At 48.5% G+C, this 71051-nt stretch overlaps 1 protein-coding gene, 1 long non-coding RNA gene and 1 pseudogene across 3 annotated transcripts; 2 read left to right on the forward strand and 1 right to left on the reverse strand.

Annotated features, from left to right (window-relative positions):
* Positions 1 to 5697: 5697 nt before the first annotated feature.
* Positions 5698 to 34749, reverse strand: SLC2A1 (solute carrier family 2 member 1). The gene is made up of 10 exons (XM_019751168.2): positions 34610 to 34749; positions 22517 to 22612; positions 11373 to 11533; positions 11033 to 11273; positions 9792 to 9954; positions 9507 to 9694; positions 9146 to 9250; positions 8582 to 8683; positions 7171 to 7374; positions 5698 to 6795 (listed from the first exon to the last, which is right to left on the reverse strand). Exons 1-10 carry the CDS (start codon positions 34625 to 34627, stop codon positions 6595 to 6597), a joined length of 1479 nt encoding a protein of 492 aa, XP_019606727.2. The 5' UTR covers positions 34628 to 34749; the 3' UTR covers positions 5698 to 6594.
* LOC109457848 (TIP41-like protein) lies at positions 32562 to 33613 on the forward strand (annotated as a pseudogene).
* LOC141572086 (uncharacterized) lies at positions 34637 to 44939 on the forward strand. 2 transcript variants are annotated; one of them, XR_012497195.1, is made up of 3 exons: positions 34637 to 34762; positions 34907 to 35353; positions 42670 to 43105. It is a non-coding gene; the product is annotated as an uncharacterized LOC141572086 (long non-coding RNA). The 2 variants fall into 2 exon arrangements; XR_012497196.1 differs by lacking the exon at positions 34637 to 34762 and adding an exon at positions 43654 to 44939 and having other exon boundaries at positions 34783 to 35353; positions 42670 to 42795.
* The last annotated feature ends 26112 nt before the right edge of the window (positions 44940 to 71051 follow it).

Raw genomic sequence — 71051 nt, forward strand, 5'->3', positions numbered from 1 at the left:
GCCCTTCTCCCTAGCTGGGACAGCTTGGTGTACCCAGAAGTATACTAGAAATCATACAATGTCTGCTCTCAGACCATAAAGGAATTAAACCAGAAATCAAGAACAGAAAGGTAGCTGGATAATCCCAAAATACGAGGAGCTTAAAGTATTAAATAAACTTTAAATAAGAAAAAACTTCTAAACAAAACATGGGTCAAAGAAAAAATCTCAAGAGAAATGAAATATTTTGAAGTAAATAAAAATGAAAACAACTTGTCAAAATTTGTGCTTTGAGGGAAATTTATAGCATTGAATGAATGCATTGGAAAAGCGGAAAGACCTAAATTGAATAATCCCCAGACCACAATGGTACTTCATGAGAAACTTTGAGTAAAGCCTGTTGGCACAACACTTTTGAAAATGCAAAACACCAAGAGATCTTGTACTCTCTGATTGGAAAGAAAGGAGAGAGATGGGAGAATATTTACCTACCAGTTTTTATAAGTGTAGTTAACTCTATACTTATTCTTTATAGTATACTTATTTCTAGCTTAGAGACCAATTGCATTTCCTTAGTAAGAAAGGCAACGAAATCCCTGTAATAGTCAGAAGTTTGTTTTCATAATTATCCTCTATGGGTTGTTGTAAACTTACAACGGCATTTTTATTATAGAAAACTATGTATGTTGCAATGTGGGAATTGTGTTGGTCCCGTCAAAGTTATAAAAGATGCTAGGAGGTTGGATTTGCTCAGTAACCCTACGATAACTAACCTGCGAAGCATAACTGTTTATTATAATTAACACAAATAACAAAACTGTGAAGTTTCTTCTTACATTAAAAAAACAAAATACAAACAAACAAACAAACAAACCCAAAGTCCTAGTGTGATTTATGAGGCCCTACATGGTCTAGTGTCCCGCCACATCTCTGACCTCATCTACCTGTCACACTGATCCAGCTGCCTGGTCTCCTTGCTGATTGTCCAATGCACCAACCATGGTACTGCCTGTGCACCTTTGAACTTGCAGTTCCCTTGGCTTAGAATAGCCTTGTCTCCACATATGTGTATGATTTGTTCCCTTACTTTATTCAAGTCTGTGTTCAAATACTCCCTCAGGAAGGCTTTCAAATTATCTCATCTAAATCTGACCCATCTACCTCTGCCCTCACAATCCATCATCCTATATCCTTTTGTTTGCCCTTTTTCACCTATAACATAAATCACCATGTGACACTTTATTATACATTTGTTGATTCCTTATTGGTTTTTTCCCACTAGAATGTAAGCTCCATGAAGGCAAATCTTTGTTTACTGCTGTATTCCCAGCACTGGAATAATGGCTGGTGCCCAGTAGGTGCTCAGTAAATGAATCAAATGAAACTAATAAAAAAAAGATTGGCGTTCCATGACAGGACAGCTGCAAACCCTGCACCAGGTGGTTTAACAGATGCTGACCAGCAGAGCCAGAGATGACCTTGAGAATGGGAGATCCCTGGGAATTCACAGAAATATTGGGGGTGAGCACCAGACTTTCTGAAAAGGGTGGAAGGGGGAATAAGGAGTAATTCCTGCTGACACCTTCATTACACATACATTACCTTATTTCATCCTAATATCACAACAGATGAGGAAACTGAAGATCAGAAAGGTGACGTGGCTTACCCAGGGTTATTCAGCTGAGTAGCAGAGCAGGAATCTAAAATAAGCTCTGACTCTAGAAACCTGTTCTTTCCAAGATACCACATAGCTTAGGAGAAAGTTTGGCAAAGAGTGTGTGCTCAGTTAAGGAACAGTTAAAGGAATGAACAAACACTTCATAAAGTGACAGTTAATTTGGTATTTTTGATATCAAACAGCCTTATGGAGACCAAAGGCAGACCAGGAGAAAGAAGAAGCTTGAACAAAAAGTTGTAGGATTAGACAGGAGCTGTTCAGGGAACATTGAGTACATCAGCTTGGCTGGAATTTAGGGCACTGAAAGCTGTTCGGGAGATAAGGTCTCTAAAGACCAGAACATTAAAGATCTTGTCTGCTGGGTTAAGAAATTTGGGCTTTACCATGAGACAGTGGGGAGCATTAAGCTGTACAGTAACATGGTCAGACACTAATTTAGGAAGGTCAATGTGGGGTGCGGGGGAAGGGTTACCAAATGTCCTGTTTCCTCGAAAACAAGACCTTGCCGGACAATCAGCTCTAATGCGTCTTTTGGAGTAAAAATTAATATAAGAATCGGTCTTATATTATATTAGACCCAGTATTATATTATATATTATACTACATACCCGGTATTATATTTATTATATATTAATTATATTATACCCAGTCTTATAGTATAAAATAAGACCGGGTCTTATATTAATTTTTGCTCCAAAAGACGCATTAGAACTGATTGTCCCACTAGGTCTTATTTTCAGGGAAACACGGTAGATTTGTTGTAAATGTCCCAGTGAAGGGTTATCTCCAAAACAATCTACTCTCTAAACCAGGGGTGTCCAAACTGCGGCCCACAATCCATTTTTTATTGGCCCGCAGCAAATTCCAAAAATATATTTAGTTTACTTAAATAAATCAGGTGAGGCAATACTACTTCACCCAGAGTGAATGGCCCGGCTGTTTGTGTATTTTACCGCATATGGCCCTTGGTGAAAAACGTTGAAAAAGGTTTGGACACCCCTGCTCTAAACCCTTGAGCGGTTGAGGTTAAAACCAGCCCTGCCCTAAATGTTCATACAACAGCCACTAGTTGGCAGCAGTGTCCCAAGAAACAGATGAACCAGCCCGAAGCGTCCCCCAGCCAACTTCTAGGGCTATTATAATAGGATATATGATAAGCTGGTGGACAACAAGAGTAGGTGGGAGGGCAATCTGTGTGGCGAGAACTCCAAAGGCCCATAGGGGAAGGAGTATGTGGAGATCAGAGGAGAGAGTGATCAATGCCTGGAGGATGGGGGCGGGCAGTGGTGAGAGATGAGGCTGCATAAGAGAGCTAGAAATTGATCATTAATGGCCTTGAATTTCCAGGTTAAGGAATCTGGACATTATCCTGAGGCAACTGGGGACCTAGGTAAGGTTTTAAGGAGAGAGCGACATGACCACCTTTGCATTTTAGAAAGATCACCAAGATTGTCGTGTGGCGAGTGAGCGGGGAAGACAGGAAGCAGAGAGGACAGTGAGGCAGTGCTTCAGTGATCCGGGAGAGATGATTGGTCCACACTAGGGCCAGCAACTGCAATGGACAAAAGGGGTCATATTTCTAGACTTAAGAAAGAAAAACCATAGTGAGAAAGGGGGCATTAAAAATGTAGTTGTGACAGAAGAAAATTAAGATTCTTTCTCTATTATTAAATACACATTCTGAATTGTTGGATTTTCTGCCTGAAACCGCAACTGAAAAAGATTGTGGAACTTCACTAAAGTTTAAATTCAATTTCATTCATTCGACAATCCTGACGAGAGTCTGTAGTGGGAGCTGGGGACAAAGGAATGACAGCAGTTGCCTCCTCGATCTGGTGGAAGGGCAGTCAACTCCTGTACGGTGCGCTTTGATGGAGAAAATACAGGACGCTATGGGGTCCAGTAGGGAAACCTGATCCAGATTTCCAGGGAGAGGAGGCTTTTGAACACAGGTTATCAGATAAAGGATCTCACAAAGCTGTCACTGGACTTAACTAAGCACTGGAAAAGAAAGGGGCCTGAAAGAAGCCCTGTTACCTATGTACCCTTTTCGTAAGAAACCGTTGGCGTCACCTAATGCGTGGGATGTATCTCCGTGAGCCACATTCCCCAGGATGCCAGCGCTAAACAAGACGCTGCCGCTGGCCCCTGGAGTAAACGCATCTCCGAAAAGATCTACGTGCAAAACGTTCCTAAGCGAGGCTCCGGGACGGTCGCGGGGAGCAGCCGGGCTGATTAGTGGGGGCCTGGGCCCCGCCCCGTGCCCGCCCAACAGTGCGGTTCTGATTGGTGGAGATACCACATAGCCCCGCTCCTCACGCGAGGCGACGAAAGGAGGCTAACGATCTGGTTGCGCGACAGTAGAGTGGGGCGTGGAGCACCGCTGTTAGCGCCTGGGGAGGATGAACGATCGTCGCGGCCCCAAATCTACACCCATGATGTACAGCGATCCCTAGAGAAAAGGCGTCAAGGGACCGGAAGCTGTGCCTCCCGGAGCTTTGTGGGCCAAGGCTGGACCCGGCCCGGACTCCCGGCGCCTGTGCGCACTTCGCGGTTTGGGAAATGGCGGGCGCTGGGCACGTTGTCGCAAACCCAGTGGGGGAAGGGAACTGGGCAGTATGTTCTCGGGCATTTTCAGACCGGAATCTAGATCCCAGGGCCGGGGCAGGGCTGGGGTGCCAAGGAGCCACATGAGCTCGGAGCGCCATTTGCTTTGCATCCTTAAGCTCTGGCCTCTAGCGCGCCCCTCCCACCCCACGTGTTTTCTTTCCATCCTTTGGTAACAGAAGCCAGAGTGCCATCACAGGATTTTAAAAGTCCTGAGTGCAGCCCTGGCAACCTGGACCCTTGACTCTTTACACTACCTCTGGTGACCCACAATGAAGCCGACAGATAACTTCTTTCAATAGAAGTTTTCGGGAAGCCTTTTTGTAAGATTTCATCCTACTCAACCTCATTTTCTGGCCCCAGCCCTTTATCAGTTGATTGCGCTTCCCCCCACCCCCCCCCACCCCCCCGCAAAGTACAACCCTTCTCTGAACCTACTCATTTTGTGATACGGGGATGGATAACTCCTCAGGTTCCCTTTTCCTAATGCACACCACATAGGCACTTCCAATTACTACATACCTGTTTTCCCTTCTCACCCACTCCTTACAAGCCCTCTTTATGCCAAGATTTTAGTTTTGCCTGTGTGCAGTTATGAAGGCTTCTGACGGGCAAATTCCTTCCAGATTTTGCAGCTGAGCCTCTAAGGACAAATATCCTAGGTGCTTTATTTCATCAACTATTGACTGCCTGCTGTGTGCCAAGCCCTGCACATTTAGTGGTGACAACTCAGATAAATCAAATAGACTTCTTCCCATTCAACTGAGACTAGTTGGAGAAATTAGGATTTGTAATAAGGGGTGGATGGGTAGTGTCACAGGGAAGAAAGGAAGTGTTCTTGAAATTCAGGGATGTGAAAGGGGGGTCAGAAGTCTTTAGAAAGGATATATAAGCTGGAACCAGAAGGGGCATTTCCAAATGAAACTGATGGGCGAAGGCAGCATGACAGCTCACTGGGCCAATGCAGTGAACACGGTTCATTTAGTTTCTGTGCTTGGGGTGGGGGGAGGAGTAGGGTATGGCATATGAGTTGTGTAGTATAATTACTAAAAGCAGGGGTTTTAGCATATTTGCCCTGAGACTGCAGGCACATAACCTCTTTGAGCCTGTCAAATGCAGATATAGTACCCATCTCATATTCAAGAGAATGCATATCAAGGCCTGAGCATCAAGGTGAGCACATAGCTATCATTTTTTGAATACTATCATATGTGAAGGAAAATGGGAATGCATGAATGCCAAGATATTTAGATTTTCTCTGGGTAACAGGGATCCATACAGATTCTTGAGCAATAGAGGGTGTTGATCAGAGGTGCTTGGAAGGGACTCGATGGAGAGTCAAAGTCTAAAGTCACTAGCAGTTGACTGCTTGCTTCTCTTTTACCTCCATCCAAATCTCCATACCCTTAACCCACAAGTATTTCAAAACCATGTTTCTAAAAACCAGCCATTTATATCTGTTTAGGTAAGTTACAGAAGGAGTAAGGTGGTGTATTTACAAGTTGGTTTGCCTAGATATACTATAACTTAGTGTCTGTATTTAATATTGACAACCAAAAATATATATATATAAATATCTTCCATCTATACACAGCAGGGCGGGAGCATCCATGTGTTCTTGAGTAATGAGTTCTCAGCCTCCCACGGCCCTTCTCCTCTCATGGTGATCATCTGGCCCTCAGTGCAAAGGAGACTAGAACCTGGTAGCGTAGTCTGGCCCTTCCCCTCTCCCCCCGGCACCCCAGTGCTCCCAACTGGTCTCAGGCAAGGAAAGATTAATTAGAGTAGCTGGGTAGGAAGAGATGGGAAAGGGAAGTCCTAATGGAGCCTGACCCCTAGGGTGGGGAGATCCAGGACTGCAGAAGTGAGTGGCCACAGCCACCTCTAGGGGTAGAAACCTGTAGTTCGTAGTTTGATTAGTGTGTCCTTGGTCATGGTCCAGCCCTACAGATTAGCTTGGCGAAGAAGGCAAGTGTGTCTAGGCAGGACTCGGTCCCCACCCTCAGGCACTGAGCCATTCAGGGTGAAGCCTGGAGTGTGGGTATAAGAGACTCTGGCTGATACAAAAATAATAACAAAATCAGTAATAAAAAAAAATTATAAAATCCGTTGCTTGTCTGAATAGATCTGAGCAACAGTCTTGCTTTTGTTAAAATCCTGGAGCTGTTAAAGTCCTAAATACTCTTCTGGACATCACTGCTGGCTGAAGAAAGGAGCCCTAGGCCCAGCTCCACTGAGATCTGCCAATTTGGAAGTCTCATCCAGCTGCCTACGCTCTGAGAGATCCTTGGGGCTGCTGGGAACAGGCTGGGCTGGTGGTGTGGGGTGCCTCACACTTGGGAATCAGCCCCCAGTGGGTGGAACAGCTCCTCCGGTGTCTTGTCACTTTGGCTAGCTCCCCCCTGCCGGAAACCGGAAGCAATCTCATCGAAGGTCCGGCCTTTGGTCTCAGGAACTTTGAAGTAGGTGAAGATGAAGAACAGAATCAGGAGCACAGTGAAGATGATGAAGACGTAGGGACCACACAGTTGCTGAAAGACACATACACACTTGGTTGGAGTCCTGACCCTAGATTCTGGCTGTAGGACCTTGGATAAGTCACTTTACCCCTAAGCTTCTGATATGAGAAAGGGAATACCCACCTACAACCTAGGAGTGCTAGGATGATTAAATGAGAGTCTGCCAGCACTGGGCATGTAATAGGCTCCAGGGAACAGGTTCCCACTACAGAGCAGAATGGAGACAATGCAAAGCCAAGGAAAGAACCCTGGGGTTGAGGTCAGGGTTCCTAGCTGTGTGACCTGGGCTTCTGAGCCTTGTTCTGCCTCAGCATAATTCCAGTGGGAACAGCTGGAAGAGTACTTCAAAGGTGAGAAATGGTATGTATAGAGACAACGGGTTCTCACCTCCACATACTGGAAGCACATGCCCACAATGAAATTTGAAGTCCAGTTGGAGAAGCCGGCAACAGCAATGGCAGCTGGGCGAGGCCCCTGGCTGAAGAGTTCAGCCACAATGAACCATGGGATAGGGCCGGGACCCACTTCAAAGAAGGCCACGAAGCCAAAGATGGCCACAATGCTCAGATAGGACATCCAGGGCAGCTGCTCCTGTTGAGAACAAGAATTGGGGGGGAGAGGGGAGGGGCGTTAGGGCTGTAATGGAGCCTCAGAGGAAATAAACTGCAGATGCAATCCTTGGCAGGGCTAAGAGCAGAAGGCCTGGGGCTGATACTGGATTTGTGGTGTGGCTTGGGTACCCTGCCTTGGGTCTCAGTTTCCTCATCTGAACAAAATGATTTACATCCTGCATGGTGGTTGTGAGCTCCAGTCTACCCTCTGGGAATGATCGTGTGCTGTGCCTGCAGGGGCTGCTAAGAAGAGATCGGTGTGGTCCTCTAGTTCTGGTTGCGGAACAGTCTGCTTGTGGCAGGAGGAAGAACATTTCTGGGGGTGGGTGTTAGAAAGCTTGTAAGGTACCCAGCTCTGGGTTGGCACAGAGGAAGCCCCAGGCATGTGGTTCTATATATAACCATTCCCCTCGAGGCCACGGTATAAAAGTTAGGGGCTCTGGCTCAGATTCCAGAGCTGCTGCTCATCACGTGCTGTGTGCCAGACCTCTCAGCAATCACCAGACTTTCTGAGCCTTGGTTCAGCTATAAAATGTGCGTACCGGTGATTTCCTTGCACAGAGGTTGGACAAATGAGTGTTCGTGTGTGTGAAGTGCCTGGCACAGGGTTACCACAGAGGTTATAGTCACGGGTGTGGGGCCAACAGACCTGAGGTCGATGCCTGGGTCATCCTTTTATCTGCTGTTTTACTAACCTCACTGGGACTAGGTTTCCTCACCTGTGAAATGGGACTACTAACTGAACTACACCTTTGAGTCATAAGCTTTGAGTGAGATGAAGGCATGTTTCTACACCTCTGTGGTGAGGAGGGCAATACTTTTTAGGGCTGTTTGGAAGAAGAATTGAGGCTACAGATGAAAACTTTGAAAGGGTTAATATTGGGCAAAGCAACTCCTAGGGAGACAGAACTTGGGGTCTGGAGCTGGAGGTGCCATGGTGAGAAAGCCCCAAGCAGGGGGGAGCCAGTTCAAGGCAGGATGTGAGCGTGCAGAAGGACACAACCTAAAGAGCCAAAAGTCAGGCCCTAGCCCTGGGGGGGGGGGGGGGGGGTTGCAGAACTAGGGAGAGCAGCACCCCGGGGTGCTGCTGGCCAGGATGGAGCTGAGACAGGCACTTTGGGATCTGAAGCCCATGTGAGCTTTGCACCCAGCCCTGCCACCTGACCCCCCAGAGTGTGGCAACTCACCAGTAGGGCCAGCGCGATGGTCATGAGGATGGCACAGCCTGCCATACCAGCCAGGCCAATGAGGTGCAGGGTCCGCCGGCCAGCTCGTTCCACCACAAACAGCTGTGGGCAGACAGAATGTCAGTGCTACCTCCACCTGGAGCCCCTTCGCCCATCCAGAGACTCGCCCCTACAGCTGGGAAAGCCACATGGTACTGCAGAGACCAAGGGGAAGATGGTACCGTCTCCTCCCTGGGGTTTGGCTAGGGGGCCACATTCGGAGTAAAGGAAAGACAGCTGGCCCTAAAGCCTCACAGGAGTACAGGAGGTGAGAGCTGGCCCCAGAGAGCCAGACAGCCAAGCACCCTGGCTGTGACCTTGGGCGAGCCATTGTATTTCTCTGAGCATCAGTGTCATCAGCTGTTTGATGTGAGTAATGAACTTGACAAGTTGTTGATGAAATCAGATAGCACTTAGGGAGCACATGACACATGCCTGGCTCGGGTAAATGCTGCCATTCAGTCATGAGGCCCTGAGCTGGACCCTGGCTGCTGACTGGTGGTGGGCAAGAACACAGAGACTCACCGACACGACTGTGAAGGCTGTGTTGACGATGCCGGAGCCGATGGTGGCATACACAGGCTGCTGCACCCCTGCTTTTTCGAAGATCCTTGTGGAGTAATAGAAAATCTATAGGACAGAAAAGTCGTTGGGGCTCGGCGTGACCTTGGGCCCTTTCCCTGCCTGTCCCCGTGGGCCCGGGACAGGGGCTGAGTAAAGAATGAAGGGGACACTGCACCACTGCACTTACGGGTTTGGTTCTAAACCAAAGTTTCTCCATCGGTAAGGGCTTGTTTGCTGTTTTAAATTTGGGCTCTGTTCACAGCACGCACTTGACCACAGGCTTTGGCTGGGGCCACAGGAAGTGTGGGTGAGGGGCACTCACAGCGTTGATGCCCGACAGCTGCTGGGACAGCTGCAGCACCACGGCGATGAGGATGGGCTGGCGGTAGGCAGACGAGCGGAACAGCTCCAGGATGGTGACCTTCTTCTCCCGCATCATCTGCCGACTCTCCTCCTTCATCTCCTGCAGGTCTCGGGTCACATCTGCTGTCCCACGCAGCTTCTTCAGCACTGGGGGGTGGGGAGCCAGAGGGAAGGTGGAGGTGGCTCAGAGTGGGAAGAAGACTGGAGCCAGGGGTTGGGGAGGAGGGCAGGGCCCTGCCCGTACCATTCTTGGCTCGGTTCTCCTCGTTGCGGTTGATGAGCAGGAAGCGGGGGCTCTCGGGGCAGAAGGGCAGCAGGACGCACTGGATCAGGGCGGGGATGAAGATGATGCTCAGCAGCAGGGGCCACATCTCCTTGTTGCCCATGAGGGAGTCCAGGCCAAACACCTGGGGAAGCAGGGAGGGAAGAAGCAGCTGTGAGCACCCCAGCCTTCAGCCCTGCTCCGTCCCCCTCCATCCACTAGCCTGCCCCGGCTTGTATCCGCTGCTGCTTTAGAGAAAGGGCTCTGCTTCTGAGGCTCTGCCACTAACTTGAGGCTAGGGTTTCCAGGCGGGAATTCTCGCCCATTCTCAGGAATTTTTTTCCCACTTTCCCATCCCCAAATCTTGAGAAAAGTTGTTTGGGAAATCGGGAAAATCGGCTCCTTGAACCCAGTAATACCCACAATGGGAAATAAACGTACTACTCACAATGTACGTCTTAGGCATTTTTCCTATTTATCTCTAGGGTTTCCGGGCAGGAATTCCCGCCGGTTCTCGGGAATTTTTTTCACTTTTCCATTCCCAAATCCTGAGAAAAGTTGGTCAGGAAATCAAGAAAATCAGCTCCTTGAACCCAGTTGGTTGGTAGTATCGGCTGTCACTTTGTGGAAACGATTCATCGTGGAGAACAGAAAACAGTTTATGTCTTGGGATTCGGGAATGGGAAAATGAAAAAAATTCCTGAGAATGGGCAGGAATTCCTGCCTGGAAACCCTACTTGAGGCTTAACTTCTCTGAACCTCACTCAGTTGCCTCATTTGTAACACTAATACCTCTCGGCATTAGTGGGAGGACAGGACACACGGCTGCTCCTCTGCCATAGGACGCTTTGAGGGATGGAAAAGGGAAGCTTTCTGGAGAGAGGGTAGTGTATGTGCAGGCATAAAGACCTACAGGTATGAGTGGGGCCCAGCATGGTGAGGAACCAGTGGGCTTCCCTGCAGCTGGATCCCCAGGTGAGAAGTTTGAGTGGGCCGGGATGAGAAGGGTCACGTCATCTGGACTTGCTCTCCCCCCGAGGAGGCCCACCGGGAACTGTAAGTGGTGGCGTGTTCTCTGGGGCCTGTGCTAGGCTGTGCTCCACGAGGCTGCCCTTCTCTTCAGGGCTGTGGAAGGCTGGGTTGGAGGTCTAATCAGGTGTCATCTGGACACACCCCCAAGAGCCACTGAAGCTATGGGCTGGGGGCGGTGCTGCCCTACTCACCTGGGCAATGAGGATGCCGACGACGATGCCCAGCTGGTGCAGGGTGCCCAGCGCCCCTCGAAGGGCTGTCGGGGACACCTCCCCCACATACATGGGCACAAAGCCCGTGGTCAGGCCGCAGTACACACCGATGATGAAGCGGCCCAGGATCAGCATCTCAAAGGACTTGCCCAGTTTCGAGAAGCCCATGAGCACCGAGGACATGAAGGCCAGCAGGTTTATCATCAGCATGGAGTTCCGCCTGAGGGTGGGGTCACAGGTCAGATGGTTCCCTCAATCCCCCCAGACTCCCCACACCCAACTGGGACTCCCTGGGCAGGGCCAGAAGCCCTTTGCTCACCGGCCAAAGCGATTAACAAAAAGGCCCACCGAGAAGGAGCCAATCATGCCACCTACGGAGAAGATGGCCACGGAGAGGGACCAGAGTGTGGTGAGCGTGGCAGGTGGGATCCCGTCCCCATAGCGGCTGGCCCAAGTCTCGTTGTAGAACTCCTCAATCACCTGCAGGGGGAGAAGCAGCCTGGAGGGCAAGGCCAGGACCCAGTCGTTCCTTTCTCCTGGCACTCATCCCTCAGAAAGGGCCATTTTACCACAGGATGCTGGAGAGAGACCAGCACCTGGCACAGCCCCAAATTCACTGCATGTTCCTGTGCCAAGTCGCTCCCCTTTCGTGAGGCTTAGTTTTCTTAAGTGACAAACAAGGGGCTGGGCTCCATCTCCTGCTCTCATGCTTCCCCTTGGCATGTTTTGTGGCTTTGCATATTCAACAGGACTTGCTGGGAACCAACAGCCAATGACCAGTGGTGGAAGTTCAGGCATAGAGAGGAGAGGTTCAGAGAGAAAGTGTTCTTTCCCACTTATCCCTTTCTCCTTAAGGTGCTTAAGGCCCCAGCTCCTGTCACCCAGCCCTCTCCCCAACTCCCCTGCTGGGGAGGAAATACAGCTGGACAGATGGGTTCTGCCCTGGGAGGAAGGAAGAGCAGGCTCACTGACTGCACTCAGGGTCTGGTGTGACCAGCTTGCACACAAAACCACGTTCTTGAGACTCACACTGTGCTGTCTGTCCCCTAGGCTTACTTCCTTGTGGCTGGCCTGGAAGTTCCACCTTGAAGGACTTATGGCCTCCTCCCCTCTCCCAGGTGCCCAGCTGGGAGGTAGAGGGAAGGCCAGAACAAGGAAGCAGTTCTAGGAACTGGAGCCACCTGCCCTAGCATAGGCCTGCCCACTAGCCCTGGCCCTACCCAGGGGAGGGCCTGGCCGGATCCCAGGAATGTGACAGGCAGGCGGTACAGGTTCTGCCTGAGCATAAACACTCTACTCTCAGGCAATGCAGACACACATCCAGTGCCATGGGACTGGCCAGATCTACCCAGCCACATGTACAGCGGGCACAGGCCCAATGTACCCAGAAACAGCTTCCTGTGTACACAAACCATCACACACACATATTCATGCTCACATCATCTGAACATTCCTGGCTTCAGCCAGTCATAAACCTGCATGCCCCTCCTGCCCTCACCACTTGCAGCTCAAACTCAACTCCATTCGAACCCAACCCGTCCCAGTACTCTTGCCCACAATCATATGGCAAGTTCATGCACACACAGCAGTATGTGTCTCTTATACGATCTCCAAAAGCACTGCTCTTGGCCCTCCCTAACCCTCAAGCACCAGGCGTCTAGTGGAAGGAGGCTGTGGGAAGCCACAACTGCCAAAGGGGAAAATGAGGCCAACAGTCCCATTGAGTAGGGTGGGCCTGGCCCCATGGTTACAGTAGGTCCCTGGCCACTACCTATCTTTTTCCTGCCCAGTTGCTATGATCTGTCCAATGTCTGTAGACACCTGACAGAGGACGGGCTCTAGGGGACCAGGATAGATGGACGTGGGGAGGGGGTGGAGCGGTGAGGCAGTCCTAATCATCTGCTTGTTTGTCCTTAGGGGAGCAAGACAGTGCAGAGGTTAGGAACCTGGACACAATCAAGTTCAGATCCCAGCTCTACCACTTACCTCCAGTGTGACTCAGGGCAAATGATCTTGTCTCAAACGATAACAGAAACACCTACTATGTAGTGCTGCAGGGCATTAATGAAACAACCACCTTATGGTGTTTATATGGTGTCTGTCACCATCGCTGAGCCAAGGGACCCCACCACGTTCCAGTATGGACCTGAGGGATGTGCAGACCACTGACAAAGTCTAACCAAGCCTACATCCCATAATTCAAAATCAAGGCTCCTGCCAGATATCAGTCTAACATCTCCATCTTCGCCCTCCATGGTTACTCTGCCTGGAGGGCCCGCCCTGCCTCACCACGCGGAAACCTTTTGAGATCCAGCTCAAAGGGTCCCAGGAGTCTATCCTCCCAGAGGACAGGGATCTCAGTGGATTCACACCAGGGTCTGTCCCAGAGCTGGTGCCAGAAATGCCTGGTGAGTGAAGGAAGAGTCAATGAAGAAAGGGCCTTGCTTTTGCAGGGGGCAGAGAGAGGCAGCTTTCAATAAAACAAAACACAAAGTGCTTGTGTTCTTCAAGGGACAAAGCCAAGCCCAGAGGAGGACAGCTTTGGGAACAGTCATGCTCCATTTATCAGGCTCTGAGGAGAATAAGCTGCTCTGGACAAGGGAACTGTCCAGATAAATGACACGCACCCCTCTGGGGCCCCCAACTTTCCTGATCCATCATCTGGGTAGAAACCTTTTCTTCCTCCTGTCACTCTCACTTCGCTGCCCTGCTGACCTATACGTGGAACTCCAGGACACTAATGTCCTTGGGGTTCTCTACAGGGGCAAGGAGAGGTATTTGCCCAGATGGCTCTTAACTTTTGCATTCTGCAGTTCTCAGAGTCTTCCTGTGGTTCAGAGACTTGTCCATAGAACTCTCAACATATTGGTTTCAATTTTGCCAAGAACTTAGCTAATGGAACTTGTTTGAATTGTGTGCAAAGAAAGAGCCACTAGATAGGTACTAAGTAAGGGCTTACTACCTACATGAGCTTAAGGATGTAGGCTGAGGTTTGTGTCTTGGCAGCAAGGGCTTTAAACCTCTTTTCGGGGCTGGCTGGAGACGCTGTGGACCACATTTGAGGTGTTACCGGAGCCTCTCTAGTTAAGTCCCCTGCTTGTGACAATAGGTCAGAGGGACCAAACCTTGTCTATGGCTGGCTCCTCTATGGTTCAAGAGCTCCTCTGCTACTCAGACCCCTTTATAGGGTTGAGAAAGGGTGAGCAGGCAGCCACTTTCACCTTGGCCCCAGGCTCACCCATCCCCCACCATACGACTTGCTACCCAAGCTGAGGCTGTGCAGTGGACTCCTGCCTCTTGATCTGGCACTTGAGATTTCTGGGAAGAAGCTGTGCCCAATTTTCCATCCCTGCTCTTGGTGTGTGGGCTCTGTGTCCTCTTGCCCCTGAGAGTCCATGCCTCATGTGGGGCTCAAAGCTGGCTCTAGGCCCAGGAAAGGCAGGGGGATCCCTGACAATCAGAAGAACCTAGGGAAAGGTTCTGGGATCACTGCTTCCACCCACCCAGTTACTGCCCTTAGCACCCATCCTAGCAGTGGCTGGGTGCCCAAAAGGGTGCTGGGTACCCCTCCTTACTGCTCCCCTAACAGAATCCCACAGAACCAATCTCCACAACAAGGTTACTGGCAACATCCTCGGCCTGGCTCATGTTTGAGGTGAGGTCAGGCGTGTGCCTCTTGTGAATGCTCCCACCTCACATGCTCCCACCTCACATGCTTCTCACAAGCCTGGGAGATACCCTTGATCCTGCCACACCCTCCATCTAATCAACCACCAAGTCCTTCCCATTCTGCCTCCTAATTTGTCCTACTCTCTACCCATGCAGCACCTGCCCTGGGTCTCACCTGGATTTTGCTCCTGGCATTTTCCATCCACTGAAGCCAGATTCCATTTCCCACAATTAATTACTCCCCAACATGGCAGTTGGAGCCCTGACCATCAAATACATAGGCTCAGCCATCCCTCTGCATCTTGGCTCACCCTTCCCAACCTCTCCACCCTGCCAAAGGTCTGAGTGAGTGCATTCTGGAGAGAAAGAGGGGCTCCTGTCAGTTTGAGGGGGGATTGTCAGGAGTTGAGGGGCTATTAGAGATCTCTGTCCACTTATCCCCTCATTGAACTAGAGGGCAGTGGCCCACTCGGTGACACTGTAGGGGCCAGCATGAAAAAGCAGGTCGGCTCTGGGTGGCTGAGATCCCTTGAATTGAATGGTTTCTAGTAAAAGGCTATTTCTCACCCCAGCAGTTCTCCTGGGGATGGGAGTGGAAGTCTTGTGTCATGTCTGAGTCCTTAGGAATAACCGCCCTCCTCTGCCCAGGCAACCCTGGATACAGGACCACACATCTGCCTGTCTACAGGAAGTCCTGACTTCCTATGTGCCCAGGCGGTGTCTGCAGTGAGGCCTGGCGTGAAGGGAAGCACGCTGCCCGGCATGCAGAATAAGCTGCTACTTGCGTCACCGTTGTGCTCTCAAGGACAGAACCACCACTTTCCGAGGAGTATTCAGGACAGGGTTTTCTATTTTCAAACTGCCAGAAGACAAAGCATTACCCTAAGGAATTTATAGTGTAGTCAAGAACCTGAAGGACAGCTCTGTCCTCAGACTCTGCCTGGCTGCCCAGGGCAGGGGGACCCAGAAGGTCTGCAGAGCCCCAGGATATGCACTTCAGCTCAGGGGCAAGAACAGCTGTCTAGGCTGCAGAGGATGAGATTACCCACCTTACAAAGGTGAGTTCCCTGCGAGACGGGAGCAGACAAGTCACAGTTTAGAGAAGGGATTGGGAAACATTTTATGTAAAAGGCTAGATAGAAAAATACTAGAATCTACAGACCACATAGGGCCTTTGTTGCTTATTTTTCTTTTTCCCCTCCTCTAACCCTCTAAAAATGTAAATAAAAAAGCTTAGCTCACGGGCCATACAAAAACAGGCCGCTGGCTGGATTTGGTCTTCCTGCCAACCTTTGATCTAGAATTCTAGACTACTGCCAAGAGAAGGGTTGTGTTTGGGAACCTCTGGCTGGTCTCACCATCCTTCCCGGTGGACATTCCTCTAGCCCAGGAAACCTGGGTCTTCTAGTTCATGCTGAGCAGGAATCAGAGTTCCCTCACAACCCTCTCTTCTCTCGTAGATGTTACTGTGTGGATGAAGGGGTTAAACAGCTTGCCACACTTTGAGCTTGTTAGGAGGAGGAAAGGGCCAGCGTGTCCAGCTTAGTCCCTCAGTCTGACCTTGACTCCTGTTTCCTGTTCCCTACCTTCCCCTCTCCCACCTAGCTGGGACTGCTCCCCAACCCTCAGTCTCCATAGCAACTTTCAGTCATACCCCACAGTCACCTGGTAGTTTAGAGCCAGATGCTACAGGTGGGGCTGAACAGATAACCCTGTCCCTTGGGTCCCCTGCTGGGTCCCCTGGGGCCTCTCCCCAGTGCCTGGGGCCCAGGCAACAGATAAGAGCTAGAAGCTGGGCCCCAACCCCAGGGCAGAGGAGCGGACCACCCAGGCTGCTTTTCAGGAAGAGCTCTGACCTGGCTTCTCTCCAAATCCAGGCCAGCCCTTGGTTCTGGCCTCCTCAGTGGTCCCTGCCCTCCAGGTTCGCCCCTGCAGACAGAGGGATTTCATCTCCCTATGGCCGCCCCTGCTCACAGCCTTCCTTGGCTCCCCACCACCCTCAGGATGAAATGTCTCCTCACCCACACGATACCCACATGCTACCTGGGTACCCCACAGCTCAGCATTTTCCTTTGTGCTGCTTCTTTGCCTTTTCCCTGGTAAGATGTTAATCACCTTTCAAGAAACGTCCAAACACTCCTCTGGAAAGCCTTCCTGATAACCACTCCTCCTTCTCTATTGCAGTGGTTCTCAAACAGGGACAGTGTGGCCCCCCAGAGGACATCTGGCAATGTCCGGAGATATTGTTGGTTGTCACACTGGTGGGGTGCTACTGGCATCTAGCTGGCAGAGGCCAGGGGTGCTGCTAGACATCCTACAATGCATGGGGCAGACCCCACAACACCAGAGAACTATCTGGTCCCAATAGTGTTGAGAAAACTGTTCTGTGGGCCAGGTACCTTCTCCTTACCCCTTCTCTGCTCCCACTGGCTAACCCTTTAGACTAAATTCCAATATGGGTATGGTCTGATTCATCTCTGTCACTGGGACCCAGCACAGACTGGCGTAGAAAGAGTTGTCACTAATAAACAAGCCATGAATTTGAGGGGCTTAAGAGATGATGTATCTGTGATAGGATGTAATGGTGTTAAGAGACTGTACAACTATGTGTGGGAAACTGTGAAGATGTCTGCACATGACTGAGCTTAACTCAGCTTGAAAGTCAGAGCGGGAGGGAAAACTGGGTCGCAGCTGTAGGTGTGTGAAAGGGTGTTTTGGTGCTCATCTGACTGTGTGCAACAGCCAGTGCTTCTACAGTGGTCAAGGATGCAGACTGGAGCCAGACTCCCTGAATTCAAATCCCTGATCTACCACTTACTGGCTGTGTGTCCTTGGTTTAATTGCTTAACATCTCTGTGCCGCAGTTTCTTATAAAACAGGGATTATAGTGCCTACCTAATAGTGTTATTATAAGGAACAATGAATTAGGATTTCTACAGCAATGAGAACAATACCTAACACACAGTAATGTATTAGTGGAAATGGGGGAAGGGGAGAAGGGAACCAGAACTCTGGATGTAGACAGAGTTAAGGAGAGGCCACCTGGATGTCTGAGCGGCAGGGGGCAGAGGGCTTGGGATGGGAGGCAGGTCTTCAGTACTTTCATTCACCAAGTGGGTCATTCTAGGCAAGGCAGACCTTGCTGGCTCTCCAGACCAAGTTCCTCCTTTGTCAAACAAAGAGGGTAACCATCGGGCCTCTTCAGCCCCAACTGTCTGCTTTCTTCTGAGGATGCCTCATTTTCAGAGGTGGCTGACACTGTCCCTTGGCCAGGAACTCATGGTTTCTAAATGGCCTTTAGTCATTTCTGTTGGCAACTCAGCCCTATATGATGATCAGGAGGCCCTTGTTCATTTATTCCCTCTGTGGTTGGGCTCGCCTCCTCTGCCTCTACCTACGCTTCCTCCCTCCTTCGCTTCCTCTCCCCCACCCCCTCTTCCCCCAGGGAGATAGGAGGCCTGGCAGGGAGAAATGCTGGTTATGTTGTCCTCACTCACACAGCGCGACGCAAGGAAAGGGTGGTCAGGAGGCACAAGGCCTGGAGTCCACCTCAGCTCACCCCCTCACTGTCCAGGTGACCTCACCTGGCCTTGGTTTCCTCCTTTATAAGCTTAGTCCCACCCACCTTCTGAAGCTGCTGTGAGGAGATAATTAACGTGAGGTGCTTTGTAAACATTTAAGATGATATTATGATTAATTAACCACTTCCAGGAGAAAGCCCTTTGGGGCCTGTTTTATAGAGGAAACCAAGCTTCTGGTAATTAAGAGCACACCTGGCACCCCCACCATCAGTAGGGCAGTTTCCTCTGGAAAGCAGGCCAAGCAGGTCAACCCCGCGCAGTTTCCTCAGACAAATTCTTCTAAACAGACAAGAGCAGTCGATGTATTCGATGCAGGCAGTTAGCAATTCCGCACCAGTGCCACACTTCATGCCACCGCATCGCTGCACAAGCCGTGCCCACTGCCTGGGACAACTGCCCTCCTTCCCCGTGGGTCTGACTCACCCTTCAAGGTCTAGGGCAGCTGCCAGCTCCTTCTCCAGCGACTTCCTGTCGCTCCCATCACCCTCACCACAGCCTCAGTAATTCCTTCCTCTTTGCTCCCCTAACACCTTAAGCCCTCCACTCATTATACTCTGGCTTTTCCCAAGGGGTCTCCCCACCCCCTGGGTAGTTGAGTCTTTGGAGGATGGGGGCCCAGCTCAGCTCAGCCCACGTGTTAGGACCAGGATAGGATGTGCCCATTGTGCTGACAGCTCTGTTCCTGCCCAGTTTAGGTCATTACCTGGCACAGTCCTTGTTGAACGAAAAGGGTCGGCAGAACCAAATCACTGCCCTGTTGGCTCTGAGCCGTCCTTTCACCTCTTACTCTGGTGTCGTCTTCTCCCCTCTTCCCATGTTAAATTTATCACTTCTAATCTGCTCCTGCCTGGAGGAACTAAGGCCAGGCTTGTGAGAAGTGTTTGTAAAGTGCAAAAGTAAACAGACTGAGTTCCTGAGTGCGCGCCCCAGGAAACGCCACCAGATTTCAGTGTGTGCGCTATCAATTCTGGCCACTCCGGTCTCTGGCTTCAGTCCTCAGAGGCTGGTTTCTGAAGTGACCTTTGGACAGGTGCCCACAAATGTGCCTATAAATGCTGTTTACAAGCTCAGCTGGGCCCTCCGTGCTGCCCTCCCAACCTTCTAGACACCCTGGGCAGCTGCCCCACCCATCCGCACAGCAATCCTCGTCTTTCACCTGCTTCTAATTGGATGGGCAGCATAAGAACAGGAGAACTTCACTCTGGAGACCTGTCCACACCCGCAGCCTCAGAAGTACCTTAAGCCTTTCCAGCCACATGCCCACCCCTCCCTCCTAGAGGAACCCTCCTCTCCGCTTCTTCACTCTCTCCTCTCTGTTGATTCCTTACAACATGTTTAAAAATAAAGTCTTTATATTACAAAAAAAAATCCTAGCCAGACAACCCCTTTAGTGACCCACCCTTCTTTTCTCCCTTCTGAACCAAGTCTCTTGGAAGGGTTGTATCTACTTTCTCACTTTCCCTCCCTTTTCAACCACTGCAGGGAGGTTTCTACCCACATGGCTTCCCCAAGTCAGCCTTTGCCACCACTGGCCACCATTGGATCTTTCTCATTCATAAATTTGGGGCTGATTTGTGCAGGTCAACCCGTGGGGCTCCTGACAGCATTCCTTTACTCTGTTCTTCCACCCACGACTTATGGGAGTGCCTCTTAGGCTGGGCAGGCACTGCACGGCCCAAAGCAAACACCCGTGCCCTCAGGTGCTGCCATTCTTCCTCTGTTTAGTGAGATTCTGGTTTCCTGGCTTAGAGGTCCCAGCTCTCCCCCTGCCTAGGATCCTCCTCTTCAATGTGGATGTGCTCTGGGGCTTGACCCTTACTCCTCTCTTTGTTCCACAGTCTCTTCTCTCCTGCCATTTAGATATCAGTGACCAATTAGCAACTTTTCTCCAGCTGGCTACCTGCCTAAGAAACAGATTCCACGTTCAAGTGTTTCCTGTATGTCTCGGGCTGTATTACACCAAACCTCAATTCTTGCATGTCCCATGGGCACCTATTAGTGTCTCCCTACCTGTTCCTGCTCCAGACCCCACATCACGCAAGCCAGAAACCTAGAAGCCATTTTTAAAACCTACTCTTTTGTCCTCACACTGAACTAATGCCCATCCTTCCTACTCAGTGTTTATTTTTCTACCCTCTGACAATAGCAGTTTTCTCATTAGTTTCCCTGTCTCTAATCTCCAATTCTCAGATCCATCCCACTACACCAGACGCCTGAATCATTTCCCTAAAATGCAAATCTGATCGTATGTTTCCTTTAATGACTCCCCATTCTCCTCATTCCGAAGGCCACACTCCCGAGCTTGGCCATCGCGGTGCTGTCTACATGCCTGTTCTGATTGTCCCATGCCATGTTGGTGGCTGGATATTTTGCAGAGGAAACCTACCCACAAGGCCCTTAGTGGCCAGGCTCTGGCTTATCTTGTGGACCTCCCCAACCTTCTCTCTCCCCCATTCACCCAAGTCACACATCAGACTTTCTCTCCTCTGGGCATTTTATTACCCCCTTTGCAGGCCCTCTGCTCACTCCCACTTGTTCTGTTTCTGGAAAACACCTCCTCTATTCTGATCTTAGATTCCTAGTTCTGTTAGTAACTCACTATGTGGTCACAGTCAGGACAACATTCAATCCAGTCGTTCTCAACTTTGGCTGCACGTTAGAGTCAGTCGGGAAGCTTTCAAACTTCGATAATGTAGCCACATTATACCCGCAGCCCAGATCAATTAGATCAGAATCTGGAATTAGACCAGGGGACCCTAACGTGCACTCAACCTCCCTCTACGAAGGTACAGACTTTCTGCCTGTAAGGACTTCCAAAGGGAGACAGCTCTGAGCCACACACCTTGGCAAGAGCTGTTCAGAGCACTAAGCAAAGCAGGGCTTGGGGCTGTTCCAAGCATGGGACCACAGTCGCCATTTCAGGCGAACTTGGAAAAGTTCTGTCATGTCCGCTACAGCTGAGCATGACTCAGCAGGCTAGGCTTTCCTGGTGACCTGTTCCCCAGCATCAGGCGTAGCCCCAGCAGAAACCCTCCGCCTATTTGGAAGAGGCCCAGTTCTGACTCCCGAGACTGCCCAGTTCCCTCAAGAAGGCCCTGGAGCCTTGGGAGCCAGCTACACTCACTTTCTAGTTTTACCCATCTGGACAATGAATGTGCTCTTGACAGGAGGGCTGTCCACTCTCATTTCATTCTCCCCAGCAAGTGCAGAGTTTTAAACTGACAAGAAGGTTAGTCAGAAAGAAGGTGCATAAACAAGAGTTTGGTTCCTGACTCCACCATTCACTAGCTATATGACCTGGAGCTCACTGGTCATTTCACCTGCCCTCATCTGCTCAGGGCCTCAGTTTTCAGGTCTATAAAATGTAAATCACCACCAGTCCTCAGGAACATATGCAAAAGGCCTGGTTGTGGAGAAGGGACTTTCCTTTCCTGCCCCCTTTCCTCGTCTCTCCTCCCTAAAGCAAGTGGGCTGGGCTGGAGGTGATCACCGGGGTCCCTCCCAGTCCTGACATTCAAGTGAACAAGTGAGGACAGATCTGGGATGTGTCACAAATAAGCATACACCTTCACCCCCTGTAGTTCCCTAGGGCAAGACGCCATTTTTGTTTTGACTGGCACAGGGCCTCCAGGGAGAGGAGGCAGTTTCAACCTAGAACAGGATGCCTTACCAGGGAGTGTGCTGTGTGTGGATGGGTGTGAGCACGGGCTTGGGGACCACCTGGCCAGGAGAGCTCCAAGACAGGCTGGTGTTGTAGCTCCATCCCTAACTAGCTGGGTGACGCCAGGCAGGTTTCTTCTCTCTGGCCACTCTCCCCAATGCAGGATGGGCATGGTGGACGCTGCCGGCCTGGCCTGCTTATGGTGCTGCGTGAACGGCAGATGAGATGAGCACCACAAGAGTCCTCTGTAGTCGCATTGCACCAGGGATTGCTCTGATTATTGCAAATGTCTGTGTTGTACGGGAGGTTGCTGAAGATGACCTATTAAGACCCCATGTTTCTATGGGCCCCGAACTTCTTGACTTCTGCAGCCCCAAGATTTCAAAGCCAAAGCTGAGTCTCTGGGCCTGTTCAGGGCCAGACAACTGGCTGGTGAGGCAGATGGTTGAGTTGATGTAAATGACTGATACTCAAGAGGCTGGGTGTGTGAGGGTGTGTGGTGCACAGCAGAGGAAGCTGGTGTGAATAAGCCAAGGAAGGCACAGCACTCACCTTCTGGGGGGCATTGATAACTCCAGTGTTGTAGCCAAACTGCAGGGAGCCAAGCACTGCCCCTCCCACGGCCAGCATGAGGCGGCCGGTCAGCTTCTGCAGAGAAAAACACACTGTTACAGGCAGGTCTGGGCCCAGGTTACTACAGGGCAGGGCCTAGGCTGGCAGATTCCCTTGTTCAGATATCTTGCCTGACTCCTGGCACCACACCAGTCTTTCTCCCAGGAAACTTGGCCACTTCCTGACCTCAGGTGCCCAAACCAGCCCTGCTGACTTCTAGACACTGGGCTGGCCAGACCCATTTCCGGGGAGAGGGGAGAATTAGGGTCTCCTCTCTCTCTCTCTCTCTCCCTGCAGCCAGGTCTTGGCATTCTCTGAGGTCTCCTTCCCCTGGTGGAGCCATGCCTGGGGTCAGGTGGCTGCAGACTGATTGGGAGGCTCAGGAACCAGTGCCCCTACATAAGGGATGCCAAATTACATGGGAGAAGCAGCATACATGGGGGGAAGAGCCCTGGATTTGGACCCAAAGGTTCCAGTCCACTTGCCGCCTTGCTCTGTGAATTCCAATAGGCTAAGTGACAATTCCCCACTCCTCCCTGGCCCTGTTTGCTTGTCTGTGAAATGGGAACAGTTTCATGCTTATCAGCACGGGAGACGTGGTCCTGCCCTCCCCGCCCCTCCCCTCCATTCACAGGGTGAGATGAGGCAGAGACGACTGACTTCCAGCTCACTCGGGGGCAGGCTGGAGCTTGAGGCTCCCGATTCCCCACTCAGTGTCCCTCATGGCAACGATCTGTAGACCATGAGCCTCCCAGGGTTATTTGGACACAGATGACATACCAACCAGGAATGTGCTCTGGAAAAGTACATGACACAAGGCAAGTAAGGGTGTGGGAGCAAGGTGTTTCCACTGGGCGAAGAGCTAGGGGAGAAAAAAGGTAGAGGGTTTCTGTCTTCTGGAAACCAAGGGCCTGAAGGCAGCAGGCAGGAGGGCCCTGGGTGACAAGGTGCCTTGCTAGAAAAAGGGAGAGAACTTTTTTTCTTTTGAAGAAACCAAGAAATGTAACATTAAGCAGGTCCTTAAGTGGCAGTGAGAGAATGGAGCCAGGGGAGAGAAACCAAAGAACAACTCTGTGCACCGCACCGGGATGGCTAGTGGAGGGGAGGGTTGGGAAGCACACAATCCGGAACCACACCTGTGGGGGGCAAGAGTTTCAGCTCAGTCACAGCCTTGCTATATGGGCCTCGGGTTCCCTCACAGAACCCAGAAGCTACCCTTGATCCTCAGACAGCACTGGGCTTAGCTGTTAACCAGACATGTTCCTAGTATGTTTTCATTCTCCAGAAGCCATCAGGACAATGATTGAGACAGCCAAGATTTTCACATCAGAGGCTGAGAAATCGGAAGGAAGCTCGGGCTAGCCCGAGAGCATAAGCTCAGAGCCCATACTTTATGCGGTGAGCGCTGGGCCTTTCCTTCCCACCAGCCCACCTGGCCCCTTCCTGGCCAAACTCTGGACATTCATCCAGATGCTGGGGATTTCTTCATGGCGGGCTGCACTCCCTTAAAATCCTGGCCTTCACAGCACAGCTCAAAAACACCCCTGACCACCACAGCATGCCCCAGTGCCCCACCCCTCCGGAGCCCCCCTTCAGCTCCCTAGGGAGCCTCAGACCCAGGGCTGTTGGTTCTGAGTGGGCGGTGAGTACCTGAAAGCGCTCCTCTGGTTGGCCTCAGCCAAGCCCAACACATAGTGTGACCAGTGGGATTCAGTAAGACGATGTCACAAGGTACTGAGCATCAACGGAGGGAAGGCTTCACAGCGGCTGTTGAACCCCACAGTGCGAGGGTTTTCTGCCAGCTGAGTCCTATGCTTTAGCTCCGGCTGTCCATTGGGTTGTCCAGAGTGTGATACCAATGGTATGCAAGATATGTTTTTCTAGTACACATTAGAATATAAAACCAGCAATGCAAACCTATGGTTTAATAAAATGTAGCATAGCTATATAATGAAATACATAAAATAGAAAGTTCTTTAGGTATTGATTTAGGACACACGCCAAGATATATTAAGTAAAAAAAAAGCAAGCTTCAGAGCAGTGTGTGTTGTATGCTACCTTTTGTGTAAAACAAATAACAATAAATAAGGCTGGGGGGGAACTATAAATATATATTTAAAAGAGTGCACAAGAAAGGTCCCGTTGTACCTTGGGGGGTGTGGGTGGCAGAGTAAGAGGGAGACTTTTCATTTGATACCCTTTTGCACAACATTTTTGAATTTTGAACCACGTGAATGTATCATCTATTCAAAAGAAAATTTTATAAGCCCTGTGGTGTCATATGACTTACAACCAAGTAATTTAAATAAAAATTCAAGTGAAAAATAATACATACGCTATGTGGCTCTGGTAAAAAACATAGCACATGAATAAGTGACGCTGCAGCAGAGGCTCTGTGAGCAGTACCATTATTACAGCTCCTGGTTTCAGTCTGGCTCTGATCTCGAGGGGTCTGTGGGCCTCTGAAATCACCCCTGGGGCCCCACTGAACAGCTGTAGCCTCTGACGGTGGGGGCTGCTGGGAGCCAAGGACAACCCCCTCTGCTGGACTTCGCCATTTGGCAAGTCAAGGTCAAACTCTGCTTTAGAAAACCTGCCTACCCACGTCCTGGGTTATATCCACAACCTGCAGGCGGGCTGCTGCATTAGGAGCTGCTCCAATGCTCAGTGACCCATGCTCGGGCCCCAGCTGAAACAGGCCTCAGCGCTGGGGAGGCTGGTATGATCTGAGCTCCAAACAGAGGGTAGGAGAAGGCACTGTGGGAGTCCTAGAGGGAGAGACGTGTAATTTTGCCTGGGGACAGACAACCAAAGATGCGTCCTCAGGAGGTGACACTGGAGTTGGGCGTGAAGGACATGCAGGGAGTCAGCCAATTGGGGAAGTGGTGGCAGTACTGCATTCCAAGTAGACAGAACAGTAGGTGCAGGGGGAAGCAAAGGGGCCCCATATGGCCAGATTAAATGGGGAGGGGGTTGTGCTCAGTGTGGCTGGATGCTAGATGCAGGGCTGGAGTGTGGCCCCTGCTCCTGGGTAGGCACGCAATACCGAGACCAGTCACACATCCACTCCCACCTCCCACCCCAACTGCACCCACCAAATCCAGCTTGATCTCTGCTGGACTTGGAGTCAGGAGACCCAGGCTTTAGAGCAGTGAACTGCTTCCTTTCACCTTGGAGTTGAGATACATGGTGGCCCTGGCTCTGGGCCATGGTTTCCTCGCATAGAAAATGGGGGTAAGAGTTGCCGTCCAGGCCTGTGTCAGTGCCCATCATGGAGCCTGCAGGGTTCACTTGACAAGCACATGCTGAATCAGGGAAGGATGGGGAGCCAGCATGGCACCATCTGCCCCCAGCAACCCGTGGCCGGAACAGAAACACGGTGATGAACTCCATTCATTCAACATGTATTTATTTTGGTATCAAAGTGATGGACCCATTGGCGACGCCTTAGACGAGGAGTACAAATCCCACAGCTTGCCACTTTCTTATAAAGCCTTTTTTAGGGGTGGAGGAGCAATGTAGAGTCTGGAACCTGGGACCCCCAGCAGCCCATTCCCACCCCCTGGGGATGGGCTACCTTCTAGAACCACCAGAACCTGCTGAGCATTGGAGCAGCTCCTAATGCAGCTTCTAGAACCTTCCAGGCCTTCGCCCTTGCTGTGTCCTCTGCAGACTTCAGCTTTTGTACAAGTAGTTGGGAATACCCATCTGCTCTTCACCCACCAGACTGGAAATGCCTTAAGCATGGGTCCAAGAGTGTCTCCATGGTAGGACACAGCACAGAACCTTTGCAAAAGAAGACCTACCACTTCTGCATTTCGCTTTTGGGCAAAACTGGCTCTGTGTATATCTGTTCTGCCAGAACGGTGTTCATCCTAATAGACTTTAACTTGTCCATTAATCAAACCCCTGATGAGTACTGGAATATCAGCTCTGAGAGGTGGAAACAGGCTAATAGGAACCCCTCACACCAACCCACAGGGCTGTAGAGGAAGACTACCAACCGAGTTTAGACCCTGACTCTCCAGGAGTGCCACAGGCCCCTCAGTTCAGCAAATGCCCAGGCTCAGGGACCAGCATGAAGAAGGATCTCATGCCCCCCACCCTCACCACCTCTATACCCATTCTGGGGGTCCAGAGTCCCACTGAGAGCTCTCCCTCTCCCAGGAAGTCAGCTTCCAGAACCTCTCCTCCCACACCCTGGACGTTGATGGCCCTAGCCATGGCGCATAACTTCCCAAGCACTGTAGCCTTTGTGACCAGCATGTGCCTGCCCTTTTTCAGCAGAGTGCTCCAGGCCTGGGCTTGACCTTCAGCAGGCCCTAGGTCAATATCGGCAGAGGGAGGGCATGTGGCTACTGCCATTCAGAGGTAGGACATTATTCCCTGTGGGAAGAGGGTCTGGGAGCAGGGAGCAGGCATAATCCAGAGGTCGTTCCCACCCCCTTTCTCCCAGCAGCTGTCCACATGGCTTCCCCAGGTGTACTGGAGCATGGGATTCAGCCTTAGTAACTGCTTGGCCCCCAGTTCCAAGGAGGGCGGGACGGGGTGAGGCAAGGGCTTACCAGATCCATCACAGCTCCCTTTTTATGTATTTTGTGTACATTTCGTTTCTGAGATTTCATTTAAATAAAATTCTGGGCGAAAAGAAAGGAGGCCAAGAAATGGCAGAATTGCTTTAACACCCTTGTGTGATAGATGGGAGCTAGACAGCCAGAGGCAGGGGCCCAGGACACAGTAAACAAAAGCCAGGGCTAGGACTGGGGTTTACCCTTTTCTTTCAAACAGATGAATAATGGGTTGGCGCTCAGATGCCTGACCTTCAGGGGCCCTCAGGCATTTATTCCCCTTGAAGCCACTTCCTTCAAGCCTTCCAGTAATGTCAGGACTTCTGCCTGCTGAGCCTCCCCTGCACCCCATGGTGGCCCCAGAGGCAGAAGGGATTCATCAATCTTTAAAGCAGAAAGGAGAGGAGGGAGGGGCAGAATTTATCAGCACCAGCAGCCAGGCCCCAGGCACCATGCCAGGGGCTGCTCATGCATCCTAATTTAACCACCATGAACACATTTCGGGGGAGATGGTCCTACTCCACACATGAGAAAATGGGAGGCTCCGAGAGGATATCGGCAAGTCCCTCGGCTTCTGTGAAACTTCAAGTTGGGGGTCTCTGATGCCAACTCTGTGCCCTTCCTGCTCATGTCCTCCCCCGTTTCCGGGTACTGGTCCCTGAAGGAAACAAGGTTTCTACCTGGTGTGTTCTATGTAGGTCAAATTCCCCTTCCAGCAACTGTGGGTCTTGCCCAGTCTGAGCCAGGACAGCCCAGACCCAAGCTCAGAAACCTTCTGACTACTTGGGTGGATTCTGCTCTAATTCAGGGTCGGCAAACTATGGCCCGTGGACCAAATCCAGCCTGCCAGCTAAGAATGGGTTTTACATTATTTTAAGTGATTGGGGGGGGGGAAAATTGTGCTACCTGAAAATTATATTAAATTCTAATTTCAGTGAGCATGTTTGATTGGAACACAGCCATTCATTTGTTTATATACGGTATTGCTTATGGCTGCTTTTGTGCTACAAGGCAGAGCTGAGTGGTTGTGGCCAATGGGACCATATGGCCCACAAAGCTGATGATAGTTACTTACTATCTGGCTCTTTCCAAGAAAGTTTGTTAATCTCTGCTTTAAGCCCCAGGCCCTCTGAACTGCTATGTGCAAACCCAAGACGTGAACTGCACAGGACTTTCAAAGCCATCCAGGAAAAACCAAATCCTTCTCCCTAAATAACTGACAAAGCGTTTGTCTTAAAACAGGATGTTCGATGCAAACAATTGGCTCCCTGGGCTGTGTGTGTGGGCCCTGGGTCAGGACCTGGATATCTGTGGAAGCTGACACCCCTGAGGAAGTACCCTTTCAGTGGTGAGATGGGAACCAATTCAACTCTGATAAAATTAATTTAATAAGGCCATGGGAATATGTAAAGGTCACTAACACTCTCAGCAGGCAAGTTTCCGTCCCCTCTTCCCCACTTGTGTGGCCTTGAAAAAGACCCTTCCCCTAAGACCTCCAGTTCTCAATAAGAGAGGTTTTCCAAGAAAAATATATTACTAAGGAAAGCTAATGCTTGAATGCATATTCCCAACACCATTCTAGTCAATGGGAATTCAGCAATAAGCTAAACCAAATTCCTGCCTTCCTGGAACTTGATATTTTAGTTGAGGGTGGGGACAGATAACAAATACCTAAAATACATCAGGTGGTGAGTGGTATGAAGAAAGTGATGGGGGTAGTATTTCATAATCATGGCAAGACATACTTATAATGGAATACTAGGCAGCTGTTAGAAAGAATGCATAGATCTGTATGTACTTGATATGAAAAGAGCCCCAGGGTAGACTGTTAAAAGAAAAAAGCAAGGCACAAAGCAATGTATAGGATGCACATTTTGTGTGAGGAAGGAGTAGATAACTTGTGTAGGGGCACTTGCTTGTTGTTTACTCAGAGAGAAACACTGCAAGTAGGTATTTATCTCTAAGGAGTGGTAGGTGAACAGGATGGGTGGGCCACGCAGGGCTACATAGAACTAGGTAGAAAGTGTGATCCAATGACATAAAAATTACATTTACAGGCACACATATACACGTCTAGAAAACAAGGTCTGTGAGGTAAACACCAACCCATTACAACTGGGAGAAGATATTTACTCTTTTACAATGCGGGCTTCTCCGTAGTTGGCTCTATTACTTCTATAATTAAAAAAAAAAAAAAAAAAAAATTCACAACCTGACCCAGAGAGGTATGTCTTATTATTCCTACTACAGTTGAGGAAACAAGCTCCAACAGAGGTGTGGCTGACCTGAGGTTGAATGGTAAGGCATTTCTAATGGAGCCCTTTCCTACCTACACCCAACTGCCAAGATAGAGGGAGACTAGCTCTGGGGTAGGCGATATGGGCAGATGTCCTGTCCAGCACAGGCCTCAGGAGCCAAAGGCTTTGTAAGCTGGCGTCTGGCAAGAGTTCTCTCCCCTTCCCGGGTGCCGAGGCAATGGGCAGCAAGCGAGTAGTGCTGAGGTCTCAGAGGATGAACACTGCCCTCATTCTGCCCAAGTTCAAAACCTGGGAGCCCTGCTCAGTTTATGCATCATGCTACTGCCTCCGCGGCCTGGTGGTTGGATGGCTCCACTCCACCCCTCCCACGGAGGGAGGTAACAATGGAGGTTTGTTCTGGTGGCCAGGCCTGGGCCTGCTGGCCTGGACACAGCCTCTCTGAGTCCATAAGTCAAACCAGGAGCCTTCTCAGCCTCCACTATCCTGGGGACACCAGTTACTGAACTGAGTGGCTTTGTCACCTCTATGTCCAGGAGTGACGGGGGGAAGGGGTGAGGTTGCAAGTCCCAAGCAGTGCTGCACACACTTCCCGCTTTGTTCCAGGCCTCCCAGCTCTGCCAGCCTGGGGGAGGGGGAAACTGGATGCCTGTACCCTGGGAGCCAGAGCAGAGCTCTAGCAGAGCTCTGATACCCCGTGACTGGGAGGCACCGGGTAAAGCTGAGCTCCCTGAAGTCACAAGCTGATTACGGGGGATTTGGGGCTGACCCAGCTGTGGGGCAAGTAGGGTCGGATCCCTGAATGGCTCAGCATGGGACAGGATCATCATGGAGATGTTGACACAGCCTATACACCCAAACTGCTGTACAGTACAAAGTGTCTTTCCACTTCAAATAGCCACCACCCTGATTTAGGGCCCTGGGCCAGTCTCCCCACATCCACCGCAGGGTAGCAAACCTCCGTTTTACAGGTAAGAAAGCAAGGCTCTGAGGAAGGCCACTTCCCCAAGGTCATAATTTTGGGAGGACATGGTTTGTGTCCATTCACAAAAGGGTTTCAGTCGTCACCTTTTGTCCAATCCAACTTTGAGACTCCTACTCACCCCGAAAGAGCTTGGAAGGAAAGTCTTGAAGTCTGGGAATTCCTGCTCATTTGAGGTGAGTGGAGGGTGGCCAGAGGAGAGGGGTGTGGAGAAGGCATCTTTTTTATACTGTAGAATATCTCAAATTTTTTTGTGGTAGCCGTATCTTGGACATCTCTCTTGCCTTCTCTGGCCTCAGTTTCCCCATCTGTCTAATGGAGAGCTGGGCCATCCACTGGAAGGTCCCTTCCTGCTCTGACTTTCCTTTATCCCCTTATGTCATATTAGAACATCTGGCAGTGGGTTCTGAGGTGAAGGCTCAGTGTGTGACCTTGGGAAAGTCATTGGACCGTGACGTCATTGTGATGCGCATCTCCTTGACAGGGGAGGCAGGGCAGCCACATTAGTTGACCCATCTCTGGGCCAGGCACTCTCACCCATGTGCTACCTCTGCAAACCAGCTTCCTGAGAAACCCTTGCTGGAGAAGCACTGGCCAGCCAGAGTTTCAATGATTTCCTCAACCAAGTGATACAGCCTGGGCCTCCTGGGGCTCTCTAAAAGCTCATATTGCCAGATTTCTAGAGGCCACAACCCGGGTACAGGTCACCTAAGGCCCAGGTAAGTGCAATGCATCCTGGGAGTCCAAAGAGGCAAGGAAGATTGATGGAGCATCTGTGGGAACACTTTTTTCCCCCCTGAATTCTTACAGATACTCTTATAATGAAAATGACATAGTTGTGCACATGAGGCAACTGAGCTGGAATTCAAAACCCCATCTGCAGGGCCTCAGAAGCCTATGCTCCTTGTACCACTGAGGGACTGACGGACCCTGAAGATTTTTATTTCTTTTTTCTCTGCAGGGCAGAGATGGCAGAGGCCCTGGGGTGCCATAGGGGCCCCACGAGAGACTAGCTGGAGTTCTTCACAAAGGACTGATCCCCCCTACCTGCTGCCCAGAAGGGAATATGAACCCCAGGCCAAAAGGGAAGGGGACTCAGCCTGTCCCCTCCCTATTTCCTTCTACTCAGTAAAACTCATCAGTGAGCTGCAGAGGAGCATGACAGAATACACAGAAGGCAATTGAGTTAATGACTCGTTCCTACGAGATGAAGAGGAACATAGGAGAAAGAACTTCGGAGCCAGGCTTGCCTGGCCTTAAGACTCTGGGCAGTGATATCATTTCTCCAGGCCTCAGTCTAACAGCCTGTATAAAAGGGCTGTGCTTATTGATCAAATCAGCAATCTCCAAAGGGAAGGGATTTATTCCAGAATGTATACAGAATGATCCATAGAAGGCTTAGCAAAAAGGAAAAAAAACTTTTTTTTTAACCATAACTGCTATCTGTATTTGTCCTTTGAAATTTCTATGATGTAGGCATATGATCTACTAGCATAACTGCATGTACATGAATTTATAAATACAGATAAACCACTTGGAAGTAGGTGGTCCAAAAGTATTTACTGACGGGGGAGTCAAAAGTTGGGAGGTTATAGCATAGAAAACACCCACCTGTTACAGCATTTAGTCAGCTGGTACTAGGGCATACCTTGAATTTAGGCAAACTTCCCCGCCCCCGCCAGCCCAAACTTCAAGAAAGGCTATGGTGAAAAGGGATAATGGAGACTGGAAGTCCTTTCTGATTGACCTGGATTCAAATCTAGCTCAGTTACTCAATAGCTGTGGGACTTTAGGAAAGTTATTTCCCTTCTCTAAATCAACAGGGCTATGTGGAGGGTCAGTGACATTGTAAAGCATGTCAGCCAAGCGCCTAGTAAACTGTAAGTGGCTACAGATTTTCTCCTCCACTTTTCTGTCTCCACTCAGAATATTCTCTTATCCACTCAAGAAATAAATACCCACGTCCTGCATCCATGCTGAACCGATAGTTCTTACCTTTGAGGAAGTGACAAAAGTTATCTGTCTTACAGATGGAGAAACTGAAGCCCAGAGAGGTAACGTGGCCTGCCAGAGCCCTGAGATAACACAGGAGGTCTTCTGGGTCTCAAGCCCTTACCAGTATCTAAAATCGCTTTTTGTTTGGTTTTTATTTTGTTTCATCCCAACATAATGGCTCACCTATGACTGCCAAGAAATATGTTCCCAGCTCAGGGTCTCCCATCAAGCCCAAGGGCCACGGCAAGGTGAAACAGGTTGTCTGGATTCAACAGGTATGAAGCAGCCATTTCCCGCTGAGGGGACAGCCTGGCGTCACTCTCAAGCACCACTCTGCCCAGCCAGGAAACTCCTTAGTCCCACCAGACACATTCACAGCCCACCAGAAGGGCAGTGCAGAGTTCAGCACTGCCCCAGCATTCCAGCATTTCAGGTAAAAAAATAAATGGGCATCCTTGAGCCTCCCCTGCCGAGATGGGAACATTCAAGAGGATAAGAGGGAGTGTTTCAAAGGAAAAAGTGATTTGAGAGTGGCAGGAAAGCAGGATGGAGGATGAACATTCCAAGGTTATTAAATCACACGATTGGACATATATACAACAGATTATAAGGAGACGTTACTTGGAGAAGCACTCAAGTTAAAAGTTGTACCCACAACATATCACATAGATACAGAGAAATCGAAAACCAGAGAAATTAAATTTTTTGAAGAAGTTCTGTTTGAGGATGAAAATTAGAGTAAGGCTTTCTAGCTTTTTCTTGCTGTTTCAGCTTTTCTTGAGAATTGATGGAGTGCCTATCAGAATGAACAACGTGAGACTCTACCATAAGGTGACGAGACCTACATGTTATGAGAATATACGTCACGAGAGAGCAAAATTTAATTTAATCCATGTTTCACCTCCCCTCGTCATGGAGCCTAACGAAATACCACAGTATTTACCAATAAAGGAGGCAGTTTGTGAAAAGCTAATATTTCCAGACAGAATTGATCATAACTCGACAGACTCACAAGAAAATACAGCTGTGGAAAAGAATGTGATGTGCCATCCAACTATATAAATTCATCATGGAATCTGGAGACGTTGGCTATTTGGACAGGGGCATTTTTATTACGAGAATTAATTGTCTTGTCTAGGTGCAGATTTTCTGTAGCGTCAAAGGAATAAAAGATTATTGCAGGCAAAAAAAAAAAGGTGACTTGAAAATATTCTATACAAGGGGAAATTAGGGAGGAAGGAAAGAAACACTGTCCCGCACACCGGCGAGATTCGATACATATTTGTTGAGAAGAAACCGTTCTGGGAAAGTCACAAAGATCTCCTGCAGGACAAGACCGTTTACAGATGACAAAAGAGATTCTATCCAGGCAGTTGCCTCCAGAGAAGAGTCCTCATCTATTCCGAGTACAGAGGCCCTCCCCTCGTCCCTCAGTCCTCCCGTCGCACTCCAGCCTGGGGCCCCTTCCTCAGCAAGTGATATAATCTCTCCAGGCGGCGGTGACGGCCCCAGGGGTGCTCTCTCTCCGCCCAGCCCACACCAGCCCCGCCCAAGAGGGAAACGTGCCACCTCGGAGCACATCTCCCCAGGACTTGGCAAAAGCTTTGGAGCCTGCGCTACTCGGAAAGAAGGGCCTAAGAGGCCGGCTCTTAACTCAAGCCTGGAGAGCCGGGCACCCTGGAGTTGGAGCCCCAGCCTTAAGAAAGTGTCCCCCGCCTCGGAAGCACAGAGCTGGCGCGTAGCCGCGGAAAAAGCCAAACGCCAGGCCGCGCGCTTAGTGTGGCGCCCAGGAAAGGGGAGCAGCCGTTCCAAGCCAGCCTGGTGGGGACGGGTCCCGCCTCTACAAGCAGAAGCTGGGGCCGGGCCGGGGGCTCGGCCCGCTCAGCCAATGGGTGCCGCGCACGAGCCCCCTCCCTCGCCCCAGGAGGAGTCTGCGCGGGGCCGCTGCTGGGAGATTTTGCTGCGCCGGGGCCCTGGGTTCCCCTGGCGTCCCCGGAAGGAAGCCAGATACTCAGTGCGCGCGCCAAATGCGCCCGCGCTCATGCCCACTCGCATCCCTCTCCCCCAGGGCACTGCGCTCTAGGCCGGCGCCCAATGAAGCTCAGAGACGCGCGCCACCCGCCCGGGCTGCACAGCGCTGCCGGACCGCGGGAGAAACCCAGGCCAGCGGAGGGGTGGGCAAGTGTCCGCGCCTTTGTTCCGGGAGGGGAGGGCCCACGGACGCGAGACTCACCTTGCTGCTGGGATCCATGGCCGCGTTGCGCCGGAGGCTCTGGCTGCGCGCGGGAGACGCTCTGGTTCCGGCTCAGGACCCAGGACTGCCACTCTTGACTCCCAGTACCCGCTCCGCCATTTATAGGACCCCAGCCATTGGCTGGCGTGGCCGGTGTGTGCGGGGGTGTGGGCAGAGCCAGGGGGCGTGGCCTGGGCACGTCCAGGGCGGGGCTCCAGGGGGAGGGGGCGAGGGCGGGAGTGCTCCAGGCCCCGACCCTGCTCTAGCTGCGAGTCTGCCCTACTCCCTGTGCCTTAGGTCCGGGGAGAGTGCTCGCTGTGTGACCTGGAGCAAGTGTCTCGCTGTGTGACCCTGAGCAAGTGTGCACACCTCTCTGAGCCTCAGAGGCCTCTAGCAAAATGATAGAGCTCGTACCTGGCTCTCCGCCACTGGAAAACTTGGGTAATTATGGATAATAAGAGCACCACCTCATTGGTTTGTTATGAAGATTGAGTTAATATTTGTAGAGTGTTTAGAACAGCGTCTGTGAAGTGGTGAGTTGTATTTAAGTATTCGTTAGACTACGGGAGCTCTCCCTGTGCTATTTTCTCTCTTCCCTCCTCCGGGCGTTCCTGTTTGCACGCTAAAACCTTGCAATGACTGGACCCTCTACCTGGAAATCCATACCCACTTCTCTGGGCTTTCATCTCACCTCCTCTGTGAAGACTTCTACTCCTGACAGTACATGTGAATCTATGATGACAAGTAAGTGTGAAAAATATAAATAAGAACACAGGAGACCTTGGGTTTAAACCAGCTCCACTGTATACTAGCCCTGTATGATCCTTGATGAGGGGCTGGCCTATGAGCCTCAGTTTTCTTATGGGCAAAGCAAAATTAATACCACCACCACCAGCCTCATGTGCTGTCACCAGAGTTACAATTTCCAGAGAAGCACATGCTGACACACAGTAAGTCCTCCTTTAGTGATAGTGGTATTATTTCACCTTATTTCATCTGATTTGACCTCATTTCCTCTTCTAGACCCTGCCTTACTTGAGATTCAGTGAAGGGTAAGAGTCCTGGTCTAAAGGTCTGGCCAAAATCCTGAGGTTAGGCTGAGGGTCTCTTTCCGCATAAGGGGGTGGGGGAGGGGTTACTCTCTGTTGGAAAGGAGTCTGAGCTGACCACATGACCCCTGGAGTCTCTGCCTGGGCTATGTATCCAGTGCTGGCTGAGGGGGCAGCCTGGCTGTGCATGAAGCCCTGAAACGGAAGGCAGGCCACTGGGCACACCCCTACCCATGGCTCCCACTTCTATGGTTTCCCAGCAGCTTAGCCTGGAAAGCTTAGGCCATTCTTTCCTTATCTGGGTTCCAGAAGCCACCAAATCCTGCTGTTTTCACCTTATGCACCACCTCATCCTTCTTGCCGCCCTACTATCTGCAGGGCCAACAGCTCCTTCAGTCCTGACTCCCAGTCTCCTGCTCAAATGTCCAGTATTATCATAAAGGGAGCAAGATCCTCAAGGCACCAGTTTAAAGCTTAGCCTTATCTCTCGCACCAGCACTTTCTACTATATCTATACATTTGTCAGGTTGTTTCCTCTGCTGAACTCCCTTCCCCTCCACCTCAATATGCCAAAATGTTTCTGATAGCACAAAGCATCCCTGGAATGGGGCTTCCTCTTAGAAGTGTCCCTGAGTCCCCCAAGGGGAATCTCTTCCTTACCCTTTGGTGTTTCTAAGTGTGCTGCTTGTCTTGTCTGTCTTTCCCCAGACTGAGCCTTGAGGTGAGACACATGGGTGAAGAAGTGAAGGAAGGCAAGAACCTCTTTCCTGCTAACTCTTCTAGTCTTTCCTTAAGTGTCTCTTGGGTTTTTCCACGTCCTTGCTTGAAGTCTCTGTCCCTCTGTTCCTTAGCATATCTAGTCAACTGTATATTCCTCTTCCCGGCTGTAGGTATGCCCCACTCAGCCCAGAGGTCACACTCACCATCAGGCATCGTTTCCTTCTCCAGGCCAGCACTGTGCTGGACACTTCCCCAGGAACAGAGGCATGCAAATCTGGTGCTAGCCTCATGGAGCCTCCAAACGAGAGAGTATGCAAGAGCAGAGATGTACAACGAGAACAAGTTGCGGGTACAGGGATTAGAATGTGTACAGGAGCTGAATTTGTACCATAGAGGAAGGAGAGAGAGTAGAGGGCTTTAGGGAGGGGGTGAAGCATGCTCAGCAGGGTTTAGGGGGCTGAATACGAATGAGTTCACTAGGTGGATCAGAAGGATGACCATTTTAAGCAGAGGGGAAAACATACAAAGACAGCACACAGGCAGAGAATAATTGCTGAAGGGAAGAAAGACTCTCTAGATTCCAACTCAGTGACTGATGGTGGAGCCCTGGATTTGTACTACTGAAGCCCAGCGCTGCTTTTTACTTGCCAAACATCCCTGAGCAACTCCCTTCTCTCTGAGCCTCAAGACCCGCATCTGTAAAAGGGATACAACAATCCCCTCCTGGGTCAGCCTGAGAGAAATGAATGTGTATTAAGATTTATCCAAATAAACGGTATTAATTCATGATGTCAGAAATTCAATCAAATTCCCTTCCTATGGTCAAGACGGCCTTTGAAGACAAAGTAGAGTGGTCAGTTTACCTGCCCAAACAGACCCGCATTACCTGCTTGAAATTCCATTACTAGGAGTTCTCTCTAAGTTTTATGACCCCTGGAGGCTACCGTTTAGAGGTACACACTTCAGAAGCTATTGGATCAGAGATTAGATTCTCAGGTGGGCTAGTTAGTTTATTTTGGGGGTGGCTAAGTCCTGTGAAATATAATAGGATTTAACTCCAACCAGGAAGGGAACACCAGAGAAAATCTAAGGAAGTGGCATCTGAGCCTGGAAGGTTGGGATGCAGGCAGAGAAAGAGCATGAACAAATAAATGCCTGGAAGTGGGTCATGAAGGTTCAGCTTAACCCAGAGAGGGCCAGGCTAAGTATAATAGCCCCTGTGGCTGGAGTGTGGGGGTTGGGAGAGAGGAGATAAAGAGAGGGGGAATTTGAGTGAAAGGAGAAGCTGAAGAGGTGGTGTCACAAAGGCCCTCAAATGCCAGGTGTAGGAGTTAGGGCTTTATTCAGTGGGCAGTGAGGAGCCATGGAGGGTTTTGGAACAGGGGAAGGAAGGACATAAGGAAATCTCAGCCTCCTTCAAACCTACCCTACCCTGAGGCTTTAAAGGACCTGTGAGGAAGGCTGGGGAGCCCTAGCGGTCAGCTTGGAGGGAACAAGGGCGGTCCCCCACAAACTATGCTCACACTGGCAGCTTTGTCCTTGATGCTGCTTTTAGCCCTGGAAGGAATTTGGGACTTTTCTGAGTCTGATTCCAAGCAGTTCCAGCCCTAGCCACTTTTGGAGGAAAAAAGCTCTCTGGGACTGCCAGGGCGGTGCCAGGTGGCCAGGCAGATGCTGGCTGGCTGGTTCGTGCCTAACGGCACGCACATGGGCTCCAGCGGCGCTGAACAGAGTCCTAGAGGCTCCGTGCCAAGGCTGCCTAGTCTGGAGTGAGTAAGACGGCCTGAGGAAGGGCTTCCTCCCCCTCCACCCCCACCCCGCCTTTAAAGGCAAGCTTCCTTGACAGCTAGGAGAAAAGGCCTCCTGAGTCAACTGCAGCTGATACAAAGGAGGCTGGCAGGGGTTGGGACGCGGGAATCCCAGATCCGCAGTATGTTTTGCAACTGAAATCCTCCCAGGCTGCAGGTAAACACGGTGTTGGACTCCAGGACAGTTTTGTGTGTTGGATATTTTCATTCTCATTTGCACACCACCTGCTCCCGGAAAGTTTTTTGGCTTTCCTTCTTTATTCTTTTGTTTGTGTGCCCCTCCCCCGTCCTCTACAAGGGCTCTCATCAGGGCCACCTCTGACTCGCTGATGCTGGGGCTATTGAAGGAACATGCCCCTCCTCCATTCTCTCCCGAGAGCCAGGCTTATCTTCAGGAGAGACTTCTGTTTGTCCCACAGGTACCTTGAACTCACCATGTTTAAATCTAAGCTCATCTTCCCCCATCCCTCCTAGTCCCCACCTCGGAGATGGCTCCTCTATCCACCAAATTACTGATTGTTTTCATCCGCCCTGAGCTTTAAGTGTGACTCAACAGGACACTCAATGTTACTAATACTGTCATTTAAACTTTTGATATTTTGTCATTTTGGATTTTTTTGCATTAATTTTAATTTTTTTAAAATATTGCATAAAAAATATTATTTATCTTGATGACTGGACTTTTTTGGCACCCCCTTGAATCTTACTGGGGGGTAGGTGAATACCTCACTTGCCACACCCTAACCCTGACCCTGCTGGTAATGTTTTGTAATCAGGGTGCTGGTTACACGGGTGTGTTCTGTTTGTCAAAATTCCTCGAGGTGTGCACTGCAATTTTTGTACTTTTCTGTATGCACATTATGCTTCAATTAAAAGAATTTTTTTTTCTTTCTTTTTTTAATGAAAATATTTCCCTGGTTTCAAGGGAATATCTGCTGTCCACTTCTTCTAGCTAGCATCCCCAGTACCAAAAATAATACCTGCTACACACTGGGACTCAGTACTTAGTGTTGAGTGAATGAGTGCAATGTTATTCCAGTTATTTAATCCCTGAAAGAACTCTATGAGATAAGTATTTTTCTCTCCTTTTTCTGAAAGGGAAAATTGAGATTCTGAGAAGTAACTTGCCCAACTAAGATCACACAAGTAGTAGGTTTGAGTTCTAGCACCTCGATTAAAAAAATAAACAAACAAAAATTCCAACCAGCAGTGCTGGTTCAGGCACCTAGCACAAGTAATGTACTGGGGCCTGGCTTTTCTCACTTAGATTATGATTGTTTGAGATGAATCTTTCCCTAGATAATGACTTCCTAGGGGCAGGGACTCAGGCATTCCTAACTGCCATCTGTCTGGCTTGTTACTTAGCACAGGGAAGAAGCTATAACTGTTTAATAAATGAATAAAGCAAAGAATAAATGAATGAGGGGGCCAACAGTGACATGTGGTGGGTAGAACACAGGTTTTGAAGACAGATCTGCTACCTGTGTGTTTGGGGGCATATGACTTAACTTTTCTGAGTCTCAATTTCCCCACCTGTAAAAGGGGAATGATATCAGTACTTACCTCAAAGATTCATTGAAAACATGAAGGAGAAAATAACTGTTGGGTGATGGGTATATAATAAATACTTGAAAAATGGTAACTATTATCATTTCCAGTATTTTATATTTTCAAAGCCTTATTTACGTCAGGGTGGCAGGGATCTACCTCTTCCAATTTCCATGTATTGTTTTCTGGGGGTTTCTGGAATTGGAAGGAGGAGACGTGATGCAGCCATCAGGAGCTTACTTCCTTAAGCCCACAGAAAGGGGGAGTGATGGAATAGTCCGGAAGTCTGGTTTTATGGCCCAGCTCCTCCTTGCTGGTGGTGCCACCTTTGGTGGTATTTCCTCTCTGTGAGCCTGTTTTTGCTCTGTAAAATGGGGCTCAGAATTATCTTGATCTTATGGGGCTTTGGGGAGGGTCCAATGGCTTATCCCTGGGCCTAGCACACAGTAAGTAGGCCCTCCATAAAGTTTGAGTCTGAGAAATTGACCTGGCACTCTGAGGTGTGGCAAAAGAGCATGGAGACCTGAGCGTCTCAGAGACCCTGAGAAATTCCAGGACTGATGGGAAAAACAAACAGGCTGGCTTGGCTCTGTTTTGTTCTTCGAACCTTATTTCTCCTGAAAAGTGAAATGACAATGTCCTTTATGCTTTAACTGCAAAACCTTCCCCCGTGTCATTCCTTGGTTCCTCCCCACACCTTGTGCTGAGGGCAAGACCAAATTTACTTATACATCCTCTAGGCAGTTGAGGAAATTGAGGCACACAGAGGTTAAAGCCACTTGCTTGAGGTCACACCGAAGGAGGAATTTGGTAGCAAATTAAAGGCATGAAACCTGGACCTCTTAATTTCTAGATACCACCATATAGCAATAGGAATTCAAAAGAAAGCACACAGCTCACCCCCCTCCCGGCTTCCCTACCCCTCTCAAGCAAGTGGCCACAACCCAGTCAGCATCCGGCGGTGCCCTCCCCCACCTGCATGCCACCTGGCAGTCACACGCACATTAGCACATTAATCACGGAGTTGGGTGACTCACCCCATTATACCGGAGCTGACTTCTTTAGAAGCAGGAGAGTGAGAACCAGTTGAGAGCCGGAGGTGTCTTCCCTTCCTTATTGAGGCTTGAAATTAATGCCCCAAATTCATGGCAGTTTAACTCTTAAGAAAGGGAAAGCACTGTGAGCTGGCTGGAGGCAGAGATCTCTGGACTCAGAGGGGTGGTTCAGTTCCACCCTCGGCTGTCACAGGTTTGTTAGGTGACTTCAGGAAAGTCACTGTCCCTTTCTAAGTCTCACTCTCTTCCGTTTCTTAATGAAGGTGTTGCAACAGCTGACTTCCATGGCCCTTCTAGCTCTGGGTTAAACAGCCTTGTCATAATAAAGTCATGTGTATTGACAGTTTACTATGTGCCAGGTGCAGGGCTAAATGAGTGGTATATAATTATCTCCTTTAATTCTCATAACAAATCCTAGACATGCTGTTTTATCTCATTTCACAAAGAAGGAAACCAAGGCACAGTTTTAGAGTAATTTGCCCCAGGTCAAGCAAGTACCGTAAGTAAGTGGTAGATCTGAGTATTGGACCCAGTCTGTCCCCAGTATGCTCATAAACGGATCTACACTTACTCCCTTTATCCTGCTAGACCTGTTTAAAAAAAAAAAAGTGGTAATTATATATATTACAAAAAATTTACCATTTTAACAATTTTTAAGTGAAGAGTTCAGTGGCATAAAGCACATTTACACTGTTGTGCAACTATCACCACCGTCCACCGCCAGAACTTTTTTATCTTCCCAAACTCCGTACCCATTAAACAGTAACTTCCCATTCTTCTATCCCCCACGACCACCGTTCTACTTTCTGTCTCTATGAAGTTGACTACTCTAGTTACCTCATGTAAATGTTCCTCATCTTTAAAACTATGATAATAAAGGTCAAGAGTTATTTGATCTTCCTCCCAGGAGGGTAGTTGGCTCCCACTTGGACTTAAGTTCCAGTTCTTCCATTCAACAGCTGTGTGCCCTCAGGCAGGTTGCTTAACCTCTCTGCCTCTCTCCTGTCCAAGTCTCTAAAATTGGCCTAATAAGCCTTGCCTTGTGGGGCTATTGAAAGGATCACAGGACACAATACATGTGAAAGTGTTTGGAAAATCTGATGCCACTTCTAGAGCTTGATATATATATTGTATATATAAATTGTGTATATATATCTTGTACAAAATTTGTATATATAAATTTTGTATATATATCTAAATAAATTATATATATATATCTTGTTCCTTGAGGGCTAGGCTGAGGACCCTGGCTGGGTTTATAGGCGTGAGAGCGAGAAAGACTTTAGAATTGTGCATTTTCTCCTTAATAAGACTGAGACCTAGAGAGGTGTTATTGATTTGCCCAAAGTTGCACATGGAACTTCATGCAGCCATTCTCATCTATGCCCTGAGCATAATGCCCTGAATATGGCAGGTGCCCAACAGGTGTTTGCTGCTAAGGTTGGTAGGTGGAGGCCACGGCATAGAAGGAGGGCCTTGACTGCTTGACTATGGAGCCCTCCCCTCCAGCAGCTCGTGTTCTAGCCCGTGTACCTGGAATTGTAAAGTGGCTGGTAGCGTCTCTGCTTATAGAAAGAGCTGGGGCAATATTCTTCTGTCTTGGCTTGTTCTGCCTTTTACTGGTTCCCAGAGGCCTGGCCTTGTGCCTGAGAGTCACGTCTTTTTTATTTCCTTAGAGTAATGATGTAGGATTTTTTGGTTGCAAGTATCCATATATTTAAGCCAACTTCAGTCAAAAAAAGAGAATTTATTAAAGGCTACAGAGGTGTCTCCCAAATCAGTGGCAAGGATGCAGTCAGGGGCTGACAATGCTCTGGACTCGGCAAGTAGACCACCATCTGCATCCCTCACCTCTGCTTTGTTCCTCTCTCTCTTCATAGACAGACATGTTCTGCTCCATGTGGGAGAACATGACCACTGCACAATGCCGGCACCCTCAAGTCTGTCTCAGCCGTCGCCTGGTCCTGATTCTGAGTTTCTAGAAGAGAGAAGCAGATTAGCCCTGTGTGAGTGAAATGTTTGCCCTAGGTCTGAGTGGCTGTGATTAAATAATGGGATCATAGAACACAGACAAAGCCGGCATGGCTCACCTCTGTGTGGGGGTGGGGTGGAGGAAGGGGTGTGAGTTACACAGGCAAATACGTGCAGCCATGAAAAATGTTGAATAGAGATATACACTCACTGACATGGAAAGAAAGTCAAGCTTGTTTTGAATGGGAAAAACAGCTTACAAAACAGTACCTTCATCACATTTTAAAAAGTAAATATACATATATAATATAATTGATTTCTATAGAAATGTGCTCAATGTGATTTGAAATTATGGGTAGTAGAATTGAGGGTAACTTTTATTTTCTTCTTTTGTAATATCTGCATTTTTCTCTAATGAATATTAGTTGAGTTATAATAAAACAATAACTCTTACGTCACAGGGCTTCAGTGTGTGTTAACTAAGACATTTATCCACTTATTCAGTAAATATTTATTAAGCACCTCGTACATGACGGTTTGTGAATGCTGCACAATGACTGGTCAATGACAGAGGCTCAATAATTGGGGTCACCCCAGGCCCTGCCTTCCAGAAGTACACAAGGCTGGATGCTCAGACTTAGGTGCTTCTGCTCTAATGGTCTATATGCATTCTGAAAATCTAGGAAATGATGGTTCAGCTGTCCATTGCTGTAGAATAACCACTCCAAAACTTAGTGGCTTTAAATGGCAACAGTGTAGTATTTCTCACGATTTTGTGCAGTTCTGCTCCCCCCAAGGCACTGCTGAGGTATTCATTCATGCAGTTGTATTCCGAGGACTCCTTGGCTGGGGCTGTTCTCTCCATATGGTGCCTCATTCTCCTCTGTTTTCAGCAGGATGGGCTGGGCTTGCATACGCATGGCGGCTGGGGCCAAGAGGGAACGTGCCGAGAGTACAAGCCCCAATGTGGAAAAGCTGCTCAAGCCTGCTTGTACCAGTACAAATCATTCGGGATAGAACTTGCTTTGTCCCTCAATCTGTAATGAATATTTTCTCTATGAGTAAGTATTCTTCCCAGCCTGATTTTTAATGGCTGACTGATAGTCCATCGTTGATTTAACCAATCCCCTATTGATGAACATTTAGGTGGTTTTCATTTGGGGGCACTTATAAACAACTCCGTGAAAACTCAACTTTGTACCAAGAGCTCAGTTCAAATCCTTGGAGGAGAGGGATGACAGGATCAAAGAACAGGCATTCTTAAGGCTTTACTAAATCGTTCTTCAAAAAAATAGTATATACTGCCCTTTTATCACCTATAAAGGGACCTGCCCTTTTCACAATCCTCTGGCCAATAGTGTGTGTGTTTATCTTTTCAGTCTTTGTCAGTTGGATAGGTGACAAATGGTATCTCATCATCGTCTTCAAAAGAGAGAAAATTAAAAGTCAGTCTCCCAGAGCCAGATGCTTGAGGGGAGTTCTTGTGTTTTACTCGGAAGCAGCCGTAATAAATCAGCAGAGGTGAGGGCAATACAGTGTAATGTCTCTCTGCCCACTGATTTCAGGCTGTAAAAAAGGAGAACAGCCCTGCTGGCTGAGCTCCTGGCTGCGGATGAGGTTACTATGTCCTTTTAGTGCAGTTCACTGGGACAAGCCTGCTACTCTCCCGTGTTGTGTCTGCGGGTTTTCCAGTCGGCAGAGCGTACACAGTCTCGCTTGTCTCACCCACCATACCCATCTTGACTCTGGCCCTGTCCCCTCTGACCCATTAGTACTGAGGTCTGGACCTGGCCGGCTATGACTAATGAGAATTGAAAGGAGAGGTGTGCAAAGCAAGACCCCGAGATCCATCCTTGGCCTTGAGAAGCCAGAGCCATTTCTCATGGCCTCAAAACCTCATGAATGGGGGACATCTTCCTGTGTGGAAGTGGGAGTCGTGCTTCTTACTAGACAGAGAACAAGCAATGAAGCCTTTCTGAGCCTCAGTTTCTTCATCTAGAATATGGGGGTAATGGAGCTTTTAGGATTATTATGTACTTCTTCTGTGTCCAACACTTGTAATCCTCACAGGACCCCTCCAAGATTGGGAATATCCTGCCCACTTTACAGGTGAGGCCCAGAGAAGGGAATTAACTTGCCCTAGATCACACAGCAAATAAGTAGCAGAGTTAGAAATGAGCTCAGTCCAACCTGGAACCAAAACCTAGACATACTCCTTCTACAGGCTTTGTAAAGGATTGGATAAGAAAAGGACATCTTAAAGAGCTCTTCAGCTTCTTATGAGTTAAAAAGTATCTGCAATGACAGCACAGTTTATAAAACCTGCCATCACCAGCCGGACAGTTAATTAGAATTATTCTCAGTGCAGGGGATAGTTGGGGTAGGGATCCACCTTAACCAAGGTTCTGGCTGGAGTTTTCCAGAAAGGTACCTGATTTCACAGCTACAATTCTATTTTGCTCTCTTCACAGAGGGAGGCCGGCCCTTCACTTAATAGTACCATTTATTTATGGAGATAAACGCTTTATATGCATCTAGTAGTGCCTTATTGCAGTCAATTCTCACGATAATTCTATGTGGAAGGTACTGTGTGATGCTGTTCTTTGGATGAGGTGCTGTGGCACAGGGAGGTTACGGGAGCTGCCAGGGTGGTAGAGCTTGGTTCCAGGCTGACGTAGGATCCGCTCTCCTAACCAGGGCCCAGAAGTGAGGTGCTCAGGGCTGGACCGCCAGCGTTTACAAAGCCTTTCACCCTGTGATCATGACAGCCTCCTCTCAGTCCAGCAGCCAGGGCAGAGCCATTCTCTGCCTTACAAATGGAGGAACTGAGGCTCAGGGAGAGGAGGAGGCTTGCTCCCTGCACCACCTCAGCTGGTTCAGTTTGGAAAGCTGGATGTGGAAGTGAAGGGGAAAAGCTCGCCAGTGGTGGCGGACTTCTGCCTGCCAGATGAGCTGTGGCCTAATAATGACTGTGTGTTCCTTCCAGGGAATTCAAGGTGGGGCAGAATGGGTGGGAGTAAGATCAGAGGGCAGGCCAGGCCAGGAAGACTAAAGGGCAGGTGTCTGGGGAGTTGTGGAAAGAGGAAGGGAGCCTGAAACAGGTCAGGAATGGGGCTTGGCCTGGGGATTACTTAGATGGAAGCTTAAAAGGGGCCATGTGGAGTGTGGAGCTCTGACGTCAGACACTCTTGGGTGTAAATGATGACTGTGCTACTTATGAGGATGGTGAGTTTGGGTAAATATGTCCCTGAGCCTCAGTGTCCTCATCTGTAAAAGGGCCGAAGCCACGTGGGCAAGACCGTGGTATCTGGAGCCCTGACTGGCTAATCCCCACTTTGCCACTTCCAGTGTGACCCAGGGCAAATGAATTTGCTTCTCTGGGCCTCAGTTTCCTCATCTGTCAGGTGGGCCTGGTAATAAAGTACCCAGCTCACCGGCTGTTGTGAGGATTGCAGGGCCCAGCAGCATATGAGGAGGCTTCCGCAGACTTTTTACCCGATCAGTCTTTGCTACCATCATCGTCATCTGCATTATCTATCTTCGAGGATTCTTGGGAGGCTTTAACAAGGCCACTGGTGCAAACTGTCTGGCCCAGGCGTTATTGGATAATGACCAGGCAGACTGACAGGTGCCCTGATGTAGGTGGTGGGAGGTGTGGCGAGACTCACAGGATGTTGACAAGAGTCTGCCTGGCTGGGTGGAGGAAGGGTGTGGAAGGCTTCCTGGGGGAGTGGCATTTTCTGGACCTCAAGGACATGTGGAAGCTCCCTGGGTAGAGGAGGGGGACAGTAGAGAAATGAACTTGAGCACAAACTAGATGGTGAGAAGCCCTGAGCATGTCTGGGGACCATGGAGTAGTTTCATTGGGCTGCATGTTTGGGTTGAGGGGTGAGGGGTGGGGCTGCACAGGGGCACTGGGTTCAGATGGCAAAGGGCTCAGAATCCTTGTCTGGGGGTTTAAACGTGCTCCAGTAGGTGGGGAGTTTCTATGCCTGTCTACATGGCGGAGTCACCCAAGGGACTTAAAAGACTTATAGATTCCAAGGTCCCACCCAGCAGTATTCTGAGTGATAGATTTCAGGTGGGACCCAGCAATCTATATTATTTAAAGCTCCCCAAGAAATTCTGATGCCTAATGAGGTAGGGGAACCCCTGCCATGGGGAGGGGATATCTCTAAGCATGGACAGGCTCCACTGAAATACCAGCCCCAGACCTCCAAGATTTGAGCCAGAGCTTGAGAGGGTGGGGAGGGTGTGAGAGCCCTCTGACCCCCAGCCTCCCACTCCTCTCTAGGGGAACCCCGCACTCTGATGGTCACATTGCCAATAGGGCTGGCCTCTAGAAATGCTACTATTCCATAGCTCTCTAGCCCCAGGAAGGACAGCTTCCCTACCACCACCCATCCATCTTTTCATTCACCCAACAGTTTTTGAGCTCCCCTACCATGTGCCAGGCATGGGGTTGGGTCCTGGAGGTACAGTGGAGAATAAAGCAAACACTCCACACCCCTTACAAAGGTTTCTATCAGTCCTGGCTCTCTCAGCTGCCTGAGCATGGAGGGCTTTGTCATCAGGAATATGGCTAAGTACAAGAGAGTTAGGACAGGAAACCCACCCAAGGGCTATATAGACAGAGGCAGCAGGAGAGCCCACTGGTCCAGTGTCCAGGCCCCATGCCTCCTAGGCTCTCCCTGTGGTGCCTCCTACCAGGAGAGTCCTGGTGCCCAAGGTAGGTGTGAGGTGTGCAGCCACCCCCCACCCCCAGCCCACAAAGAAGGCAACAGCCTTGGATAAGGCCTGAGCAACTCTTCCCAAGGGAAGGATCAAGGAGCATTTCCTCACAGAGGTAGTAGAAATAACAAATACAAGGAAATGACAGAGATTCCAGGGATTTCAGAGCACACAAGTCCGGTACAGGACGGAGCCGTGCAGAGAGAAGGGGTTAGAACCTGTTACAGCAACTTCCTGGCCTCCCTCTTGGAGCCGTCTCCTTGTGTCTTCATGCTTTTGTTCTCTTCTTTTGTTTCATCAGGTTCCCTTGCCCACTCCAGCCCCACCCACACCATTGCCAGTGTGCTGCTGTGGCTATCACTGTCGCACTCGCTCATTCATTGCCATTCATTTGTCTCTTCATTCATTCAACACGTAGGTACCATGCGCCAAATCCTGAGGTTGAAGCTCTAGGCAAAATATGGCCTCACGTGGAACTCGCAGTTAGGTGGGGAAGCACAATGAGACAACTCTAAAACAATGTGATTATTGCCACCATGGTATTGTGCATAGGGTGTCATAAACCCAGGGAGGAACCAAGGGAAAGCTGATTCTGGAAGAAGGGGTGGGAACTTAAGGAGAGTGTGGCAAGCAATGAGGACAGCAAGTGTAAAGAAGGAATAAAAAGATGGTTTGCAAAGGCTAGGGCATAGGGTAGCATCAAAGGACAGCAGGAGCAGAGGCTAGAAAGGTCAGAGGGGCAGTCCATGAAGGACCTTAAATGCTGGGCTAGGGAACTAGAAATTTCTGCCTTTGGCAATTGGAGGATTGTGAGCAGGAGAGGGACACAGTCAGACTTGTGTCTTAGAGTGATATGTGGAAGCAGGTTTGGGGGAATGAGCTGGACAAGGAGAGGCCAGGCAGAGTGGCCAGTGAAGAGGACCAGACATAGCCCAGGTAGGAGAAGCCAAGCCTAATTAACCTAAGGCCGGGCATGTGGCTTAGCAGGTATGAGCATCTCTGGATGTAAAAACCAAGGTGGGTGTGGGGTAGATGGGCTGTAGAGTTGGCCTCGCCCAGGGCAGCTACGTGTTTCCAAGTCAAAGAGAGGCTGAGGCCAGCAGGAATTCCAGGAACTCCTGGGCTTTGGGCTTGAGCAGGCTCAAGGTCAGCATGATGCAGCTGGGTGTGTGTATAGAGACTTGGGAGGTCCCACAGCAGGACCCCAGGTCATACAGAGGAATCAGGGCAAGGTTCAGCCCTGGGGAAGAGTTTCCACGAGCCATGGCAGGGTGGCGTCCTGGTCCTGAAGGGAGAAGAAGCTACAAGACAAAGAGCAGAGGATAACTGGCTCCAGCACCTTTATGTCCTGGACCACCTCCCTTCAACCTTCAGTGGCTACCTGTGAGGATAGGCTACGGGGGCACCTGGGCTATTTTCTTGCTCTTGCCTGGGTCACTCAGAGGAGCTTCCCTCAAGCTCCTCTTTTTTTTTTTTAATTTTTATTGGGGAATATTGGGGAACAGTGTTTCTCCAGGACCCATCAGCTCCAAGTCAACTCCAAGTCGTTGTCCTTCAATCTAGTTGTGGAGGGTGCAGCTCAGCTCCAAGTCCAGTCACTGTTTTCAATCTTAGTTGCAGGGGGCGCAGCCCACCATCCCATGTGGGAATTGAACCGGCAACCCTGTTCGCTCTAAGCAACTGAGCCATCTGTCTGCCCATCAAGCTCCTCTTCTTGACTCCAGTTACCATCTGCTCCTGGCCCGGGGACCAAAAGTCTGCAGCAGGTCTGTCCTGCCCCAGGCTCTAAGCTCCTGTGAGGATGAACTCTGCTCTACCTGCTCAGGTGCCTTTGGGAGTGTGTGTACTTTGCCAGCCCCCATCACGATACAATCACCAGATACATCACAGTATATGGACCCCAGAGCTCACTTCTTAGAGTGCATTTAGCCAATTAGTCACTCATATAATAAACATTTATTTAAGCACTCACCATGCCAGTTCCTGCACTGAGAGCTGGACTTACGGGGTTGAATCAGATTTAGTCCTTGAGGGTTCATAGTACACTGGAGGTAGACAAACACATTCAACACAATACGACCTATTAGAACATGACACAACGCACTTCCATATGACTCATCTCAACACAGCACATCTCAGATTTCAGGTCTGTTTTCCAGCTCTCTGGGGCCTGAGCTGGAAAAAAGCACACCTGATAGGCAAAGGGGTTATGGTGGCTTACTAAGTAGGGAGGGGTGTGCTGATATAATGCCAGCAGTAGAGGGCAGAGATAAAGGGGCTCCACGGTCAGAATACTTGGCTTTGGTCTTGCCATTGTCATCTTGGACTGATGACTTAAACGCTTGGTGCCTCAGTTTCCACATCTGCAAAATGGAGAAAATAATGTGTATCTCTTAGGATTTGAGGATTAGTTCAGATAATACACGTAGCCTGGCACAGCGCCTGGCATGTGGTAACACAGTACATTGGCTGTGGTGATGGTTGCTGTTGCCTTAGAAGTTTAAAACCTGATTATACCCTTAGATTCTTGAAGTCAGAAAACTGTAGAATCACAGAACCTTAAGCGCTTAAAAACCTTAAACATAGAAAGTAAATAAAACACAGCCCGAATATTAGCTGGGTGGGTGTCCCTGTCCCTTCATATGGTAGGGAAATTTCTCCTATTGCCTCAGGGCCAGGGCTGTCACATTCAGTTGCTCAGGTTGGGCATTCTATACCTCTAGAGAGAGCCATTCACATAAACTTCCATATAAATGGAGTCCCCTAGATGCCATAGAACCCCTCAGGGCCTGCAACCACACAGAGATGCCCCATTTTATCCCAGAAAAGCCTGCTAAATCCCAGGGGGTTCACATTCCTCCTGCCCCCCAATCTATGCCTCCAGCAAAGAATGCTGGCTTTGTCCTGAACCACACTGACAGAATGTGACGAAACTCAGACTCTCATTTGGATTTATTATAAAAAGATAAAATCACTCCTCCCAAGCATTCCTAAGAGTAAACTGTACAGAGGTTTCAGAATGTTCCAGAGAAAGATTACGTCTTGTGGAGTGCAGCCTACTGACATCTACATGTGCAATGGGACATGTGCTCCCCTCCCCCACCTTATAGCTCTGTCCCCACCCCCTCTCTCCCTCCCTTCCAAGTCCCTCCTCAGGAGCCCAGCCTCTCACTCAGGTCTCTACTCAAAACCTTCATCAAAGCATTTTCCCCACAAAAATAGTTCCTTCTTTTCCCAAGAGGAATTCTGGATCATATATTTAGGTAGTAATTTTTGTGTTCGTCATCACATTTAGTACCACTTATAAAACCTCACAGAACATTAAAATCAAATAATCTTAGAAACAAGAATCTTGAAATGATCTAGCCTAAGGACCACAAGTTCTAAGAATCGTGAAGAATGTTAGAATCTGCCAAATCCTACAATTGGAAGAGGCCATAAAGGATCATGGAGCCCACACCTTATTCAATGCAGACATCTGTACAACAACATGGCTGGCGGCTGCTCATCCTGCCTCTATTTAAACACAGCCCCTACTCTCTCACCAGGTGATCTGTTTGTTCCATTGTAGGATTACAACATCAGCTGCCTGCCTGTAGAAATGCTTGAGATAAAGAGGACCTTTACTTTCTTTTGTACCTGTGATAACACAGGTGGAGTGGCATTTTAGAGCAATGATAGTTGAGACTCCAGAGCTGGGACCTGGGTGGCATGATAATCATGGTGAGCTCAGCTCTGATTGGGGCAGAGCTGCAGCCAGAGGGGGAGGATGATGGTAGTGGCTAGGATGTATCGATAAGTTATATTTTCATTTAGTTCAAAATATTTTTAAATTGTTTTTGAGATTTCTTCTTTGACCCCTGTGGTATTCAGACGTGTGTTGTTTAATCTCCCAATATTTGGGGATTTCCCAGATAGCTTTCCATTATGCTTTCTAGTTTAATTTCATTGTGGTCTGAGAGTAGATATTGTATGACTTCTACTCTTTTGAATTTGTGAAAGTTATGTTTTACGGACCAGAATGTGGTCTATCTTGGTGAATGTGAGTTTGGAACAGTGTGTATTCTGTTGTTGTTGGATGAAGTAGTTGATAGATGTCAGTTGTATCCAGATGGTGCTGTAGAGTTGACTATGTCCGTACTGAGTGTCTGCCTGCTGGATCTGTCCATTTCAGATAAGAGGGTGTTAAAGTCTCCAGCTATAAGAGTGGGTTCATCTATTTCTCTTTTAAATTCTATCAGAGTTTGTCTCATGTATTTTGACGCTCTGTTGTTAGGCACATGCACAATTCAGGATTATGTCTTATTGGACTATTGACTCCTTTTTCATTATGTAATGCCCCTCTTTATCCCGTTAACTTTCCTTGCTCTGAAGTCTGCTCTGGCTGAAATAAATATAGGTACTCCAACTTTCTTTTGATTAGTGTTAGCCTGGTATATCTTTCGCCATCCCTAACTTCTAATCTATATGAATCTTTATATTTAAAGTGGATTTCTTGTAGACAACATATTGTTGGGTCTTTTATTTTTTATATACCTACGCTGATAATTTCTGTCTTTTAATTGGTACATTTAGACCATTGATGTTAAAGTGATCATGGATATAGTTGGATACGTATCTACCATATTTGTTGCTGTTTTTTATTCATTGCCCTGTTCTTTGTTCCTATTTTTGCCTTCCACTTTTTTTCTGCCTTTTGTGGTTTTAGTTAAATATTTTATCTGATTCCATTTTCTCTCCTTTCTTAGCTTATCAATTATACTCTTTTAAAAACATTTTTAGTGGTTGCCCTAGAGTTTGCAATATACATTTACAACTAATTGAGTCCACTTTCAAATAATACTATTCTGCTTTACAGTCGTGCGAGTACCTTATAATAACAAATATTCCTAATTTTTCTTTCCCATCCCTGATATCATTGCTGTCATTCATTTCACTTATAATAGTTGTAATCATCAAATACATTGTGCTATTATTATTTTGAACAAACCTATCCATTAAGATCAATTTTAAAAAATTAGCGTTTTTATTTTACCTTCATTCCTTCTCTAATACTCTAATGCAGATCCAAGTTTCTAACCTGTATCACCTTCCTTTTCTCTGAAGAAGTTCTCTTAATATTTCTTGCAAGGCAGGTCTACTGACAACAAATTCTCTCAAGTTTTGTTTGTCTGAGAAAGTCTTCATTTCTCCTTCACTTTGAAGAAAAATTTGCAGGATATAGAATTCTAATTTGTGTTTTTTTCCTCTCAGAACTCTTTAAATATTTTACTTCATTCTCTTCTTGCTTTCATGGTTTCTGAAGAGAAGTTGGATGTAATTCTTATCTTTGTTTCCCTATAGATAAGGTATATTTTTCCTCTGGCTTCTTTCAAGATTTTTCTTTATCTTTGATTTTCTGTAGTTAACAGAATATGGTTAAGTGTAGCCCCACCCCACCCCCCCCCCCGTTATTCTGTTTGGTGTTCTCTGAGTTTCCTGGATCTATATTTTAGTGTCTGACATTAGTTTGGGGGAAATTCTAAGTCATTAGTCCTTCAAATATTGATTCTGTTCCTTTCTCTTCTCCTTCAGGTATTCCCAGTATGTATATGTTATACCTTTTGTAATGGTCCCACAGTTCTTGGCTATTCTGTCCTATTTTTTCTTTTCAGTGTATTTTCTCTTTGCTTTTCAGTTTTGGAAGTTACTATTGAGATATCCTCAAGCTCAGAGATTCTTTCCTCAGCCACGTCCAGTCTACTAATGAGCCCATCAAAGGCATTCTTCATTTCTGTAGAGTTTTTTTTTTATCGCTAACATTTCTTTTTTATCTTTCTTATAAATGTCATCTCTGCTTACATTGCCCATCTGTTCTTGCATGTTGCCTACTTTTTCCATTAGGGCCCTTAGCATATTGACCATAATTGTTTTAAATTCCCAGTCTGATAATTCCAACATCCCTGCCGTATCTGAGTTTGGTTTTGCTGCTTGCTCTGTGTCTTCAAACTGTGTTTGCCCTTTAGTATGTCTTGGAATTATTATTTTTTTAATTAAAGTTTATTGGGGTGACAATGGTTAGTAAATTTACAGAGGTTTCAGGTGTAAAATTCTGTAATACATCATCTATATCTCACATTGTGTGTTCACCACCCAGAGTCAGTTCTTCTTCCATCACCATATATTTGACCCCATTTACCCTCTTCTACAAACTCCCTCTCCCCGTCTTGGAATTTTTTGTTGAAAGCTGTGCATGATGTACTAGGTAGATGGAACGCTTCCTAAATAGGCGGTCAGTGATGTGGTGGTAAAGGTGTGGGGGATGCAAAGTATTCTATAGTCCTATGATTAGGTCTCCGTCTTTAGTGAACCTGTGTCCCTGGGCTGTGAACTTCACAAGTGCTTCTCAGTCCGTCCCCCCACTCCTCCTTGCCCCTTGGATAAAATGGCTGAAAGGGGCTGGAATTGGGTATTTCCCTTTAGGTAGGTTAGGTTCTGATAAAACCCCAATAGGTTAGGCTCTGGTAAAATGGATTCTACTGAGGGCAGGCCTTGTTAAGAAGAGTGTTCTGGCGTATTTAAAAATGGTTCCTTTTTCCTCTCCCCCTGCTGGAAGCAGAGGGGATTTTTCTCAGCTATTCACTGTGAGGGCCTGATAGAGCTACTGGAGGTACAATTCACAAACATGGACGTCTCCCTGTGATTGGGTCCCCCTGGAATTTTAAACTCTCAGACTTGTCCACATGGAGCCTCTAGCAATTCTTTGAAATACAGTTCAGGTTTTCCTATCCAGTACTAGTTCCTGTGGAGGTTTGTACTCATGGGCTTCTGCTCTAGAAAGTTGTTATTCTTTGTGTTCGGCTGTCTATCTCTCTAATTTTGGGTGCAGTGGTTTGCCCTGTGACCTCACTTCTCTGATGAATCTAAGAAGTGTTGTTGCTTTTTCAGTTTATTCAGCTTTTTAATTTGTTTTTAATGTAGAGTGACGACTTCCAAACTCCTCATATGCCACACTGGAAACTGGGGGTCTTGCTGTTACCGAACCAAAGTTTGTGTGCCTGATACTTAGAAAGACCCAAACTCAAAATGTCAGAGTTTGGAGAAAGGGAAGGTTTATTGATCGAGAAGTTGCCAACCGAGAAGATGGGAGACCTAAGGGTGTCTCAAATCCATCTTGCTTGCTGGACTAGGTTAAGGGTTTTTAAGGGGCTAGAGGGAACAGGACTGCGGAAGTGCTGGTGGGGTAAGTTTCAATTGGGCGACCTTTGAATTTGGCCATTTCTGGTAAAGGGGCGTCAACACTGGATCTTCCTGGACAGTGGACCCTTGGCTTCTGAAAGGGTTCCAGTGTTATGTCCTGGTCCATCCTTTGGTTCTATGGGGGGAGAGAGGTGGGGCAGGGGTGACTTTGGTTCTGAATGGAGCTAGAGGTCGGGAGATCAAAGTTCTCTCCTCTGTGCATGCTTAGGCTGCATGACTTGAGATTTTGGTCTGTTGTGTCTGAAAAGCAGCCCAGTATCTCATTAAACAAGATAGGACCATCTTGAGCTGGTTCTGCAGTTACATTGCTACTGTGTATTGAACACCCATGTGAAGTAAGCACTTTTTAGACATTATCTCATTTAATCCTCATATCCGTCCTGGGAAGAAACACCATTACCCCATTTTGTAGAAGGGATTCTTGTAGTTCAGCAAGAATAAGTGACTCCCTCAAGGTCACACAATTAGAAAATAGGATTTGAACTTAGTTCTGTCTGATTACAGACCTGGTGTGTGCCCCACCCATCATGCTACCTCCCACAACTAAGCAGATTCTGGATAGGCCTTCAGGCCCAGAAGCAGACACAAGTCAGAACTAGAGACAGCAGCCCAGGCCAAAATGGAGGATGGGACCCAAAGAATAATAAGAAAGTTCCCAGGGCTCATTCCTGGCAGGCAAGACGCCTGGTCTCTGAAGGTATTGTGCCCCTTCCAGCTATGTGACCTTAGGGAAGTCACTTTTCCTCACCTAGACTCAGATTCTTAATAAGTGGCCCAAGGCCTGGAAAATGGCAACTGCTCAAAAAATGGAAATTTTTACTGTTTTTGCTAGGTAGTAGTTAGTGTTGCCAGCTGGAAGGTTGTGGGTGCTAATACCCACTTAGCCCAGCTCAGGTGAGGTCAGTAACTAGAAAAGACTTGGGAGCTGTCAGACACTCCTGCTGGAATGGCTGGGGGAGGTGGAGGCATTGGAACCTCAGTGAAGAATCATTTTGTTGACAAAGACATAATGAGATATCATAGCTCCATCTTCCCGTGGGACACAGTGGTTACCTGCTCTTCCTGGCTCCTGCCCTGGTTGGCACCCAGAGCTTGAGAGCTTGAGAGGACAGTAGGATCAGTCCTTCCCTGGGGCCAGGTATGCCGCCTTGTGTAAGGGAGGAAAAGCTTCCTAGATACAGCTCAGAGCCAAACCTGACACTTCCTGATCAATTCCAATGTCAACTCTCATGACAAGAACTTCTACTTCTGGTTAAGATGGAGTAACAGAAACTAGGTTTACCCTCCCATCTGAAACAACTTAAAAAAAAAAAGACAAAAAAAGTGGCACTCAAAACATCACACAGCAGGCAATGACAAACAGTAATCACGGAGAGAAGGAAAGAAAAATAAGGTGAGTCCCATGACTACCTCAAATTGGGCTGCATGTTTGGGTTGAGGGGTGAGGGGTGAGGCTGCACAGGGGCACTGGGTCCAGATGGCAAAGGGCTCAGAATCCTTGTCTGACGGTTTAAACGTGCTCCAGTAGGTGGGGAGTTTCTATGCCTGTCTACATGGCAGAGTCACCCAAGGGTCTTAAAAGACATATAGATTCCAAGGTCCCACCCAGCAGTATTCTGAGTGATAGGTTTCAGGTGGGACCCAGCAATCTATATTATTTAAAGCTCCCCAAGAAATTCTGATGGATACCGAGGTAGGGGAACCCCTGCCATGGGGAGGAGATATCTCTAAGCGTGGACAGGCTCCATTGAAATACCAGCCCCAGACCTCCAAGATTTGAGCCAGAGCTTGAGAGGGTGGGGAGGGTGTGAGAGCCCTCTGACTCTGACCCCCAGCCTCCCACTCCTCTCTAGGGGAACCCCACACTTTAAGTCCACATTTATTGCCAGAAAGTTTCTTATAAAGATATATATTTACAGTATAACCCAGCAATTCAAGACATATGGAAGCATATGTCTACCCAACGACTGTGAAAGCTCATAACAACTCTATTTGTAGTAGTCCAAGATTGGAAACAATCTACTTGTTCACATCCACATGTGAATGGATAAAGAAACTGTGATCTATTCACACAAGGGGTACTACTCAGCAATGAAAAAAAATGAGCTATTGATACATGCAACAATATGGATGAACTGTTAAAACAAGCTGAATGAAAGAAGCCAGACCCCCTTCCAAAAAAAACCAAGTACATAACATGTGTGATTCCATTGATATGAAATTCTAGGAAATGCAAACTAATCTACGGTGCCAGAAAGCAGACCAATGGTTCGCGGGCATGGATGGTGGTGGAGACATAAGAGGGAAGGCATTACCTAGGTGAATAAACAACTTTTGGGGGTGATAGATATGTTTATTATCTTGGTGGTGGTGCTGGCTTCAAGTGTATGTACACATGTCAAAACATCACACTGTAAGGGCGGCCGGATGGCTCAGCTGGTTAGAGCGTGAACTCTCAACAACAAGGTTACCAGTTCAATCCCCGCATGGGATGGTGGGCTGCACCCCCTGCAACTAAGATTGAAAATGACAACTGGACTTGGAGTTGAGCTGCGCCCTCCACAACTAGATTGAAGGACAACAACTTGGAGCTGATGGGCCCTGGAGAAACACACTGTCCCTCAATATTCCCCCCAAAAATTAAAAAACATCACACTGTATAATTTAAACATGTGCTGTTTATTATATGTCAATTATACCTCAATAAAACTGTTTAAAAAACCTGAAGGCAGCTCTGCATAGGCACAGCCAGTCTGGTCTTTACACGGCACTCCTCCCCCATCTCCTCCTTCTAAGGGACAGTGTACATTGAATGGTTACCATGCAGGGGGTACTGTCTGCTAAATACTATATGGAATTTTTCATTTAATCCTCACAACAGCCTTGTGAGGTGGTGCTATTATTATTAACTCTGTTTTACATGTGAGGAAACCGAAGGTCAGAGAGGTTAAGTCACTTCTCCAAGGAAATGTCACCTGACTGAGTCCTGGCCCCAGCATTTACCCCTAACTTAATGCAAACTCTGATTTGTTCTTATGATTATACAAACATTATGATATTTGTGGGAAACTATATTTAAAATTTTAAATTGCTTTCAATCAATCCCTGTACATAATTAAATATCCTAATACATCTAATGATTTTTATTTTCCATTATTTTTTATCTATATGATGGTATTTTTACCATCATAATTCAGCATTTGTTTCCCTCCCCCACAACTTTACATCTTTACAAGTGGGCTTATTCTCTTCTACACAAAGAACATGAAGAACAGCTTTTAGGTAGGTGATTTTTTTCCTTTCAAAGTCCTAAAAGTGGGATGCAGGGCACAAAGTGTTATGGTGTTTTCCTCCTTATCCTGATCTAAAAAAAACTACAACTCAACCTTTTTACTGTTTATAAGCTGGCCCTTCCTGGATCTCTAATCCAGACCCTGAAATTATTTGTAACAATTGTCATTTTTGACCACCAAGCACCCATTCTCCCTATGTCTCTAGAAAGTTGCTCATTCCCCAGCACCAAGAATAGGTTCTGACAGGTTTTATCCAACCCATATATCCACAGCCATTGTCCAGGCTTGGCCTGGAACCAATCAGAGGCAGGGAAAAGCAAGGAGTCTTTTTCTGGCATTCTTGAGAAGTGTCCTGTCTTTTCCATGGGTGCTACCAGGGAGACGCTCTTTCATGGAACAATACAGAGAAGGGCAAGGAGACTTTTAGCAGAATGGTGGTGGTGATGGGAAGCCTTCAACTGACACTGCCGAGATCAGAGCAGAGAGGAGAGAGAGACTCCTTCCCCATTCTTGATGATATCATTTGAGCCACCTGAAGCCAAATAACAGATTCCTTTTGTTTAAACCAGTTTTCATTCATTTATTTATGTCACCAATATATACGAGGCGAGAGAGTTCTACCTATAGTCTGGATAAAAGTTCTTTATCTGATATATGGTTTGCAAATGCTTTCATCCATCTGTGCCTTTCCTTTTTGTTTTTTAATGGAGTCTTCCAAAGAGCAGAAGTTGTTCATTCTGATAAGGTCTCGTTTATCAATTTTTCCTTCTTCTGTGGTTTCTGAGTTTTGCGGCCTATCTAAGAAATCTTTGCTTAGCCCAGGGTTTCTCAATTTCAGTACTAATGTTATTTGGGACCAGATAAGTCCTTCCTGTGGGAGGCTGTGCTGTGTAATGTAGAACGTTTAGTAGCATTCCTAGCCTTTACCTATTAACTCAGTAGCATCACCCCTCTAGTTATGACAAATAAAAATGTCTCCAGACATTGCCAAATGTTTCCTGGGGAAAAAATTACCCCTAGTTAAATAACACCGGTCCGACCCAAGATAAAAATAATTTTTCCCTACATTTTCTTCTAAAAGCTTTATAGTGTTAACTTATGCTTTCTATTTAATATTCTGAGTTAATTTTGCATTTGATGTGATGGCTAAGACTCATTTTGTCACATATAGATACTTAATTATTTCAAAAGCTTCATTTGTTGAAAAATTATCCTTTCCCTATTGAATTAACTTGGCCCCTTTATCAAAAATTAATTAAATGTATATGTGTGGGTCTATTTCTGGACTCTGTTCTAGTCCACTGATTTATGTGTCTATCAGTACTGCACTGCCTTGAATTTTATATTAAATCTTGAAAGCAGGTAGAGTAATCCTCAAATTTTGTTCTTCCTTTACAAAATTGTTTTTGTTATGCTAGGACTTTCACGTTTTCATATAAATCTTGGAATCAACTTGTTAAGTTCTACAAAAACCTCCTGCTGGTGTTTTCATTGAGATTTTATTGAATCTACAGATTAATCTGAGAAGTATCATCTTAGTATTAAGTTTTCCCATCCATGAACATGCTGTACCTTTCTATTTTAAAATTTCTCTCAGCAATGTTTTGTTGTTTCCAGTGTGCTGGTTATAGTGGTTGTAAAAATACGTTCACAAATTATTTGCTACACTTCCCTTCCATAGGTGGATGTTAATTCTCCTCCCTCTGAGAATGGGCTGGATTTAGTGACTTGACTTGCTCTAATAGAGAGAATAAAGCATAAGTGATAGCGTGGAATTGCAGAGACAAGGTCAGAAAAAGCAATGTGGCTTTCTGATTGGGTTGCCCTTTCTCCCGTGGATCATTCGCTCTGGGAGAAGCCAGCTGCTGTGTTCTGAGCCGTCCTGTGGAGAGTTCCATGTGATGAGGAACTGAGGCCTCCTGCTAAGAGCAACATCAAGCCTTCAGATGACTGCAGCTCTGGCTAACATCTAGGTTGCAACTTCAAGAGAGACCTTGAGCCAGAAACACCCTGCTAAGCTGCTCATGAATTCCCAACCCATGGAAACTGACGTAGTGAATGTTTATTGTTTTAAACCACTAACTTTGGAATAATTTGTTACACAGCAATAGATACATTTGATGGTTTTTTCTTTTTTATGTGATTTAAAAATATGGTTTCAAAACTTCAGTTTCCAGTTGTTTATTGCTCGTATATAGAAATATAATTGAATTTAGAATATTGACTTTGTATCTTGTCACCTTGCTAAACTTAATTCTAGTAGCTTACAAGTCTGTAATTTTGATGTGCTAGGAAACTAGTGTGATAATCCTTAATTCCTGCTTTAGGGCTGTGCGCCGCCTTCTTTTCTGAAGTGTACCTTTAAAATACCACATTCTTACTAATTCTAAGTCTGTGGTCATTCCCCTCTAACACTAAGAACCTTTAGGACAACCAATAGCAGGAGTACATAGATTTTACTTTCATAGTTTAAGATTAACACAACAATTCAACTATCATCCAACTTTGCTTCACTTAATTCTGCTGGCTACTTTAATTTCTCTTTTCAGTCACTTGAACAGGCTTGAACAGGCTCAGATCTCTGGACTTCTCCATACTGTGACCTCTTTGCCTCCATTTCCCTGTCATGTTTTCATATGTTTCCCCATTCAAGTTCCCAAGTGTGACAATTTGGTTTGGACCATTTCATCCTTTCCCTCCATGTCATTGGTGGCCAGGCAGCCCTGACCAGGTAGTCAGGTCTCCCTTTCTTCCAGTTTGTCCTGTCCATAGGGCACAAGATTCCACGGTCCAAATGTACCTGCTTGGGCTGTGGGGGTTGGGGACAGAGCAGTCTCCCTTAGAGTACGATGAGGTGGGCCCTGCGATGGACACCTCTCATGCAGACCTCCAACCCTAGGTCCTACCTCCTCCTTAGTCTTGAATCACTCTGTGACCTTAACACTGCTCCTCATTCAACCCATGAGCGAAACCCAGACCCCATTTATAGAACTGAATATTATTATGCATTGATTATCTCCCTCCCTCCCAAACCCTCCTATTCCTTTCTGCTCATTTGTAGCCAGAACTGAAAGTCCCAGAAAAATCATGCACTCCAATCCAGGCATCTTGCAGGTGGAAAAACTATGGCCTGAGAGCTCAAGTTCAGATAGAGGCAAAATATAAATATAGGCCCCCTAACTTTCCCAAGTTGGTGTTTTTCCACTAAGCAGTACTTGGCTCTAGCAGGCATGCCCACCTCCCACTCCCACTGGGGTCTGATGGGGTCTGGCGCTGCAGTCCACTGGAGGCAGGCTGGGCCAATGAGCAGGTAACAGCTATGACCTAGCCTAAGCTGTGGGTGGCAGGTGTCCCACCCCACCCAGGGTCAGGCTTTAGGGCTTAGTGAGTGAGGGTCTAAGTTCAGGTTTGGCTAGGAGATGAGAGGTACAGCAACGGAGCTGGCTGAGTTGGAGCCAGAACCAACAGACCTGGATTAGTTTTCTGTGGCTGCTGTAACAAATTACCATAAACTGGGTAGCTTAAAATAACAGAAAATGTGTTCTCTCACAATTTTGGAAGCCAGACTTCTGAAAGCAAGATGTTGGCAGGGCTCCACTCCCTGCCTGGACTCTGGGGAAGAATTGGTTCCTTGCCTTTGCCAGCTTCTGGTGGTTGCAGGCCTTCCTTGGCTTGTGTCCACGCCACTCCAATCTCCCTCTATCTTCACATCGCCTTTTCCTCTGTGGAGGCATGTCTTCTCTGTCTGACCCTCTGCCTCTGTCTTCTAAGGACACTTGTGATGGCATTTAGGGCCCATCTGGACAATTCAGGATACACTCTTCTTCCCAGGATCCTTACATTCATCACATCGTTTGCCATATAAGGTGACACGCACAGTTTCCAGGGATTTGATGTGGATATCTTTTGGGGGCACCACTTTTGGCTGACCCCAGACCTCAGCATGCCACACTGCTATCTTTCTTCCTGTGGCCTCTGAACTGTGGGGCAAGAAGCAGCAGGCCAGGGTTTATAGGGCAGCAGGCCTTTTTCTTCCTGGGAGTAGAAGGGAAACTGGAGGTAGTCAAGAGAGAGAACAATTATGGCCCTCCTACTAATTTGACACTGTATTTGATTGGGCTGCCATAACAAAATACCACAGATCAGGTGTCTTAAATAAGAGAAATGTATTTTCTCACCATCCTGGAGGCTGGAACTCTGAGATCAAGGTGCCAGTGTCATCAGTTTCCCGTGAGAGCTCTTTTGCTTGCTTATAGACAGCTGCCTTCTTGCTATGTCCCCACATAGCCTGTCCTCTGTGTATGGAGCTTGGGGGAGGAGTCGGGGAGCACAAGCTCACGAGCTCTCTGGAGTCTTTTCTTAGAAAGACACTAATCCTACTAGATCAGGACCCCACCCTTATGACCTCACTTAACCTTAACTACTTCCTTAGCGGCCTCATCACCAAATACAGCCACACTAGGGGTTAGGGCTTCAACATATAAATTTAGGGGAGGGGGGATGTGAACATTCAGTCCATAACAGACCTTTTTGCTTATGTTCTTCTTGCGTCATCTCTATATTGTCAGATAGGGATTAGTATTCCTATATGACAGGTGAGGAAATAAGCTCATAGAGGAAATAATTGCCCAAGTAACTCACCTGTCCAAGTCAGGATTCAAAGCCAGGTTGGTCTGACTCTGAAGTCCATGCTGATTGCACTGCCCTGGACTCCCCTGGGAACTCCCGAGCTAAGGCTCCAGCTCTAGCCCACACACACACGCTGCTTTTACTGCCACTGCCTTCTACCAGCAGTGCACACTCAGTGTTCACAGCCTTTTTACAGCAGCATCTATCTTCAGCCCTCAAGATCCCAATATACTCATGGCTTTCAGGTGTCTTGAGGAAGGCAGTGACCGGAGGAAGGCAAGGGTCCTCGTGTTGGGCTTCCCTGTTTCTACACTGGCTTGAGCCATGCAGGGCACAGGGGATAGTCTGATGAGAATGACCTGAGGAGGGGCCATGGAGGAAGCCCTTCTCCCCAAAGAGTTAGGAGATTCAGTTGAGGTCCAAGCAGGACAGCCTCCATGAGAATCTCTGGAGGTCTGTTTCACATTCTCAGTTTTCTCATCTGTTAAATGGGGGGATTCAGTTCATCTGTAAGATATGTTCAAGTCCTGAACCTCTGTGATGTAAAATACTGTCATACTGACAAAAGCCCTCATATTTGCACAGCCCTCTCTGGTTAACAAAATGCTTTCACTCATCGCTAACTATTCAGTGAACTTGTACTTGACATGTACTTGACCATGTGTTGGGTGATGCTTGGCAATAGAGGACATAGAGAGATGAGGGAGGCCCAGTTCCTGGCCTCGGAGAACTGCAATCGCAGGTATAAAGGCAGACATAAAGGGAGGGGTGGGTAAGAGTGTGTACATGGTAGATAACTATCCCTGGGTGCTGAGGGGGAGGGACTTGGAGGGAGGGATAGTGCCGCATATGACTCCACATCCTGTAAAGCAAAGAAGGCATTTTTGTCTCCATTTTACAGGTAAGGAAACTAAGGCTCAGCAAGAGAAATGACAACCTAGGGTCATACAACCAGGAAGAAGCCAGGCCTGCCTTCATTCCAGGGTCTTGTCTTTTGGCACAGTTTGCCTTACACTGTAGGGGACACTGGGATGGAGGATAGGAAGGAATCTGAGCCAGACACTGAAGATACCTGTGAAGAGTTCTCAGTCTGGTGGGGAGGTGGGCACATCAATGCTCCACTCCGAAGAATGTTTACTAGCACAGTTTGGCGACCTGGTGGATGTCAGGCCTCAGACTAGGACTGAATCAAAGGGTTTCCCAGCCCATGGAGAGCTGCAGGCTACTGGGGGTGAAGACACACACACACCAGGGTCAGGGCAGTGACAATGCACAAGAAGTCCCGGCTTGGGCACGCTCAGGGCTTTCAACCCACACGAACCCATGGCTTTGGACATTCACTCATCCACTCATTTGTTCTTTCATTCAGTCATCACACAGCACTGAGAGCCATCTGTGTACCCAGCCCTGTGCCTGTTAGGGGAGACTTTCCTCCCTCTTTGAACACCAGTTCTGAGCCCTCAGCATGTGGGGCTACAGCCCTGGGTCTGCATTTGCGTATGTACATGACTGTTGCTCAGTGGCCTGGACATCCCCAGGGCAGGGGCCTGGTCTCACTCCTCTCTAGCTGACCTAGAGGAGACTGCACCAGGCTATTTGGTGCCTAGGAGCTTCTCTCTGATGCTCCCAGCACTCCCTGTCTAGGAATAGGGATTCAAGGCCAGGCTGCAAGGACAGGAGGTGTGTGTGAGCACAAGGACCCCACTGCCTAGGTCTGCAGATCAGCTCCAAAGCAGAAGGGCAGAACTGGAGGGGCCCAGGTCACAGCGATCAGCCTTGTTCCCCACTACTGATGAGATAATTGAGGCAGTCACTACCGCTCACCCCCTACAACTGGTGGGGGCCCAGCATCTTAGCTCCTAGTTCTCCTTGCCTGCACGCCTATCTTGGGTGGTCCTCTGGCCTCCCATTTGGCTGTTTTGATGGGAATAGGCTTGGTGGTGGGCGTGGTGGGGGAGGGCAGCCTCTCTCAGTCCAAAGGACATTTCCTCCCAAAGTGCTTTTGATCTCCAGTGAGCCCGGCCCAATTCTCCTCCCAATTCTGCCCCAGGATTGCCCGAGCATGGAGGACGAGAGGTGGAGGAGGGGCGCGTGGGGAGAGTTAAGTACGGGTAATACCTAAGGATCATTCTCCAGCCCTCTGACAGTCGGAATCTCTTGAGTGGTTCCTGGGGGCACAAACAAACGCGTGCATGTGTAAAATCAGGTGGGGGCACGGGTCTGTGTAACTGCACACACATGCACGCACATGCGTGGGTGCCCGTGTTCGCGAGATTGTGAGCACCATGAAGGCATCCTGTGAGCATATGCAATCGTGCCCCCATGGATGCCTGGAGAAGGCTTTGGTCTCCCGCTAACCGCCATCAGCGCCACCACTCCCCCTCCCTTTGATGTGGACAGGACTATCTTGCCTAAAGAGCCGCTTGGAGACTGTCCGTTCAAATTGATTCCTCCTAGATAAGACATTCCGGAGAGCGGACCAGTACCTGAATATTCTTGCAGATCGAATTCTGCTTAGAGGCCTGGGGCAGAGTCCCCGTCCTCACACTAGGGGAGGAGGTGCGTCGGGCCACGCGTGAATACAAGGGGGAGCCCTGCCTCGGCCTCGCCTGCAAAACACAGGGCTGTGCATTTCACCAGCTCTGGCCCCCAACCCCGGCGGTGGGCTCCTCCGTGCAGGACCCGGGGCCAGCCTCTTTCTTTGGGCCGCAGACATCCCGTCTGCCAAACAGGGACCCCGCCACCTTCTCGGGCCGTGGGGGCCGTGGGAGTGAAAGCGCGGGTGGAGGAGACCTGCCCGGCCCAGGCAGGGTGTGCCCTTGTGCCCGGCACCCACCCTGCCCCCCTGTCTATCTGCGGAGCCCAGGAGTCGGCGGGCGTCAGGGCCGGGCGGCGCCCGGCGGGCGACACTGGCCTTTTGTTACCTGCCCGGCGCCAAGCCGACGAGCGCTACGTGCGGCCGGGGCGGGCGGGGCCGGGGGCGCCCGGCCTCCCCCCTCCACTCCCCCTCCTTCGCCCCCGGCCTCGGCCTGGGTCTCCTCCCTCATCATCTTTGTGAAACCCGCTCCCGCGCCCCTCGCTGGCTTCCTCCTGTCCCTGCCTTCCCGACACCCGCGTGGGCTGCTCACCCACCGTCACGGAACCCAACTTGCACTTTCTAGTCGGGGTTCAGGAGACCAGTCTTTCCCTGCCCCCATCGCCTGACAAACTCGCACCCCAAGGCCCAGCTCAAAGGCGACTTCTGGGAAGCCTCTCTGACGCCCAGTTTTCGTCATTCTCCTTGGGTAACCCTCTGTGTCTGATCACTCTTGTGGAGGCTTGTCTCCCCTCAGGACCCAGGGCGGGACCCAGCACCCTCTCGGGCACAGGCCTGACCATCCAACAGATGTCTTCAGTGGGAGAGTGAATGAGTGAAGCTGGAGACAGGCAGGAAAGAAAACCGATGACTGAGGGTGAAAGCCCAGCATGGGCCCTGTCCACTGCCCCAGCTGATGCCTGAGCTTCCTTGCTCCTGGCCACCTACCCCAGGGACCCCTTGAGTGTACTGAGACCCTTGATTTACATGACCTGCTCAGCCAGAACCTCTGGCCTCCCAGCCTTTGCTCAAGCTGTTCCTTCTACCTGATACACTCTCCAGCCACAAGTGCAAACCAGACCCTTCCAAGGCTCATCTCTCCTGGAGAAGCCATACCTGATGCTTGGGGCTTTGTGGTGACCTGTGCACAAGCTTTTGGTGCTTTACAGACAATGTTGCATTCCCCCTCATTGCAACCCTGCAAAATAGTTAGGTGGCAGTCCACAGGTGACAGACCCTAAAACATACTTTTTATCCCACCCCACACTGTTGCCTTTCTCTTCCAGGCCTTCCCCCTGGGGACAACTATTCCTCTGACAGCTCCCCATCTCTGGCTCCCTCCCCCTTTTCAAATGGCCTGAGCAGGGCAGGGGTGGGATTCTTGCACCAGGGCAGGTTATTCTGAGGCCCCTGTAGCTTTGGGGCTGCTTGAGGAATTTCGATGAGAGAATTTGTAGGGTGTGGTGAAACCTGAAATGGAATGTGGGGCCCCGGGACAGAAACCTAGCAAAAGGTGGAGAAGGCCACAAGTGATGGCTTTCCCAGGCCCTGGGAAGCCAAGACTAGTTTGAATGACAAAGAGTTCCCCGGGGAGCTGAGAAAGGCTTGTGAGGATGGGAATGTGGGAGGAGGAGGGTCAGAAGGGCGGGAAGGAAACTGCCCAAGGGTTCCCATCTGCAGCGGCCCTTTCAAGTCTTGCTAAACCCTTAACAATGAGAGGAACTGACCTACAGGCACCACAGGCAAAGGATGATTAACGTAACTCACTGGGGAAATATAAAAGTTTTATGAAAAATGTTAGAAATTCCAAAGTACAAATGAAAAGGAGATGCAGCTTTTCTTACCTATAGAATTGGTCAAGACAAAATAAATGAGGACAACAGATGTTGGTAAGATGTGAGGAAGCCAGTGCCTTTTTCTCTGCCAAGGAGGTAAATTGTACAAGGTTTCTGCATGACCATTTGACAGTACGTACAAAAACTTTTAAAAGAGTTATACTTTGATTTAGCAATTTTACTTCTAGGATATAACCTAAAATCAAAGATTATTTATCCAAGCCTTATTTATAATGGGGGAAAATTGGAAATTTCCTAAATGTTCAATGACAGGGAATTGGGTAAATAGATTATACCACACTCATAGATGGAAGGCTGTGCAGAAATTAAATATTAGGCACCTGACGAATATTAAAGACATGAAGAAACACTCAAGATATGCTGATAAATATAAAGTGGAAGTGATAAAACAGCATGACTCCAATTTTATATAATGTCTATATAAATATCTACCATTCATAGTGCTGGATTGGATGCTCTACCCTGTGCTAAGATCTTGACCCAATCTCTCATTCAAGCATCACAGGATCCTTGCAAGCGAGATTCTAGTAACTGCGTGGGGTCAAAAAAAAAAAAAAAAATCTCACAAGGAAATTCACCAAAATGTCAAATGTGAAATGAGAGGGCATATATTGTTTTTTCCCCCTAGAGAAGAATCCACTTTCAAAGAGGGCATATGTTTTTTGTTTTCTTCTTTCTGATCTTTTCTAAATTTTCTTCAATAAAAATAGATAATAATAAAAACATTAGAAATTATAAAATCGTTTGTTCAAAAAATATCTTCAGCACCTCTTCTTGGGGTGGGTGGCAGTTTTCTCTTTGTATTCATTTACTGGAGCTGCTGTAACAAAGTACCACTCATTGGGTGGTTTTAAAAAAACACCACAGTGTATCATCTCACAGTTCTGGAGACTAGAAGTCTGAAATCAAGGTGTTGGCAGGGTTGGTTCCTTCTGAAGGTCGGAGGGAAGGATGCGTTCCAGGCCTCTCTTACCTTCTGGTAGCCTCTGGTGTTTCTTGCCTACTTTTTCTTTGTTTGTCTTCACATCACCTTCTCTCTGGGGGTATCTACCTCTGTGTCCAAATTTCCCCTATTTACAAGAACACCAGTCATATCGGATTAGAGCCCACACTTGTGACCTCATTTTGACTTGATTATGTCTATAAAGAACCTATTTCCAAATAAGGTCACAGTCTAAGGCACAAGGGGTTATGACTTCAACACATGAATTTTGGGACGACACAATTCAACCCATAACACTGCCCTCTGAGATAAGTGTGGCAGGGAAGTGGGGGTGGGGAAAACTTCCATATGCGTTTTATGTTCCTGGACATTCTGGGTCCCCCTGGACTTGCCACACTGTGTGACCTTGGAAAGGTCATTTACACTCTTTTGGCTTTACTTTCCTCCTTCACAGACTAGGACTGGTATTACTTACCTTCCAGGGTTGTAAATGAGGTCACAGGTAAAAAGTGGCTTCCTTGGGGCCTGATACATAATCTTTCTCAAGAAGTGTCCTCTTCCTCTCTTCTCAATGAGGGGTGGGTGGGTGGTGATAAAAGTGAACTGGCATCTTAAGATGACTAACCATAGAACTTGGAGGTCAATGGGTGGAGCTGGGCTCCCTGTTACTCTCTAGTCCTGACTTCTGTTAAAACTTTGTGGTTCCAACTTCCAGGAGAGGGATTTATATAGGGGGCCATTTTGGGAAGAAGTCACTTCTTTTTGCACATGAGCGGCCAGCTGGAGGCGTGCGTCCTCACACTGCTGTGGTGGTCTTGTTTATTTTTCTTTTCCCAAATAAACCCTCTTTTAGTAGACTACCTGGAGAATCATTGTGTCCAGTCGACAGTGGGGGTCGTGGTGGTGGTGGTGGTGGTGGTGGTGATGGTGGTGGTGGTGGTGGTGGTGGTGGTGGTGGTGGTGGTGGTGGTGGTGGTGGTGATGGTGGTGGTGGTGGTGGTGGTGGTGGTGGTGGTGGTGATGGTGGTGGTGGTGGTGATGGTGATGGTGGTGGTGGTGGTGGTGGTGGTGGCGGTGGTGGTGATGGTGGTGGTGATGGTGGTGGCTGGGAGAGCACTGGCCCAGGGACAGTCATGAAGGGCTTCGTTCAAGTTCTAATCCTGTCTCTCACTGGCTGCATGGTCCCTGTGAGCCTCAGTTTCCTTGTTTGTGAGGACTAGTGGACCTTGTCCTCAGCATTAGTAATAAATAGGTGTTAAATTAATGAGTGTATAGTGAGCATCTGCTGTGTGCCATGCTCTTCTGTGTACTTGGTTGCATTTAAGCCTCACAACAACCTTGGCAGGTAGGTAGTTTGCTCTTTCTAGTAGAGATCACCAAGGCTCAGAGGAGCTAAAGCACTTACCCATGGGCACACAGCTGGAGGTGACTGAGCCTGAGCAAGAACCAGGTCTGTGTGACTCCAAGCCAAAGTTCTTGTCAGTTTCACCAGCTGCCTGGAAGGTGGAGGAAACACACTCACATTCACTGCTGTATTCTGAGGGCCTGTGCCCACCACGGGCTCTGCAACATTACCTTAGTTCTTCCTCAGAATGAGCCTGTGAGGTGCATGTTCTATCCTTTCTCAAATGTGGTAATTGAGATACAGAAAGATTATGTGAACAACCCAAAATTACTCCACAAAATAGCAGGACTGTGTTTCTAACCCGGGGTACCGGCCTCCTTTCATTGCATCAGGCATGCTGGAACAGGTAAGTAAAAGGATGGAGGAATTTAACCCCATCAGAGGACTGATCTGGCTTCTGGGCCTCTTCTCTGGCTCACACTTGCCAACCTGAGTCATCGTGGCTTTGAGAAATACTTGTGCCTGGAACTGCTCTGTTGACCCAAGACCCTGGCATCAGAGAGTTTCCAACCAAGGGGGAAGCAAGGGTAGGAGCCATGCCACATCCCTGATGTCAAGATGGAAGGTGACAGCATAATCCTGGAGCTGACTTTTTACCTCAGCTTAAAAAGAAACTATATGGGGCCAGGCCGGTGGCTCAGGTGGTTGGAGCTCCGTGCTCCTAACTCCGAAGGCTGCCGGTTCGATTCCCACAAGGACCAGTGGGCTCTCAACCACAGGGTTGCTGGTTTGACTCCTCGAGTCCAGCAAGGGATGGTGGGCTCTGCTCCCTGCAACTAAGATTGAGCACAACACCTTGAGCTGAGCTGCCTCCCAGATGGCTCAGTTGGTTGGAGCGCAGGCTCTCAACCGCAAGGTTGCAAGTTCGATTCCTTGACTCCCGCAAAGGATGGTGGGCAGTGCCCCCTGCAACTAACACGGCATCTTGATCTAAGCTGCCGCTGAGCTCCCGGATGGCTCAGTTGGCTGGAGCGCGGGCTCTCAACCACAAGGTTGCCAGTTCGATTCCTCGAGTCCCGCAAGGGATGGTAGGCTGCGCCGCCCGGCAACTGGCAATGGCGGCTGGACCTGGAGCTGAGCTGCGCCCTCCACAACTAAGACTAAAAGGACTACAACTTGAAGCTGAACGGCACCCTCCACAACTAATATTGAAAGGACAACAACTTGACTTGGAAAAAAGTCCTGGAAGTATACACTGTTCCCCAATAAAGTCCTGTTCCCCTTCCCCAATAAAATCTTAAAAAAAAAAAAAAAAAGAAACTATATGATCTTAGGGTAGCTTTTCAAGGAGAGCTTGTATCAACCATCACCCTCCTTCCAAAGAAGAGTATGGAAGCACAGAGTGGGTGGGGCCCTGGCTCACAGTGCTAGGTGCCCACAAGCTCTGGGCAGAATCAGCTAATTTCCAGCTGGACTAGAACCAAGAGCCTCTTGTCACTGGACCTGCTTGGGCCTGAGCCTACCTGCCTGACCTTCGGGTAGACAGGAGAGGCACTTCAGTTGCGGAGGCCTGTGCTAAGGGGTTTTAGGAAGGCTTCCCTTGGCTGGATGAGTGACAGAACCACCATCTGAATGGTGGGATGGACATTCTGTCCACCTGGGCCTCCCTGTGGAAGATCC

This window comes from Rhinolophus sinicus, linkage group LG06, assembly GCF_036562045.2.
Source record: "Rhinolophus sinicus isolate RSC01 linkage group LG06, ASM3656204v1, whole genome shotgun sequence".
Lineage (NCBI taxonomy): Eukaryota > Metazoa > Chordata > Mammalia > Chiroptera > Rhinolophidae > Rhinolophus > Rhinolophus sinicus.

Excerpts from the sequence above, each read along its gene's own strand:
- SLC2A1 (XM_019751168.2), bottom strand. Across the intron at positions 11,534-22,516 it reads TTATCAATGCCCCCCAGAAG|GTGATTGAGGAGTTCTACAA; the intron begins GTGAGTGCTGTG and ends CTCCCCCTGCAG. Across the intron at positions 8,684-9,145 it reads CAGCCTTCACAGTCGTGTCG|CTGTTTGTGGTGGAACGAGC; the intron begins GTGAGTCTCTGT and ends GTCTGCCCACAG.